This window comes from Hylobates moloch, unplaced genomic scaffold (assembly GCF_009828535.3).
Source record: "Hylobates moloch isolate HMO894 unplaced genomic scaffold, HMol_V3 SCAFFOLD_12, whole genome shotgun sequence".
Taxonomy (NCBI): domain Eukaryota; kingdom Metazoa; phylum Chordata; class Mammalia; order Primates; family Hylobatidae; genus Hylobates; species Hylobates moloch.
The window spans coordinates 53,374,321-53,446,409 of NW_026652287.1; the positions used below are offsets into that span (position 1 = coordinate 53,374,321).

The 72,089-nt window shown below is 38.5% G+C and overlaps 1 protein-coding gene across 2 annotated transcripts; it reads right to left on the reverse strand.

Moving 5' to 3' along the window:
- Positions 1-1,757: 1,757 nt before the first annotated feature.
- Positions 1,758-34,992, reverse strand: LOC116814499 (zinc finger protein 493-like). 2 transcript variants are annotated; one of them, XM_058424603.1, is made up of 4 exons: positions 34,858-34,992; positions 25,704-25,830; positions 25,103-25,201; positions 1,758-7,912 (listed from the first exon to the last, which is right to left on the reverse strand). In XM_058424603.1, exons 1-4 carry the CDS (start codon positions 34,858-34,860, stop codon positions 6,006-6,008), a joined length of 2,136 nt encoding a protein of 711 aa, XP_058280586.1. In that variant the 5' UTR covers positions 34,861-34,992; the 3' UTR covers positions 1,758-6,005. The 2 variants fall into 2 exon arrangements, with proteins under 2 accessions (XP_058280586.1, XP_058280587.1); XM_058424604.1 differs by having other exon boundaries at positions 25,103-25,198; positions 34,858-34,991.
- Between the last annotated feature and the right edge of the window lie 37,097 nt (positions 34,993-72,089).

The following is a 72,089-nucleotide window of genomic DNA, read 5'->3' on the forward strand; positions in this document are numbered from 1 at the left end:
GCAAGGGTTAAAAGTTTTCCTCTGCCTAGCAATCTCACTTCAAGGACAACTGGAAGATAACCTTGTTCGAGGAAGGCAAAACCAAAGAAATAGGCTCCAGACAGTCCCCTCTGAAGCAAGGGTGAAGGACACAAACAAACAAATTCCTATTATTAGCCAGTTCTTTTTTTTTCAACGCAGCTCCACGGCTACCAGCTACACCAGGCCACAAGTTATGCCAAGTCACCGGTTGTGCCATAAATTATGTGACCTGTCATTATATAGTTAACTGCCTTTGTTTTGCTTCTGTAAGTTTGCTGAGTCTTTGAGCTCAGTCTTTGCTTTGTAAGCTTGGATGTGAATCCATTGAGCTGGTGCCTACCTTAAAATAAATATGCTCCTGTATTCACCAATACTGGTCTCTCTAGTCCTCTGCGTCCTGCAACACTTAGAACTGGGAGAGATGACACAAAGATGGTGCTTGCATGTTGGGTGGGAGAGAAAATGATTACTAGGGACTAGATCATAGCTGTTTCACTCATCAATGTTGACTTTCATTGCTATTTTGTCTTGAATTACGTTAATAAAGTAATGGCTTTGGTCCAAGAAGTTTTCTTAAAACATGTTGTCAATCAGCCATAATATTAACCAAAAAATGCACAGAAATGAAGGTATTTAACAGTCATAATTTACATTTTAAAATTAAAATATTTCTGGAAATTTTTAAGGTTTCCTGGGTAGAGCATTATATCATCAGTGAAGATAATTTAACTTCCTTTTTTTCTATTTAGATGCTTTTAATTTATTTTGTTGGATAGCTCTGACTAGGACTTCTAGAATTATGTTGAATAGGAGTGTTAGACTGGATATTCTTGTCTTATTTTTATTCTAACGTTCTGATTTACTTATGAACTCAGATTGCTCATATTTCATGGAGGATTTTTGTTTCAATGTTTACCAAAAATATTGGCCTGCAGTTTCCTTCTTTTATTGTGCCTTCACTGTATTTTGGAATTAAGATAATATTGTTATGATGAGTTAGGGTGGAATCCCACCTGGATTTCTTGGAGTATATTCAGTAGTAGTACAAGCTCATCTTTGTATATGTGGTAAAATTTGGCTGTGATTTTACATAATCCAGGGCTTTTACAGTTGGTAGGTTTTTTATTACTAATTTAATTTCATCATATGTTTTATACATTTTTGCCCTGTTCAAGACTTCTGTTTCTTCCTGGTTCAATCTTGGAAAGTTTTGTATATCCAGGAGTTTATTCATTTTCTCCAAATTTTCTAGTTTGCATGCATAGAGATATTCATAGTAGTTTCTGATGATTTTTTGTATATATGTAAAATTAGTTGTGATTTCACATCTCTAACATGTAAATAGATGCAGAGTACAAAAGAATAGATGCACAATGGAAGTTTGACAAAATTTGACATTCCCTTACGATAATCTCTGAAAAACTAGTTATAGATCAAATTATTGGCACCTCAGCCAATAAATGTCACATATTAGCAAAAAATACACAGCTAACAACATATTAAACAGGGATACGTTGCAAGATTTTACTCTAAGAGCTAGTATAAGACAAGGATGCCCACTCATCCTTACTAAAGTCAGTCTTGCTAAACATAGTACAAATCCAAGACAAAGGAATTAGGGAATAAAATCAAAAGCATCCAGATAGGACAAATGGAAGTTAATTATTCCTGTATAATTATCTTTTATCCCTATACATAATCAGAAGTATAGAAAAACCTAAGTAAGGCTGGCTGGGTGCAGTGGCTCATGCCTGTAATGCCACTACTTTGGGAGGTTGCAGCAGGTGAATCACCTGAGGTCAGGAGATCAAGACCAGCCTGGCTAACATGGTGAAACCCAGTCTCAACTAAAAATACAAAAAAAACAAGTAAAAAATTAGCCAGGCCTGGTGGCACAATACCTGTAATCCCAGCTACTCGTGAGGCTGAGGCAGGAGGATTGCTTGAACCTGAGAAGTAGAGGTTGCAATGAGCCAAGATCATGCCACTGCACTCCAGCCTGAGTGACAACAGTGAGACTCAATCTCAAAAAAAAAAAAAAAAAGAAAAAAGAAAAGCCTAAGATTTTACTAAACAAATTTATTAAACTTTCAAAATACAAAAGCAACATCAAAGTCAGTAGCATTCCTATGCATTAACAACTATCTCAAAATGAAAATTAAGAAACACTTTCATATACAATAACTATAGTAATAAATTCAATACAAAGCAGAATATACATTTGCTTTCAGCATTTTTGAGGCTTTTAGTTTTATACTAGTCACCTTGTTAAAATAATTTTTTCCCCAATATTTCTTCTGAAAATAAGTACAAACTTCTACTCACACAAACTCATTTACTTTACAATTTCCTTACACCTAAAGTTTATCTTTTAGAGTAATGTATATTTAACCCAAACTAAAGTCTGTATATGTTTGCATGCAGACAGGACACATGTTCAAATATACATATGTATAAAATTTTAAGATATCTACTCAGGACTCAGAAATGTATGTATTTTATTTATACTTGTAATATGATTTCTATTATAACCATAAAAATAACCCGTTAGTCAATCACAATTTAACTGTTCATTTTTTTTTTTTTCTTGAGATGAAGTCTTGTGGTGTCCCCTGGGCTAGAGTGCAGTGGCACGATCTCAGATCACTGCAACCTCTACCTCCCAGGTTCCTGGCCATCTAGAACTCCTAAGCTCAGGTGATTCATTCGCCTGGGCCTCCCAAAAGTTCTGGGATTACAGGCATGAGCCACTGCACCCAACCATAATTGCATATTTTAAAATAATTTTTATTATAACCATAAAAATAACCCAGTAGGCAATAATAATTGTATATTTTTTTCCTGGGACACAGCCTCACACTGTCACCTGGGCTGGAGTACACTGGCATGATCTCGGCTCACTGCAACCTCCACCTTTCAGGTTCCAGTGATTCTCCTGCCTCAGCCTCCTAAGTAACTTGGATTACAGGTGCCTGCCACCACACCCAGCTAATTGTTTGCATTTTTAGCAGAGACAGGGTTTCACTATGTTGGCCAGGCTGGTCTTGAACTCCTGACCTGGTGATCCACCTGCCTCGGCCTCCCAAAGTGCTGGGATTACAGCGTGAGCCACCACACCTGGCCATAATTGTACATGTTAAAATAAGTAAAAGTGTAGAATTGAGTTGTTTGTAATACAAAGGAATAAGTGCTAGAGGTGATGGATACCACATGTATCCCAATGTGATTATTATATATTGTATTTGTGTATCAAAATATGCCATATATGGCATAAGTATATATACTCATGTTCCCACAAAAATTAAGAAAAATAAATTTTAATGATTAAAATAAAAATAAAAATTTAACCTATAAGAATAATATTCTTTAACTTATTTGCAGTTCAAAGTCACTGGCAAAAGAGATGACTACAGATGTTAGTCCATTATATTACCAAATAGTATATTGTTACCATCTTTTTTTTTTTTTTTTTTTGAGACGGAGTCTCGCTCTGTTGCTCAGGCTGGAGTGCAGTGGCGTGTTACCATCTTTTACCTATGCCTTTTGGTAAGGTGGACAAGGTTAATCTTTGTGGCATAATAACACTTCATTGAATGCACAATAATATTTACCATGTTAAAAATGTTGAAAGTTACCTTCACACATAATTTAAAATTTTTCAACTTACTGCATATTATATAAAAGTACAATTAGTACAATATATGAATAATATACTAGTTTTCTCATAATGCAAAAGAATATTACTCTTAACACCTACCTCGTGCATCACTCAACAGTATGTTAACCACAAAGAACCTCTCCACTTAGGTTTTCATCATGCATCTTACATTTTAATATTCTTACTCATCCATAGAAAAGATCATAAATAATGCCCACCTAATGAAAATGAAATCTCATACCTCTGATGCAGCAACAAATGATCACAAGCTTTCACAAGTGAATAAGAATGAAAACAGCAGAAAATAATGAGTTGAGTTACATGATTTGCTTTTCAAAAAATCTGTAATTTTTTTAAGAAACAAAGTATAATCTGAATATAGTTATTACTCTACAAAAAACCTTTCACTCCTCTTAACGTTACATACAAATAATTTTTCTACCAACTTTAGTTTTAGATTATTTTCTATACTCAGAACTCTCATTTAGTGGACTATTCGAAGTGTCACTTCCTCATATATTTCTACTATAAATTCTGGTATTTACATAGACTTAAATTTGGATTAAATTTTTTTTATTTTTACTACATCTTTGAAAATATATTTTCGTATAAACTCTGTTGTTTTCTAAGCTGTAGTTTTTGAAAAAGTGTTTTCCCAAATTTATTACATTTGCAAGACAGTTCTCCAATATAAATTCCCTGATGTTGAACAAAGTTTGAGCAACCTCTTCAGAGTTTTTCTCTAGTACAAAATGTGGACAATAAGATCTGATACAAGTAAAGGTACTTCAACCCTCTTTATGTTTGTAATGTTCATCTTTAATATAAATACTCTCCTTCACTTTAAAGGATAATATTTTCTGAAAGATCTTTTGACAGTAATTGCACTTATCATGGTTTTATTAAGCATGAACTCTCCAGTGTTTAGTAAGATGTGAGCAGATATTGATGTCTTTTTCACCCTCTATTTCTACAATTTTTCTCAAATATAAATGATTTTCTGTGCAATAAGGTGCATTAGTTAAAATTTTGGCCACATTGTTCTTATTTGTAGGAAATTTTTCCAGTATGAATATTACCTATAATCAAGTGTGACAACCATTTGAATACTTTGTTGCATTCTCCACATTTTTAGGATTTCTCACCAATATTTCTTTTATGATTAGAAAAGTATGAGATGTTGTCAGAAGCACTGTCACATCTTACTGGTTTGTAGAGTTTCTCTCTAGTATGAATTATCGTATGTGTGTTAAGAAGTGAGGACTAGTTAAAGCCTTTGCCATATTTTTCACAATCATAGGGTTTCTCTCCAGTATGAATTTTCTTATGTTTAGTAAAAATTGAGGACTGGTTAAAGGCTTTGTCACATTCTTCACACGTGTAGGGTTTCTCTCCTGTATGAATTATTTTGTTCAATAAGGTTTGAGGACTGGTTAAAAGCTTGGCCACATTCTTCACAGTTGTACGGTTTCTCTCCATCATTAATTATGTTTAGTAGGAGTTGAGGACTGGATAAAGTCTTTACCGCATTCTTCACATTTGTAAGATTTTTCTCTAGTATGAGTTATGTTTAGTAAGGTTTGAAAATTGGTTAAAAGCTTTGCCACATTTTTCACATTTGTAGGGTTTCTCTCCAGCATGAATTATCTAATGTGTAGTAAGGGTTGAGGATTGGTTAAAAGGTTTGCCACATCTTTCACATTTGTAGGGCTTCTCTCCAGTATAAATTATCTTATGTGCAGTAAGTTGGAGGGACAGGCTAAAGGCTTTGCCACAGTCTTCACATGTGTAGGTTTTCTCTCCAGTATGAATTATCTTATGTTTACTAATATATGAGGATTTGTTAAAAGCTTTGCCACATTCTTCACATTTCTATAATTTCTCTCCTTTATGAATTATTTTATGTTTAGTAAGGTACAAAAATCAGTAAAAAGCTTTGAAACATTCTTCATATTTGTAGGGTTTCCTTCCAGTATGAATTACCTTATGTGTAGGCATGGTTGAGAAGTGGTTAAAAGCTTTGTCACATTCTTCACATTTGTAGGATTTCTCTATGGTATGAATTCTGTTATGTTTAGTAACGGATGAGAACTAATTAAGGACTTTGCCACATTCTTCACATCTGTAGAATTTCTCTCCAATATGAATTATCTTATATTTAGTAAGGTACGAGAATCAATAGAAATCTTTGCCACATTCTTCACATTTGTAGGGTTTCTCTCCAGCATGAATTATCTTATGTGTAGTAAGGGTAAAGTACTGGTGAAAAGCTTTGCCACATTCTTTAGTAAGGGAATAGAAGCAGTAAAGGCCTTTGCCACATTCTTCACTTTTGTAGAATCTCTTCAGTATGAATTCCAACATGAATTATCTTATGTCTACTAAGATGTGAAGACCGCCTAAAAGCTTTGCCACATTCTTCACATTTGTAGGGTTTGTCTCCAGTATGAATGAGCTTATGTTTAGTAAGGTTTGAGGAATGGTTAAAAGCTTTGCCACATTCTTCACATTTGCAAGGTTTCTCTCCAGTATGAATTATCTTATGCGTATTAAGGTTTGAGAATCGGTAGAAAGTTTTGCCACATTTTTCACATTTGTAGGGTTTCTCTTCAGTATGAATTATCTTATGTTTAGTAAGGGTTGAGAATATACTAAAGGCTTTGCCACATTCTTCACATTTGTAGGGTTTTTGTACACTATGAATTTGCTTATGCCCAGCAAGGTGTGAGGACCGCTTAAAAGCTTTGCCACATTCTTCACATTTGTAGGGTTTTTCTCCAGTATGAATTTTCTTATGTATACTAAGGATTGAAGATCGGTTAAAAGCTTTGCCGCAATCTTCACATTTGTAGGGTTTCTCATCAGTATGAATTATCTTATGTTTAGTAAGGGTTGAGAATACACTAAAGGATTTGCCACATTCTTTACATTTGTAGGGTTTCTGTCCAGTATGAATTCTCTTATGTGTAGTAAGGTGTGAGGACCGATTAAAAGCTTTGCCACATTCTTCACATTTGTACGGTTTTTCTCCAGTATGAATCATTTTATGTATAGTAAGTGTTGAAGATCGTTTAAAAGCTTTGCCACATTCTTCACATTTGTAGGGTTTTTCTCCAGTATGAATTATTTTATGTATAGTAAGGGTTGAAGATTGGTTAAAAGCTTTGCCACATTCTTCACATTTGTAGGGTTTCTCTTCAGTATGAATTATCCTATGTTTAGTAAGGGTTGAAGATCGTTTAAAAGCTTTGCCACATTCTAAACATTTGTAGGGTTTCTCTTCTGTATGAATTATTTTATGTTTAGTAAGGATTGAGAATACCCTAAAGGTTTTGCCACATTCTTCACATTTGTAGGGTTTCTCTCCAGTATGAATTCTTTTATGTGTAGTAAGGTGTGAGGACTCCTTATGAGCTTTGCCATATTCTTCATGTCTGTGGGATTTCTCTTCAGTGTGAATTATCTTATGTTTAGTAAGGGTTGAGAAAATACTAAAGGCTTTGCCACATTCTTCACATTTATAGGGTTTTTCTCCAGTATGAATTATCTTATGTCTAGTAAAGGTTGAAGACTGGTTAAAAGTTTTGTCATATTGTTCACATTTATAGGGTTTCTCTCCAGTATGAATTAGCTTATGCCTAGTAAGGTATGAGAATTGGTAGAAAGCTGTGCCACATTCTTCACATTTGTAGGGTTTCTGTCCAGTATGAATTCTCTTATGTGTAGTAAGGTTTGAGTCCTGGTTAAAAGCTTTGCCACATTCTTTGTATTTGTAGGATTTCTCTCCAGTATGAACTCTCCTGTGTCTAGTAAGGGTTGAAAACCAGATAAAGGCTTTGCCACATTCTTCACATTGGTAAGAATTCTGTCCAATATGAATTCTTTTATGCTGACGTAGGTGTAAAAGCATGCAAAATGATTTGCCACATTTTTTACATTTGAAAGGTTTCTTTCCAGTATGTCTTGTGTTATGTCTATTTGAATTTAAAAGTTTATGAAAGACTTTCACATATTTATCACATTGAAATATTTTGCTCTGGGTAGTTGTCAAACACTGGTTTAGTTCATTATAACCTTCTTTGTGCACATTACACTCATTCATACTTTTACAGCGTTTTCTTAACTGTAAATCCTTATGTCCACATTTTACATATTCTCTCAGTATCACTTTTTGAAAAGAATCTTTAATGCCTGGCCCTGGGCAAAAGTCTTCAGCAAAATGAGAACATATAACTGAAAGAAATAAAAATATCAAATTACTCCACTTACTAGACTCAGATAAATATAGATTACAAATCTAACCTATAATATTATACAAACTGCATAAACCAGATAGCATAGCAAAATACCAAAGGCTCTAATTCTTTATAGACATATATATGTAATGAAAACATACTAACCAAAATATATCTGAGAAAAAATTATAAATGAGTTAAGTGTTTGAAGTATCCCAAGTGAACACAAAGTCACACAGAAGGGAAAAGCAAAAGTTTGTTACATTTACCCAACATGGCTATTCCTGCTCCCCAATATAACATAATGCCTTTAGGAGTAAATTCCTAGCCAGGTGCAGTGGCTCAACCTGTAACCTCAGCTACTTGGGAGGCTAAGGTACCAGTGAACCAAGATTGCACCACTGCACTACAGCCTGGGGAACAGAGTGAGAATACATCTAAAATAAATAAATAAATACATATAAATAAATGAATAAATAAGTAAATAAATAAATAAATAAGAGGTAACTTGCCAACTTTTGATTTTGTTAAAAAAAGACTAGTAAAATACTGGCTCAAACTTCTTTATTACTTGCTTGTCCAGGCTTTTCCACACACTGGTTTCTGTCTTCTATGATATATAGTGCAGAAAGAAATGGTGGTATGCTTTGGAATGACAGTTTGAGTCTGCTGAGACCAAAGTTAAATGTTACAGCAGTAGAGAAACTGCAGTACCACAGAAAGAAAACAGGTGTAGCAAGTGATTACTGAGTACTAAGAAAAAAGATGACTAGGGGCCAAGTGCGGTGGCTCATGCACGTAATCCCAGCACTTTGGGAAGCCTAGGCGGGTGGATCACGAGTTCAAGAGATTAAGACTATGCTGGCCAACATGGTGAAAGCCCATCTCTACTAAAAATACAAAACTTAGCTGGGCATGGTGGCACGTATCTGTAGTCCTAGCTATTCAGGAGGCTGTGGAAGGAGAATTGCTTGAATCTGGGAGGCGAAAGTTGCAGTGAACCAAGATCACACCACTGCACTCCTGCCTCGTGACAGACTGAGACTCCCATCTCCAAAAAAAAAAGATGAAAAATTTCCTTTAACTAAAAAATAAACACAAAATTTCAGACAAGACACACTCAAAGAACATGCTTGAGAGACTCTCAGAATCTCTAACTCAGACAGTTGTTCAAAGAAAGCCATATTACAAAGATTGTGACAGTTAACTTTTTAATGTTCAAATTTTAATAAAAGATTACAATGTGGCCAGGTGCAGTAGGTCACAACTGTAATTGCACACTTTAGGAGGCTGAGGTGGGCGGATCACCTGAAGTCAGGAGTTTGACACCAGCCTGACCAACATGGAGAAACCCTGTCTCTACTAAAAATAGAAAATTAGTCTGGCACGGTGGCACGCACCTGTAATCCCATCTACTCGGGAGTCTGAGGCAGGAGAATTGCTTGAACTTGGGAGGTGAAGTTGCGGTGGGTGGAGATCATGCCATTGCACCCCAGCCTGGGCAACAAGAGCAAAACTCTGTCTCAAAAAAAAAAAAATTATAAAATGTTCAGAAAGAAACAATAAAAAATGAAATAAATTGAGTAACACTCAGTGAGTTAAATATGAACACAGAGAACTACAGAAAATCAGAAAACTGGAAACGAGAACAAAAATATTTAAAATATTAGTAAAACAAATTAGGGAGGTAAAAAAATATTAAAAAACTGAAAAATCTTGAAAAATGATGTAAAAATAAAAAAGCTCAACAAACAAACTAGGATACAAGCAAAGATATTTATATCAAACACATATGTAAGCAAAATTGTAAAAGTCACAGAAAAGGGAATCTTGGGAGCTGCAACATAAAAGTGATGTGTTGGCTGGGTGCAGCGGCTCATGCCTGTCATCCCAGCACTTTGGGAGGCCAAGGCATGCCCACAACCTGAGGTCGGGAGTTCGAGACCAGCCTGACCAACATGGGGGAACCCATCTCTACTAAAAATATAAACTTTGCTGGGTGTGATGGTGCCTGCCTGTAATCCCAGCCACTCGGGAGGCTGAGGCAGGAGAATTGCCTGAACAAAGGAGGCACGAGTTGCAGTGAGCTGAGATCACACCATTGCACTTAGCCTGGGCAACAATAGCAAAACTTCATCTCAAAAAAAAAAAAAAAGTGTTATTTGCAAGAATACTCTTATGAGATAGCAAGTGGGTTCTCAACAAAAATTTTGCAGGCCAGAAGGATACTGTGTGATATAGTCAAAGTTCTGAAAAAAAAAAAAAAGCTATCAAGTGAGTATAATACCATCACAAAATCTGTCCTGCTAAATAAAAAGAAAAAAAAACTTCAAAACTAAACGAATTCTAAAGAAATATATTGGCACTGCCTTACATATAAAAGGTGCTGAAAGCAGTTGCTTCCAATGAAAATAACAAGACTCAACAAAACAACATATAATCATATTAAAATACATTATATTTCTGGGAAAGATATGCACATACACAAAAATAAATTTCTTTGCACAAAGAATACATCTATATAGATACACAAAACAAGAAAGAAGTAAAAGCATATAAAATAAAAATAAAGAAGACACAAAGAGACAGAGAAAATGTGGGACAAAGATAGAAGAATCAAATAGAACAATAAATTAACATTAGTAAGTCTCTTTGTTTCAGAAAACTTTGTTTCTGTACAGGCAGAAGAGATTATGATCAGGAGGTCCAGAAGCCTGTGTTGGTGAAGGAGACAGGTTCCAGCTACAGATTCAGTGTCTGGGGTTGAGATAAGCCAGAAGTCTTCTAAGCACCTGTGTATAATCTCGGCAGAAAACTCTAGGGGCAAAGAAAGCTATTGTGGGCATAATTCCTGAAGGTAAAACCTTGTCCTAGGAGAGGAGTGGCCATGTCAATTTTTAGTGGGTATGGTCAAGAGTGGATCAGAATCATGTGGGGGTTGGCACCAAAGTGGGGAGAGGGAATAAGTTCTCAGAACATTTTTACTCTCTTCCCTTTCACCCTATGAGACCCACAATAACAGGACAATGTACAGCGTGACAGCCTGTGTGCAGAACAAACCCTCACTTCCCTCAGACATCTGAAGTCTCCCTCCAGCCCAGGCCTGTGATGGTTAATACTGGGTGTCAACTTGATTGAAGGATGCAAAGTATTGATCCTGGGTGTGTCTTTGAGAGTGTTGCCAAAGGAGATTAACATTTGAGTCAGTAGGCTGGAAAAAGCAGACCCACCCTTAATCTGGGTGGGCAACATCTAATCAGCTGCCAGCACAACCAGGATATAAAAGCAGGCAGGAAAACATGAAAAGGTTACATTGGCCTAGACTTCATCTTTCTCCCATGCTGGATTCTTCCTTCCCTCAAACATCGGACTCCAAGTTCTTCAGTTTGGGGACTCAGACTGGCTCTCTTTGCTCCTCAGCTTGCAGACGGCCTATTGTGGGACCTTGTGATCATGTGAGTTAATACTAAATAAATTCTGCTTTATAATATATATCTATTCTATTAGTTTTGTCCCTCTAGAGAACCCTAATACAAAGCCCCTGTGGTAGCTCTCGTCTGACAAAAAAAGTTGTAGTTTGCTGAACACCAATCAATTATCCAACACCAATCGGCTGTCTAACAACTCAATTCTGACACCACCCAGAGTCAACACAGAATCCACAAGTTCAGGGCTCAGTCCCACAACACTGTTGCAACTACAGATGCCAGTCACATGGCTCTGGATAACCATCTATTTCTGAACTACTGCTAACAAGCCAAGGTCTTCCACATCTTCCTCCTCAAGTTCAATAATTTGAATAATTTGAAAGACTACTCAGAGAACTCAGCAAAGCACTGAACTTACATGTTGGGAACAGGCCCCCCAAAATCTGGCCATAAAGTGGCCCCAAAACTGGCTGTAAAGAAAATCTCTGCAGCACTGTGACATGTTCATGATGGCCATAACACCCACGCTGGGAGGTTGTGGGTTTACCAGAATGAGGGCAAGGAACACCTGGCCCACCCAGGGCAGAAAACTGGATAAAGGCATTCTTAAACCACAAAAAAAAAGCATGAGCTATCTGTGCCTTAAGGGCATGCTCCTGTTGCAGATAACTAGCCCAACCCATCCCTTTATTTCGGCTCATCCCTTCATTTCCCATAAGGGATACTTTTAGTTAATCTAATCTCTCTAGAAACAATGCTAATGACTGGCTTGCTGTTAATAAATACGTGGGTAAATCTTTGTTCAGGGATCTCAGCTCTGAAGGCTGAGGCCCCTGATTTCCCACTTCACACCTCCATATTTCTGTGTGTGTGTCTTTAATTCCTCTAGTGCCACTGGGTTAGGCTCTCCCCGACCGAGGTGGTCTTGGCAAATGGCGTCCATCATGGGGGGCTCGAATCCAGGTTGAAGGTCAGTGAAGTGACGGTTGGAGAACGTAGAACTAAGCTGGAGGACACCCAAGTACTCTTAAAGCAATCCCCCTGGTAAGAAGGGGAGCTCGGAAGCATCGGGGTAACAATGGGACAAGTGTGGGCTGTGGTTCGGTCCACCTTGGAACTTTTTCACACTGATAATGAGGAGGAAGGAGAGTATAATGAAGTGACAGAAGAGGTTACAGACCAGGTTTATTTGCCAGTGAAAGCTAAAGTGGCGCAGAAGGGAGAGGTTCACCGCTACCCTTCTATACCCCCTCATTATTATTTTGAAGAAAAAGAGTGGCCTGACCCTCCAGATCTTTCTTTTCCAGAGGACACTGGGTGAAAAGTAGTTGCCCCAGTGACTGTTCCAGCAGTGCCTCAAGCAACCACTCTTAGTTCTATTCAGGCAGGAATTCAGCAAGCTAGATGAGAGGGTGATATAGAGGCTTGGCAGCTCCTTGTTAGAATACACTCCCCAGATCAACAGTGAAATATTACAGCTACATTTGAGCATTTTCCTTTTAAATTACTCAAAGCATTTAAACAAGCTATTAATCAGTATGGACTAGGTTCTCCTTTTGTAGTGAGACTCTTAAAGAATGTTGCTGTTTCCAGTCTGATGATTCCTATTAACTGGGATGCTCTTACTCGAGCTTGTCTAACTTCTGCCCAGTTCTTCCAATTTAAAACTTGGTGGGCAGATGAAGCTTCCATTCAGGCTGCTCGCAATGCCCAGGACCAACCTCAAATTAATATAACTGCAGACCAACTTTTGGGGGTTGGTGGCTGGGCTGGTTTAGATGCACAACTGGTCATGCAGGATGATGCCATAGAACAGCTTAGAGGAGTGTGTATTACAGCTTGGGAAAAGACCACTTCATGTAGAGAATAATATCCTTCCTTTAGTGCTATAAAACAGGGACCAAAAGAACCATACATGGATTTTATACCTTGGTTACAGGAGTCTCTTAAAAAGGTGATTGCAGATTCGGCTGCTCAGGATATAGTGTTGCAATTACTAGTTTTTGACAATGCCAATCCCGATTGCCAGGCTGCTGTGTGACCTATCAGAGGGAAAACACATTTAGTTGATTATATCAAGGCCTGTAATGGTATCGGAGGTAATCTGCATAAGGCTACTCTGCTAGCACAGGCAATGGCAGGACTGAGAGAGGATAAAGGAAATACTCCATTTCCTGCAGCTTGTTTTAACTGTAGGAAGCATGGTCATACTAAAAAAGAATGTAGAAAAAATCAGCGAGTCAGGCTGCCAGATAGGGGAAAAAAGAAAACTACTGAGTCTGAAATATGTCCAAAATGTAAAAAAGGAAAAAATTGGGCTAATCAATGTCACTCTAAGTTTGATAAAGATGGGAACCCGATTTTGGGAAACGCCATGAGGGGCCCGTCTCAGGCCCTGTTCTAAACTGGGGCATTTCCAGCTCAGGCCATTCCCGCACTCCTGTACAATGTCCCCTGCCACAGCTGGTAGTGCCACAGTAGATTCATGCCGCACAAAAGCTGTGAGCCTTCTGCCTGGGGAACCCCTGCTAAAGGTCCCAACAGTAGTCTGTGGACCTTTGCCAGCAGGGACAATAGGATTATCTCTAGGAAGGTCTAATTTAAGTTTAAAAGGGGTACAAATACATACAGAAGTCATTGATTCAGATTACAATGGGGAAACTCAATTGTTATATCTACTTCTGTTCCCTGGAAAGCAGAGCCAGGAGAGCGCATAGCACAGCTCCTGATTGTGCCGTATGTGGGAATGGGAAAAAGTGAAATTAAACAGGAGGATTTGGAAGCACAAATAAACAAGGCAAAGCAGCTTATTGGGTAAATCAAATTACTAATAAACGTCTTACCTGTGACATAACTATTCAGGGAAAGAAATTTAAAGGTTTGGTAGATACAGGAGCGGACATTTCAATCATTTCTCTACAGCACTGGCCATCCGTGTGGCCAATTCAACCTGCTCAATTTAACGTAGTTGGAGTTGGTAAAGCCCCTGAAGTATATCAAAGTATTTATATTTTACATTGTGAAGGGCCCAATGGACAACCTGGGACTATTCAACCAATTATAACTTCTGTAGCTATAAATTTATGGGGAAGAGATTTATTACAACAATGGGGAGCACAAGTTTTAATTCCAGAACAATTATATAGCCCTCAAAGTCAACATATGATGCATGAAATGGGGTATGTCCCTGGTATGGGACTAGAAAAAAAATTGCAAGGTTTGAAAAAACCACTTCCACTGGAAAAACAAAGTTCCTGCCAAAGATTAGGATATCATTTTTGATGGCAGCCATTGTTAAGCCTCCAGAACCTTTACCTTTAAAATGGTTAACAGATAAGCCAATTTGGGTAGAACAATAGCCGCTAAGTAAAGAGAAACTGGAGGCTTTAGAGAAATTAGTTACTGAACAATTAGAAAATGGGCACATAGCTCCAACATTTTCCCCTTGGAATTCTCCAGTTTTCATAATTAAGAAAAAATCAGGTAAATGGAGAATGTTAACTGACTTAAGAGACATCAATTCAGGTATACAACCTATGGGAGCATTACACCCAGGATTGCCTTCTCCTGCTATAATTCCAAAAAATTGGCCTTTAATAGTCATAGATTTAAAAGACTGTTTCTTTACTATCCCTTTAGCTGAGCAAGACTGTGAACGGTTTGCATTTACAATTCCTGCAGTGAACAACAACACTTAGCAGCCTGCTAAGCGTTTTCATTGGAAAGTGTTGCCACAAGGCATGTTAAATAGTCCAACAATTTGCCAGACGTATGTAGGGCAAGTAATTGACCTACTCATAAAATATTTTCACAGTGTTACATTATTCATTATATGGATGATATACTTTGTGGTGCCCCCACTTGAGAAATATTACTCCAATGTTATCATCACTTGCAAAATTTGATTTCTTGCACAGGTTTAGTTATGGCTCCTGACAAAATTCATACTACTACTCCCTACTCCTACTTGGGGACCTTAGTAAATGACATTACCATTGTGCCACAGAAAGGAACCATATGTAGGGATCAATTGAAAGCATTAAATGACTTTCAAAAATCATTAGGGGACATTAATTGGATACGACCTGCTCTAGGCATTCCTACCTATGCTATGAGTAATCTGTTTTCTATCCTTAGAGGAAATCCTAGTCTCACTAGCCCTCAGCAATTAACAAAGGAGGCTGAGACAGAGTTACAACTAATTGAGAAGCAAGTCCATAAAGCTCAAATAAATAGAATAGATCCAGAGAAGACTCTAGATTTGCTAATTTTTTCAACTCGGCATTCACCTACTGGTTCTATTGTCCAAGAACAGGACTTAGTAGAGTGGCTTTTTCTTCCATATACCAATTCATGGACTCTAACTCCTCATTTAGATCAAATCGCTACTGTGACAGGGATTGGGAGAACTCGGATTGTTAAATTACATGGATATGATCCTGGAAAAGTTATTGTCCCTCTCACGAAGGTAGAAATACACCAAGCCGGCTGGGCGCGGTGGCTCACGCTTGTAATCACAGCACTTTGGGAGGCCGAGGCGGGTGGATCACGAGGTCAGGAGATCGAGACCACGGTGAAACCCCGTCTCTACTAAAAATACAAAAAATTAGCCGGGCGTGGTGGCGGGCGCCTGTAGTCCCAGCTACTCGGAGAGGCTGAGGCAGGAGAATGGCGTGAACCCGGGAGGCGGAGCTTGCAGTGAGCCGAGATTGCGCCACTGCACTCCAGCCTGGGCGACAGATCGAGACTCCGTCTCAAAAAAAAAAAAAAAAAAAAAAAAAAAAAGAAATACACCAAGCTTTTATAAATAGTCTTACTTGGCAAACCCATTTAGCTGACTTTGTGGGCATTCTCAATAATCATTTTCCTAAAACAAAACTGTTTCAGTTTTTGAAATTAACTAATTGGGTTCTCTCTAAATTAACTAAATTTAAACCAATTGAAGGTGCTGAGTATGTTTTTACAGATGGGTCTAATAATGGTAAAGCTTCTTATTCTGGCTGGAAAAGTAAAGTTTTCCAGACGCCCTATACTTCAGCTCAAAAAGCAGAGCTTGTAGCTGTAATTGAGGTATTGACTGCTTTTGATATGCCTATTAATGTGATTTCTGATTCTTCATATGTGGCTCATTCCACACAGTTTATTGAAAATGCTCAGTTACAATTTCATACAGATGAACAACTGATGACTTTATTTAACCAATTGCGAACAGCAGTTAGGAGTAGAATGCACCCTTTTTACATCACTCACATTAGGGCTCATACACCTCTTCAAGGACCTTTGACTAAAGGGAATCAAATGGCTGATTGCCTAGTTGCTAATGCAATATCTAATGCTAGAGACTTTCACAATTTAACCCATGTTAATGCCTCTGGTCTCAAATGCAGATACAGTATTACCCGGAATGAAGCTAAAGCTATTATCCAGTAATGCCCAACTTGCCAAATGGTACATTCTTCATCTTTTACGGGAGGAGTTAATCCTCGAGGATTGGAACCTAAAGCTCTTTGGCAAATGGATGTCACACATGTTCCCTGTTTGGGAGACTAGCTTATGTGCATGTATGTGTGGACACCTTTTCTCACTTTGGGCTACATGCCAATCAGGAGAGTCTTCTGCTTGTGTTAAACATCACCTTTTGCAGTGTTTTGTTGTGGTGGGCATTCCAGCTTCTATTAAAACAGATAATGCCCCAGGCTATACTAGCCAAGCTCTAGCTACATTTTTCTCTATGTGGAATATTAAACACATTACTGGTATCCCATACAATTCTCAAGGACAAGCCATAGTGGAAAGAATGAAACTCTCCCTAAAACAGCAGTTGCAGAAGTGGGGGAGTGGGGGATAGAGAATATGTAACCCCACAGATGCTCATGAATCTAGCATTATTAACTTTAAATTTTTTGAGCCCACCCAAAGGCCAGATGTTATCAGCAGCTGAACAGCATCTACGGAAACCAGCTGCAAAGAGAGAAGCAGAACAACTGATTTGGTGGAGAGATCCAATAACAAAAAGTTGGCAAATGGGTAAAATAATAACTTGGGGTAGAGGTTATGCTTGTGGTCCTCCAAGCCAAAATCAACAGCTGATTTGGATACCATCAAGATACCTGAAACTTTATCATGAGCCAGATGCCAAGGAAAAGATTCTGGGAGGATCCTGAGGACCCCCTGGTGGCAGCCATGTCAAGATTGACGCTGAGGACAACCCCAAGCATCACGAGCAACACCCATCGAACACAGCCACCCACCTCAGATGGCAGAAGAAAACCTGAGGAAAGTCACAACCAGTCACAATGAGTAATTTAATGGTAGCTATAATAGCGGTTTTCACCATTGCCATGAGTATTCCTTCAACAAGGGCTGACACAGAGAACAATTATACTTATTGGGCATATTTATCTATCTTGGCTGGTAATAATGCCTGGATGTAATCACTCTGTGACGCAGTTACACATGCTTTCTGATCTCAGTATTTACCATAATAAATCTGCTCCTATAATTGAGGCATACAGCCCTCAAAAACCTATTTGTAAACAAAATAGAACCTGGCCAGAAAAAATGAATGTACTTCTTCAGAAAGATTGCATTGCAGAACAGGCAGAGGTGCTGCACAATGATTCCTGTGGAATCACTATTAGCTGGTCTCCTAAGGAGCTGTTTAGCTTGAATTGCACCTCTCAGTCTGTGTGCCACAGCCACACTATGTTAAGCTGATCTGAACAAAACGGTCAGATGATAGAAATGATAAGAAGTATGGCAAGAGTTCCTATTATCTGGAACCATGGTGGTATAGTGGCACCTCAACCTCAAATGATAAGGCCCGCTGTAGGAGCTAAACACAAGGATTTGTGGAAACTATTAATAGTTCTTAATAAGATCAAAATTTGGGAAAGAATAAAAAAGCATCTAGAAAGACACTCTACAAACTTGTCTTTGGATATTGCAAAATTAAAAGAACAAATATTTAAAGCATCCCAGGCACACCTGACGTTAATGCCAAGAACTGGAGTGCTTAATGGAGCTGCAGACAGATTAGCAGCTAGTAACCCAGTAAAATGGATAAAAACACTTAGAAGTTCTGTGATTTCAAAGATGATTGTGCTTTTAGTCTGCAGATGTGGATCCTGACTCTTGCGAGAAGTAGCTCACCGTGACAAAGCTGCTTTTGCCTTTATTGATTTGCAAATCAAAGAAGGGAGACATGTTGGGAACAGGACCCCCAAAATCTGGCCATAAACTGGCCACAAAACTTGCCATAAGCAAAATCTCTACAGCACTGTGACATGTTTATGATGGCCATAACGCCCAAGCTGGAAGGTTGTGGGTTTACCAGAATGAGGGCAAGGAACACCTGGCCCGCCCAGGGTGGAAAACCACTTAAAGGCATTCTTAAACCATAAACAATAGCATGAGCCATCTGTGCCTTAAGGACATGCTCCTGCTGCTGCAGATAACTAGCCCAACCCATCCATTTTGGCCCACCCCTCCGTTTCCCATAAGGGACACTTTTAGTTAATCTTTTATAGAAACAATGCTAATTACTGGCTTGCTGTTAATAAACACGTGGGTAAATCTCTGTTCAGGGTTCTCAGCTCCAAACCTTTTCTGATTTCCCACTTCACACCTCTATATTTCTGTGTGTGTGTCTTTAATACCTCAAGCACCGCTGGGTTAGGGTCTCCCCACCTAAGCTGGTCTCGGTAGTATAAGATAGAGAAAAAAATGTACAAATACACAGAAATTAAACAACACACCCTTCAGCATGCTCCTGTTCAAAATTTGAAATATTTTGAAGATGTCCATAATGCTTAATGTAATCTACAGATTTAATGCAATGTGAGATTGAGGGAGGAGAATCACTTGAAACCAAAAGGCGGAGGATACAGTAAGCTGAGATTCAGCCACTGCACTCTTGCCTGGGTGAAAGAGCGAAACTCCATCTCAAAAAAAAAAAAAAAAAAAATTACATTTTTTTTTTTTTTTGAGATGGAGTCTCACTCTGTCACCCCAGCTGGAGTGCAGTGGAGCGATCTCAGCTCACTGCAACTTCCACCTCCTGGGTTTAAGCAATTTTCCCACCTCAGCCTCCCAAGTAGCTGGGACTACAGGCGCATGCCACCACACCCTGCTAATTTTTTGTATTTTAGTAGAGACAGGGTTTCACTTTGTTGCCCAGGCTGGTTGCAAACTCCTGAGCTCAGGCAATCTGCCTGCCTCAGCCTCCCAAAGTGTTGGGATTACAGGTGTGAGACAGCACACCCAGCCAGCTTAACATTTTATAATTTGATTATAAACTATAACTAGCAAAACACCCATAAAAAAGAACAGAGAGACATTATACTTTCTGATTTCAAAACACATTAAAAGCCACAATAACAAAAACAGTGTGATACTTACACAAAGATAAAAAGATGAAAGAACAGAACAGAGAGCCCAGAAATGAAGCCTTCTGTGTATGATTACATGATCTTTTGCAAAGTTGCCATGAGCACACGATACAGAAAAGATAATTTTCTCAAAAAAGAATGTTAAAAACAACATCAACACTGATGAAATAAAGTTACGTCATTTTTTAAAACTATATTCACAAAATTCACAAAAAAATTCCGTAGACATGCGGCCAGGTGCGGTGGCTCACGCCTGTAATTCCAGCACTTTGGGTGGCCAAGGCGGGTGGATCACCTGAGGTCAGGAGTTCCAGACAAGCCTGACCAACATGGAGAAACTGTCTCCATAAAAATACAAAATTAGCAGGGTATGGTGGCGCATGCCTGTAATCCCAGCTACTTGGGAGGCTGAGGGAGGAGAATTGCTTGAACTTCGAAGACAGAAGTTGCCGTGAGCCAAGATCGTGCCATTTTACTCCAGCCTAGGCAACAAGACTGAAACTCTGTCTCAAAAAACAAAAACAAAAACAAAAAAACTTAGACATGAAAAAGTAACAAATCTCTTAGAAAAAAGAGATGATATGAGTCTTGGCACCATTTTCTTAGATATGATATTAAATGCATGAACAACAAAGAAACAGAAAAATGTAACTACACTATATTTGAAAATTTCCGCACATTAAAAAAAATTCAAAAATCATATGTGATAGGAGTTAATATTCATAATATATGAACAACTCTTAAAACTGAACAATAAAGCTAAATTGATTTAGAAATGAGCAAATAATTGAACAAAATTTTCATCAGAAAAGAAACACATATAGAAAAACAGCATTTGAAATGACACGGAAAATTAATACTTTGTAGAGAAACACATGAAAATAACAATGAAAAAATTGCCTCACACCCATTACAATGGCCACTATAAATTTTTTAAGCACATCAAATCTGTTGATGATGCAATAAAAATGAAACCTATGTTGAATGTTAGTAGAAAACAAAGATACAGTCATTATTTTAAAATGTTATGTTTCTCAAATAATTAAAAATGGAATTATCATCAAATATAGCAATCCCATTTATGAATTTATAGTCAAAATATGCAACACAAGACCTGGAAGACCTATTAGAACATCCACGTTTATTGTACCCACATTCACAAAAGCCAAAGGGCTGAAGCAACTCAGATGTCTCCTGATTTACAAACACATCAAAAGTGTTGCATATATATATATATACAATGAAATATTATTCAGTCTTAGGAAAATATTGTCACATTTTAAGATAAACTTTGCAAATATTATGTCACCTATATGCCAGAAACAAAATGATGGATACTGTATGATTCCACTTATATATCTTAAGTAGTCACACTTATAAAAATAGAAATTGGAAGGGTGTTTGTCAAGGGCTGGGAAGAGGGTAAATGCGTTGTTGTTACTTAATGCGTACTGGGTTTTAGTTTCACAAGATGTAAAACTTTGAGAAGTCTTTTGCATAACAATGTGAATATACTTAACATGCCTGAAATATACAGCTTCTTTTTGAGACAGGGTCTCACTCTGTCACCCAATCTGACATGAAGTGGCACAATTAAGGGTCACCTCAGCCTCAAACTTCCAGGCTCAAGTAATCCTCCCCTCTCAATCTCCCAAGTAGCTGGAACCACAGGTGCACACCACCATGCCTGGCTATTTTAAAAAAAATTTTTGTAAAGAGAGAATCTTCATATGTTGCCCAGGCTGGTCTGACACTTTTGGGCTCAAGTGATCTTCCTGTTTTGGACTCCCAAATTTCTGAAATTACAGATGTGAGCCACCCACATGTTGGGCCCTGAAATGTACACTTAAGTAGATTTAAGATGCTAAATTTTATGTGTTTTTACAACAATTAATTTTCTAACAAAAAAACTGAAAAAAATAATTATAAATCTTTTCAAAAATTACCTTCAAATCACAGAAGTGTTTCTCTTACACAAATGAAATACATATTCATGATTAAACAAATCATGAAAATAAGAAATGGTGAAAATGTTTACATGACTACTCACTTAGACAAGATAAAACAACCATTGAAAACCAGCTAAGAAAGAATATATACAAGGGGCAGGGCACGGTGGCTCATGCCTGTGATCTCAGCACTTCAGGAGGCTGAGGCAGGCAGATCACAAGGTCAGGAGATCGAGACCATCCTGGCTAACATGGTGAAACCCCGTCTCTACAAAAAATTAGCCAGGCGTGGTTGCAGGCTCCCAGCTACTCGGGAGGCTGAGGCAGAAGAATGATGTGAACCCGGGAGGAGGAGGTTGCAGTGAGCCGAGATTGCTCCACTGCACTCCAGCTTGGGCGACAGAGCGAGACTCTGCCTCAAAAAAAAAAAAAGAAAGAAAGAATATATACAAGATAAGCCATAACCAATATTGGGGTCATATTTATAGATAAACACACACACATATATGATTGTGATAGACATATGGCTGATTTATCTTTTAATTCAACCTCACAGTGACATAAAGTATACAGACAGAATTGCAAATTGACTAAAATTATAATACATAACCAAAAACCACGATAAGCTGATATTAAGATACCTACACTGAAAACACCACTAATATGAAACCGCACAGGAAGAGACGTTTACTCATACAATTTGGTATGCAACATTAATGCACCATTAAAAAAGAATTTGTCTAACTACAGTATTTGACTGTAACTGTACTCATCAAAGGCAGGTATTTTGAAAAATTGGCAGTAAAATTTCAGAGAATACGCAGTATAATTATAAATAAAATATTCTGATGAGAAACTTTTAATAAGCATTAAAAAGAAACAAGTGGCTGGGGGCGGTGGCTCACATCTGTAATCCCAGCACCTGGGAGGCCAAGGCGGGTGGATCACCTGAGGTCAGGAGTTTGAGACCCAGCTTAGCCAACATGGTGAAACCCTGTCTCCATTAAAAACACACAAAAAATTAGCTGGGCGTGCTGGTGGGCACCTGTAATCCCAACTACTCAGGAGGCTGAGGCAGGAGAATCACTTGAACTAGGGAGGCAAAGGTTTTAAGGAGCTGAGATCACACCACTGCACTCCAGCCAGGCGACAGAGCGAGACTCCTGTCTCAAAAAAAAAAAAGGGGGGGGGGAATTACAACTACCCAAGCCTCTTGTAACAAGACAACTAAATGTGGACCCTAATGCAGACCCAGCAGCCTTGCAACCAAGTTACAATCCCACTCCGCTACCAACCCAGAGGGCATCCCAGAGCCCTGGGAACCCAAGAAAAGAAGATCTTTACCTCCTGAAATCAGCTTATGAAAACTTAAGGAGTTGTTTGCCATTTCAAATTCACAGACACCAATAGTAAACTCTATTGTGCCCATTGTCAATGTTTCTATTTTAACATAGCACTGGAAGTATGTGGCAGAATAATGAAAAAAAATTTTTTTTAAAGCCATTGAAACTGAAGACAAATAAGTAAAAAGTTGCTGTTTGAGGAATATATCATCTTACACATAAAAAACCACAGTACATTGAAATTTGTCTAAGCTAATACAGTAAATTAACAAAATATAAAATTAACATAAAAGTGTAAGTTATTGTTCTACACACTTAAAACAAGCTATTGGATACAATAGAAATAAAACCATTTTTAGTAGGCTGGGCATGGTGGCTCACACCTGTAATACCAGCACTTTGGGAGACCAAGGTGGGCAGATCACGAGGTCAGGAGATAAAGACCATCCTGGCTAACGTGGTGAAACCCCGTCTCTACTGAAAATACAAAAAAAATTAGCCAGGCATGGTGGCGGGCACCTGTAGTCCCAGCTACTCGGGAGGCTAAGGCAGGCGAATGGCGAGAACCTGGGAGGCGGAGCTTGTAGTGAGCAGAGATGGCACTACTGCACTCCTGCCCGGGCGAGAGAGTGAGACTCCATCTCAAAATAAAAAAAAATTTTTTTAATTTTTTAAGATTAATAATAGTGATTCCCCTGGTTCAGCCTCCTGAGTAGCTGGGATTACAAGTGCCCACAGCCACACTCAAGTAATTATTTATATTTTCAGTAGAGACGGGGTTTCACCATAATGGTGAGACTAGTCTCGAACTCCTGAACTCAAGTGATCCACCGGCCTCAGCCTCCCAAAGTGCTGGGATTACAGGCTGCAGCCACCATGTGGCCAAGAAAACAATCTTTTTAAAATATAATTAAAATACTAAATTTCTGAGAACAAATTTAACCTGAGGCAAAAAATGTTAACAATGAAAGATATAAATCAATAACAGAAATTAGGCAAGACACAAATAAATTTAAAAATATTTCATATTTATGGATTGAAAAAATAAATACTGTTAAAGTACCATATTCTCCAAAGTAATCTATAGATTCAGCAAACTTCCTATCAAAATTCCAGTGGCATTTTTTTCTTATAGTAATGAAAACTACGATTCTAAAATTTACAAAAAACTACAATAAACTTCGAATAGCCAAATTAATTATGAGAAAAGAAAAACAAAGCAGAGGGACATCATACTTTATAATTTCAAACTACATTTCAAGAATATACTAATGAAAACAGGATGGAATGTTCAGAAAATTAACAAAAACCAACAGAACAGAGACCACTACCCTCACACATTTTAGAAATGATGCAAAAAGAGAACGAATAAAATAGTTTAACATAAAGTTTCTCAAAATCATGCAGATGCAGATATTTGTGTGCCCCTCAAAACAATGGAAAAGCAGTCAGATTGTGCAGTCTCTTATATGCCATGAAGATGATTTGGCTCTCACTGTAAACTTGAAGGAATATCAATGAAGAGAAAGTATAATCCTTAGAGAATTTAAAAGCATAAGACAGAAGATGGTCCTATGTGAGAACAAGAACAACAAAAAAAAACAAAAAAATGCCTCAGGCTTCCAAGAAACTCTCTGCTTTGGAACACAGCTTCCCAAATCAGCAGGACAGATTTGGTGATGGTATTATATTCACTTGATAGCTATCTTCTTTTCTTTTCTTTTCTTTTTTTTTTTTTTTTTTTTGAGATGAAGTCTCGCTCTTGTCCCCCAGGCTGGAGTGCAGTGGCGCCATCTTGGCTCACTGCAACCTCTGCCTCAGCCTCTGGAGGAGCTGGGATTACAGGCACCTGCCACCACGCTCGGCTAATTTTTGTATTTTTAGTAGAGACAGAGTTTACACCACGTTGGCCAGTCTGGTCTCGAACTCCTGAGCTCAGGTGATCCACCCGCCTTGGCCTCCCAAAGTCCTGGGATTACAGGCATGAGCCACTGCTTCCGGCAGGGACTAGCTTTTTTTTTTTTTTTTAATCTTTCAATCTTTCATCTATGTCAACTGTTTCATTCACTCTCACCTACCTGGGGGTTTGACTACAATACTGTGTCTCTTCATATTCCAGGGATCTTTTCCTTGCTCCAGACAGGTGACCAGATCTGGCTTAGAGACAGCAATACCTGCTTTATTAAAAATAAATAACATGAATCTGGCCCATATTCTCTAATTACCTACCTAGTACCGTGCTTAGTAAAGAGGATGTAATAGAATATTCTAGAAAATTTATCCCAAAATACTGTTTCATGACAGAAAGTTCTTAACATTTAGAAAATATTTTAAATTTGTAGGTGCTTAATTTCACCACCCAGTACTCATGGATAAAAAATTAGTGGTGGCATATAGATTTTAACATATGGACAACAATATTTTATACCACTAAATTTCTGAAATTACCACTACTCTAGAGTGAAGGATACAGACTGGCTCAGAAATGTAAAAAGATCAGGCCAAGATAAAACATCCTGAAGAAATTTTTTTCCACATGGACAATTCCTCAAGATTTTTTTAAAACAGGCATCAGAAACTCATTTATGCAAAGCATAAATTACCAAAAATTATTCTATGAAAACAGAGAAATGAAAACTTTAGGGTATATAAGCGATTGTGTATTAAAGTTATTCTCACCCAAGAAGACCAGGTTTCTGTAGTTCTCTAACATCACTTTCCTATACAAATCTTGCTGAGCAGTGTCCAGGCATTGCCACTCCTCCAGAGAGAATTCTATGGCCACATCCCTAAATGTCAATGGCCCCTGAAACAAACAAACACACACACACACACACACATTTACACGTGGGCAAAATTTATCATTTGAATTAAGGTTAAATGAGAGAGTAAAGAAAATTCGTCTGACTTACAAGAATGACTGAAATTATCCAACAATTTTCAATACAGAAATATTCTCTAATGTATTCTCTGAGAGAAGACAATGGTATAAAATCTACAACACCAGTGTATATATACTTTTATGAATAGTAAAGTATAAAACTAAAGGCATAAACACAAACATGTACATTTTTTAGTGCTATATTTGCCACACAAGGAATGAGTTGTGTATATTTTTCAGACAAAAAAGATATGTTGAGTTAGAAGGCACCTCTCAAACTTTAATGTGAACAATGAACTGGAGATCTTGTGCAGATTTTTTTTCCCAGAAGATCTGAAATAAACTCTGAGTTTCTGAATTTCTAACAGGCTCACTAGTAATGCCAATGTGGCCCAGAAAGAATATTTTGTCAAATATCCAGTAAGTGGAAGAACCTGTGTTTTACTCAATTTTTCTGCCCTGTAAACAAAGACGAGAGTCTTCATTTTCCAAAGACAGATATATGCAAGGAAAACCTAAGAAAGAAAGGCAACTGCCAGATTAAATGTGATGGTTTATGCACAGCTCTTCCTTAGCTACATAAAGATACTTAATAATGAAGAGAAAAATAATTAACTCTATAGTGAAATAAATATTTCAGAGAGCTCTTTAAGTAAATTTTAAAATCAACTGCATTAGGACAAATGTTTATGATGTGCTGATGCACACAGAAGAACACATCATCACTGCTGAGATATTGCCCCTCAAAAGGTATAGTCTGAATTTAACCATACAGAAAAATCAGTTTTATGCAGAGTTCAAAATGCAGATATCTTCTATGTTCTGTAATTTTTAACAACATTTTAAAGTAGTCTTTCTTTAGCACCCGAGAGAGCAAGTATCTCTCAATAACTTTTTTTAAGAACTTTCACGGTAATAAACGCCATCCTGTTTAAATACGCATTTTATTAATCCTGTTCCGCATAGAGTTAATGGAGAAAACAGATGAAGCCACATTACATGTTACTTATCTTTACTAAGGACCCCACTTTCTGCCAATGGGAATCTTGAATATCTACATTTTCCCATGTTCAACGGCAACAAAGGGAACATTTTAAATAGTGCAGATTATAAATTCATTTTAAGAATTCTGCATGGCGTATAAGAAGCCATGATTTAGGGAGTGTAGAGAAGGTTCTGGGATACAGGAGAGAAACATTTTGCAGAGACCCTTGACTATTACAAAAATTTTAAAAAGTAGTTAAAACAAACTCAATAGGGGAAAAGAAACACAAGTAGAGAAGTAAAGGTTTGCAAGGACTAAATGCATGGCACTCTGGGAGGCAGAGTGGACACAGCTCTTCATCCGAGACATATTTAGCTGAAAAAAAAAGCCATTTTTCCTCTTTTGCCTTCTTTGGAAATCCTTTCAGATGACATTCTCTGGAGAAGTTACACCTGCATCTTGAGAAAATTCTTGTAAAGAAGTCAGTATCACCCATTTACCTGCTAGCCTCACAACCACAGAAAAAAGAACTAAGACCTGCAGAAAAAGCCCACCCATTTGTGTCCTTTATAACAGCAGAGATTCAGGAACAATGAGCTGCTCGATGAATATAAAAATATGTTTCTCTATTTGTCTTCATGTGCCTGCCCTTGCCACAAACACCAGCAATTTCTGCTATAGTAATGAAAATATGGGTCACACTGACCTCTTCCTATCAAAACCAAACAGAACAGTTCCCATGACCACCTTTTAGTGCAAAGGTGAAACTTAACTCTGTTGAATCTATCTTGAACCCCACACACTTGATTCTGTCCTTGCCTTAAGAGTCACATGAGACACAATTAAAACAACATGAATACTTTCACCTAGAACAATACACAGAACCTGTGGAGAGGGCACAAGTAAAGAGATTCTGCAAATTGGCCATGTAATCCTGACACAATTCTGTCCCTGACATCCTCAAATGTCTTAAAGACACCTAGGTGATTGTGAGAGGGTTCTCAGTGACCCAAGGCTGATGGCTCAATGATAAGCCAGGCTGGAGAAACTCAGGCTGATTCTAAATAGAAAATGGAACTGCTTTGGTGGAGCTCCGGAACCTGGATCACCAATCCTGAGAAGCCTGGGCTGATAGTCACTTAGTTAAGCATTGCCTCTCAAGCTTTAATGAGCTCAAAAATCACTTAGTAATGTTGGTCCCACTTTATGTAATGTGATTCTGCAGGTTTAGAAAGAGTCCATGAATGGGTGTTCCAAACAAGTCCCCTGTCAAAGCCAACATTGCTATGTTGCTCCACCTGGGCTCATCATTAGCATTAGAGAAAGCAGGCACAGCAAAGAGCCCCTTACATTCAGCACTCTTGTGCAGGTACTATGTGCTCAAGAGTATGATACAGAGCAAGGTGCTGGGAATAACACATTATGTGATTAAATCCTAATAAGAACTTCAAAGTTCATAGTAAGTGTTCAATAATTCTCAGGATTTAGATAAAGGGCCCAGAATTAGTATTTCTTCCTCTGTTTCTCTATCATTGATTTTCTTAAAAACATATAAACTAAAAGCTAAATATAGACAGACGAAGATATATAAAGAAATACAGACATAGAAAGAGTTTAATGTAGTTTAGAGAATTTTTTTCTGTTTATATTTACTTGTTTGTGACTTGTGTAGCAGCTACTGGATCTGCAGGAATAGAAAACAAGTTGCTAAATGGAATGTTTCTGTAAGCACTGGTTTTACTACAAAATTTAAAAATTAAGATCTTAAAATGTGTAGTTTATTTTTCTTATGTATATCTACTTTTGGGTTTCAGGATATCGTGAGCACCAGCTCTAGAAAGTCAGCAGGATTTACCAGCCAAAACGTGCATCTCCATAAATCAGTTTTATAAGGAAAGACTCTGGAGTGGGGCCAGAGCTAAAAAGGCCTCCAAAAAAAGTGAATCTGATCAGAACTGGGGCAGAGAGAAGACCCTAGGTAGAATTTGTTCTCTATGCCACTGGGGTATTTCCAGTTCTGTTTTTCCTAACCTTACTTAATAAAAACTTAAATCCCAGAGTTTATGTAACTTTAATCTATTTTTGCCACTGCTCTCTCAATTTTATAACATATACTAATAAGCAATTTAAATGAATCTTTTAAAGTTTTCTAGGATAATTTTATTAGAATATAAATATGTATTCTTAGAAAAGTAAAACAAACACAAATAATAACAACTCTTCAGTCCATAAATATCCCTTCAGGTGATAACATCAGAAGTCACAGCAATATTAAAAAAAAGTGGGCCAAGTTTTTTTTTTTTCTGCAAACATCTATTCATTGTACCAACCATATAACGCTTAATTCAACCACGTATTCAGTTGCTAGTCTAGACTAAAAGTTCCTAGATGGTAGGGACCATGACTGCTTCATCTATTTTTTGAATAACCATATGAAATTGAAGCAATTAGTTTATTTGTCTGAGTCGCCAGACCTCCTCTTTCACCCAAGTACCAGAAAACTTGATAGGCTTTAATTTGGGCACCAACCAAAGTTATCTCTTGTATGAGGGAGAAAAGAACACAGGATGACTCCTTTCTCTGACACTGAGACACAAGCAGAATTAATCACTCTTGTCAGTCTGACACAATTCTGTCCCTGACATCCTCAAATGTCTTAAAGACACCTAGGTGATTGTGAGAGGGTTCTCAGTGACCCAAGGCTGATGGCCCAATGATAAGCCAGGCTGGAGAAACTCAGGCTGATTCTAAATAGAAAATGGAACTGCTTAGGTGGAGCTCCAGAACCTGGATCACCTATCCTGATTTGCTAGCTTTTGGGTGAGAAGAAGGACAAGAATACTCTACACCATTATTACAATTTACAGGTAGGTATAGTTGTGGTCATGGCTCTGGATACTTTGTGGCCTTGATCTCTCACTCTGAAGATGCTTGTTTACACTTACAGATTCTATCATCAGATTCTATTTATACCTGGAGCCTCTCATATAACTGTAGCAGGTCACTAAAAATCTGAAAAGCTTAAAAAGCCACACTCTCCAAGGGGGGCTTTAAGATGTCTATGTTTGACATCTCACAATGCAGAAAACGCATTTTGTTGGTTTTCATTACATTCACAATTGAAAGTCTGGCCCTGTCTTGTAAATCCCAGGCAGAGCCTGACCCTATGTGCAGATTCTAGGTGGGGTTAGCCTGACTCTGCATTCTTGGGTGTTACAGCAAGCAGAGTACTATCAAAGGAGAGATCCCTTCATAGAGGCTCCTCTAGCACATTCTATGTCTACCTAAAAGGAAAAAACTGAGGAAACATGAATATAATTAGAGAGTTCATTGGGGCCAAGCTTGAGGATTGTAACCTTGGAGCAATGATACATCCTCCAAAGACGGAACAAATAAGAAATTGAATCCCTGGATAGACCAATAACAAGCTCCAAAATTGAATCAGTAATAAACAGCTGGCCAGGGCCGGGCTTGGTGGCTCACGCCTGTAACCCCAGCACTCTGGGAGGCCAAGGCGGGCGGATCACGAGGTCAGGAGATCGAGACCAGCCTGGCTAACACGGTGAAACCCCATCTCTACTAAAAATACAAAAAATTAGCCAGTCGTGATGGCGGGTGCCTGTAGTCCCAGCTACTTGGGAGGCTGAGGCAGGAGAATGGCATGAACCCATGAGGCGGAGGTTGCAGTGAGCCGAGATTGTGCCACTGCACTCCAGCCTGGGTGACAGAGCGAGACTCCATCTCAAAAAAAAATAAATAAAAATAAATAAATAAATAAATAAATAGCTGGCCAGGCATGGTGGCTCACTCCTGTAATCCTAGCACTTTGGGAGGCCGAGGCGAGTGGATCATGAGGTCAGAAGTTCAAGAACAGTGAACAGCCTGGCCAACATTGTGAAACCCCATCTCTACTAAAAATACAAAAATTAGCTGGGTGTGGTGGTGCATGCTTATAATTCAAGCTACTCAGGTGGCTGAAGCACAGAATTGCTTGAACTCAGGAGGTGGAGGTTGCAGTGAGCTGAGATTGTGCCACTGCACTCCAGCCTAGGTGACAGAGTGAGACTCTGTCTCAAAAAATAAAATAAAATAAATAAATAGCCTGCCCACCAAAAATAAAACAAAGAATCAGACAAATTTACAGCTGAATTCTACCAGATGTAAAATAAGAGCTGGTACCACTTCTACTAAGATTATTTCAAAATACTGAGAAAAAGGGACTTCTTTCCAACCCATTATATAAAAATAGCATTATCCTGATATGAAAATTTGGCAAATATAAAACAAAAAAATAGAAAACTTGAGGCCAATATTTTTAATTAACATTGATGAAAGTATCCTCAACAAAATACTGGAAAACCAAATCCAGGAGAACATCAAAAAGCTAATCCACTATGATCAACTTGGCTGTATCTCTGAAATAAAAGGTTGGTTCAACATACAATTAATAAATGTTACTCCACAAGTAAACAGAACTAAAGACAAAAACCATAGGGTTATTTCAGTAGATGTTAAAAAAGCTTGCAATAAAATTTACCATCCTTCATGTTTAAAACTTTCAAAAAACTAGGCATTGGAGGTACAGACATCAAAATAATGAGTCATCTAAGTATGACAAACTTACAGCCAACATACAAAATGAACACAAGCTGGAAGCATTCCTTCATGAAAACTGGCACAAGATAAGAATGCTTCTTTTCAAAACTCTTGTTCAACATAGAATTGAAAGTCTTGGACAGAACAATCAGGGAAGAGATAGAAATAAAAGGCATTCAGACAGGAAGAGAGGAAGTCAAACTATTGCTGTGTGCAGATGACAAGATTCTGTATCTTCAAAACCCTACAGTCTCAGCAGAAAAGCTCTTTAAACTAATAAACAACTTCAGCAAAGTTTCAGGATACTAAATCAGTAGCATCCCTGATGTACAATAACAACCACATGGTCAGTATGACCCTCCGTGTGCCCTTTTATCTTAACCTTAACTGCATCTGCCTGTAGCTTTCCAGGACTCTGTAGCTTCTGTCAGCAGAAAGGTTTCTTCCATGGCTGGAGTGAGCAGGCTTGAACATCTGCAGGAGAGACTCTCCAGAAAAAAAACTAACTAGGCCTTTAATAAACTCCTTTTGCAGGCTCAATATTAACCTTAGCTCTGAGTTAAAGGCTCAACCTTTAATTTTCATGTTAGAGTTACTCATTTGGTTTTTGAAATTAAGTATTTAAAAAATTCAGCAAAATTACTGAAACACAGTGTTCATACATGGGAAAAAAATTTTAAGGTGCTTACATTTTTTTTTTTTTTGAGACGGAGTCTCTCTCTGTCACCAGGCTGGAGTGCAGTGGTATGATATTGGCTCACTACAACCTCAACCTCTTAGGTTTAAGCCATTCTCCTTCCTCAGCCTCCTGAGTAGCTGGGACTACAGGTGCGTGCCACCATGCCCAGCTAATTTTTCTATTTTTAGTAGAGAGGGGGTTTCACCATGTTGGTCAGGATGGTCTTGATCTCTTGACCTCATGATCTACCCGCCTCGGACTCCCAAAGTGCTGGGATTACGGGCGTGAGCCACCGTGCCCAGCCCACATCTGTTATTTAACCAGCACTGCCACTCCTGGATTTGTCACCTTGAAGAGATTTGTTCACTTATTTTGACCTCAGTTTTTTAGCTGTAAATTGCATTATATTAGTAGGGCTTGAAAAGGTAGAAAAATATTTACAAGGGGCATAAAAGATGTGGGTTTCAAAAAATTAATATCTAATCATATATGTCATTTGTTAAAAATTCTCACATACCTTTTTCTTTCCCAGAGTGAGTTTACGAATTTTCTCAGGTGTGTTTTTTTTATAGCTGGGTGAGACCAGCCTGGCAAACATGGTGAAACCTTGTCTCTACTAAAAATATAAAAAATTAGCCGGGTGTGGTGTCGGGCGCCTGTAGTCCCAGCTACTTGGGAGGCTGAGACAGGAGAATGGCATGAACCCAGGAGGCAGAGCTTGCAGTGAGCTGAGATCAGGCCATAGCACTCCAGCCTGGGCGACAGTGCGAGACTTCATCTCAAAAAAATAAAAATAAAAAATAAAAAATAAATAACAGATGTGTGTGACTCATGTTTCAAGTCAGGCCATTCAATCACTTGAGAGATTCTTCCACCCACTCCTGCTCACTTGCGTGCTCAAGAACCACCCATTGAGGAGACACTGCACTATTTCTCGGTGACTGTCCCAGTTGCATTTTACTTTGCAAGATATTACACCATCTCACTGGAGTCAGTTTTGTTTTTGTTCTTGTTGTTTGTCTTTTGGGATACTATTTTTTTGGCCACAAATTTTTCACTTTTTTTTTTTTTTTTTACTCTTTTTCTTTTACTATATTTATTTCACTATTTTTCTGCCCCCTTAGAGAATCCAGGGGGGCAGAAATTATTTCTGTGTTTTCCCCTCATTACCAGCATCTGATTGGCTGATCAGCAATTTGTCTCCAAGAAATGGAAGCCTGGTTGAGTGAAGGCAATTTTAACATTTCAAAGGGTTACCGTTTCAAAATAAGAGTACACCGGAAGATGCCCCTCAGCCCCAGAATATCCACTTGCTCCCTTCAGAAGATACACTCCATACCTCAGGTCATCTTATGGGAGAAAATAAACCAGAAGCTGAGATCCAATGGACACTCTAGCTAACATAACCACGGCAGTTATCTTGGTTTATCCCCAGATAGTACTGAAACCCAAGACCAGGAAAAAACCAAAGGGTGGCTGAGGACTCATCACCCCATAAATTTACCAAAGGAGAACTCTGACCCAAAAACATTCTGGTAACATCTCTGTGCCTAGACAAAAGCAAAAGAGACACAGAGATTTACTACAATACAATGTCAGGGTATTATTATTTGCTTTCTTTTCATGGGAAATATTTACAAACAGATAACAAATCTCCTTAAATGCACCATTTAACCATTTAATGCTTTGCCAAAAAAGTTAGTTAAAATATGGTATAAAAAAGTACACTAAAAGACAAATAAGCGATAATGTGAATTAGGGAGGAAAAGCTGGCATTTGGGAAGGTCAGAAGAAACTGGAATTATCTTACTGCAAGCCAGAGTGAGGCTGGAGAAATGCGGGATGGGTTCCAAGACGCTGCTTGGGACCCAGGTGAAAAATGCAGCAGAAAATCAGTTCCCTGTGGAGTGTGAAAATAATTAAGTGGCAGGCAATTAGACTGAGGTATTTCTAGTCCCTGGATTCTCACTTAAAAAAAAAAAAATCTGACTCAGGTGCATTATTTTTAATTACTACATTCAGAGAAACAAAATTCAGGCTTCAGCAACTATGAACTGCCAATTAAACTCTGATTACATAACCAGGAAATTTTCACCTTTGATGCACAAATTAAGAAACCACGTAACTGTACCTAACCAATTACTAAATTTGGTTTCTTCTCCATGCATTTTATAAAAGACTTTCCTTCAAGCCTTTCCCACAGACCACAAACTACAAACCATAGCTGGGTGCTCTACAATTCTAGAACCACTCTTTGATTACATTCTTTAATATTTTTGTAGTGACTCCCATAAATTTTTAATAGGAGAAAACAGGAACTGGGAACCCCACGGACCAAAGCTCTTCTCATTCATGAACCCGCATCCCAAGTCAGGATTCTCCCCTGATGACCCTCCGGTGGTCCCTGCACAATCTGAGAGAGACGCTGCGCTGCGGGTGCAGAACCGCCAGAGACGGCTCCAGGCAGGGCACAGTCACAGTGCAGGGAAGAGACAGGACGCCCAGGGCCCCGGCTGTCAGTGCAGCCGCCAACTTACGGCTGAAGGAGACTGAGGCCGAGCTGGGCAAGGAGAACTTAAGACGCAGATTGTGGAGCTGACTGCGGGGAGGCCTGAGTCCCGCCACAGCCACTTCCCACCTGTTCCAAGCAACCCCTTCCCCTCTCTGGTGATGTGGGACCCAGAACTCTCACCATTTCTAGGCTTTCAGGGAGCCCTGGCGTCTTAGCTATGGATTTCCCAATATCTTCAGGTCACGAAGCCACATACGCTGAGAACACAGAGCAGTGAAGGGGAGACCTGGAGCTCCAGCAGCAGCGAGAAACAATGGCCCAGCCACATCCCGGAAGCCGTCCTCGCCGCTCCAGCTGTGTGCCTGATTGGACGGTTCCCAGCTCTGCGTCTCTGATTGGATAAGGTTTAAGGACCCGCCCCTTCAGGGCCTGAGTGACAGAAGATATGACCAAATGCTGGTCGAAGTGAAGAAAGAGTGACAGCCTAGGCTGCAGCCTTATCAGGCAGGGCTTCTTCCCTGGGCTGAGCCAGGCCCACCTTAGAGGGTATTTTCCCTTAACCTTGTGTATAAGGTCATAAGCACTTATAAATAATACGTGGCTATTCACAAATTTAAAAAAAGAATTATTTTAAAATTTCAGCTCTTATGACCTTCCTGGCTCCTAGTCCTTTGAACTAGCAGCCTGAGATTTTTAAAAGGAGCCAGTCTTCTGAAATAAGATGTGAGCCACATGTGAACTTTAAATTTTCTAGTAGCCAGACTTTAAAAATAAAGAAGGGCCGGGCGCAGTGGCTCACGCTTGTAATCCCAGCACTTTGGGAGGCCGAGGCGGGTGGATCACCTGAGGTCAGGAGTTTGAGACCAGCCTGGCCAACATGATGAAACCCTGTCTCTACTAAAAATACAAAAAATTAGCCAGGCGTGGTGGTGGACGCCTGTTATCCCAGCTACTCGGGAGGCTGAGGCAAGAGAATTGCTTGAACCCGGGAGGTGGAGGGAGGCAGAGGTTGCAGTGAGCCAAGATCGCTCCATTGCACACTCCAGCCTGGTCAACAAGTGTGAAACTCCATCTCAAGAAAAAAAAAAGAAGAGAGAAAGAGAGAGAGAGAAAGAGTGAAAGAGAGAGAGAAAGAGAGAAGGATAGAGGAAAGGAAGGAAGGAAGAAGAAGAAAGAAAAGTGAAGAGAAGAAAGAAAATAAAAGTGAAAGAAAAGAAAGCCGGGTGCAGTGTCTCATGCCTGTTATCTCAGCACTCTGGGAGGCTGAGGCAGGCGGATCACCCGAGGTCAGGAGTGCAAGACCAGTGTAGCCAGCATGGTGAAACCCCGTCTCTACAAAAATACAAAAATTAGCTGGGTATGATGGCAGGTGCCTGTAATCCCAGCTACTAGAGAGGCTGAGGCAGAAGAATCACTTAAACCCAGGAGGCAGAGGTTGAGGTGAGCCAAGATCACGCCATTGCACTCCAGTCTGGGCGACAGAGCAAGACTCCATCTCAAAAATAACAAAATTTAAAAAAGAAGAAGAGGCTGGGCGCGGTGGCTCACGCTTGTAATCCCAGCACTTTGGGAGGCCGAGGCGGGCGGATCACGAGGTCAGGAGATCCAGACCACGGTGAAACCCCGTCTCTACTAAAAATACAAAAATTAGCTGGGCGTGGTGGCAGGCGCCTGTAGTCCCAGCTACTCAGAGAGGCTGAGGCAGGAGAATGGCGTGAACCTGGGAGGCAGAGCTTGCAGCGAGCCGAGATCACGCCACTGCACTCCAGCCTGGGTGACCCAGCGAGACTCCTCAAAAAAAAAAAAAAAAAAAAAAAAAGAAGAAACAGGTGAAATTCGTTGTAACAATTTAATTAACCCAATATATCCAAAATATTATCATTGTAATATGTGAGCAATATGTAATGATTAATGAAATATGTATATATTTGGAACTATATCTTTGAAACTGTGTATTTTACCTTTCTAGCAAATTGCAATTTAGTTTCTAGCAAATTGCAGCAACATTCCAGGCACCCAGTAGCCGACCACACATGGCCAATAGCTGTTGTATTGAACGTGTCAGCTCTGACGTCAGGAAGGTGAAGGGTCTGAACATCCATTTTCTGCCAGTGGTGAGGGGACAGCCTCTCTCTACCAATGTCTCTTTGCTTTTCCGAGAGTGGAACAGATAGTGGCCATAAGAAGACCAGAAGGCATCAAGAATAAAATCACCACAGGTAGACCACTGCTGGCCACCTGTTGCCCACCTTTCTTCTAAAGATCGTACAGTGAACAAAGAATGATAGGGCCACCAGGCGCGGTGGCTCACGCCTGTAATCCCAGCACTTTGGGAGGCTGAGGCAGGTGGAACACAAGGTCAGGAGTTCGAGACCAGCCTGGCCAATATGGTGAAACCCTGTCTCTACTAAAAACACAAAAATTAGCCATGAGTGGTGGTGGGTGACTTTAATCCCAAGCTACTCAGGAGGCTGAGGCAGGAGAATCGCCAGAATCTGGGAGGCAGAGGTTGCAGTCAGCCAAGATAATGCTACTACACTCCAGCCTGGGCAACAGAGCAAGACTCTGTCTTAAAACAAAACAAAACAAAAGAATGATAGGGCTACATTAGAAGAAAACTCCATGTCTTCAAATCTGTCCACAGTCTTGACCTTTAATGTTTAGACATGAAGAAAATAGATTAAAGGCAAACTTTTGTTTTTTGTTTCTTTTTTTTTTTTTGAGACGGAGTCTCACTCTGTGCCCAGGCTGGAGTTCAGTGGTGTGATCTTGGCTCACTGCAAGCTCCGCCTCCTGGGTTCATGCCATTCTCCTGCCTCAGCCTCCCAAGTAGCTGGGACTACTGGCGCCCGCCACCATGCCTGGCTACTTTTTGTAATTTCTTTTTAGTAGAGGCAGAGTTTCACCACGTTAGCCAGGATGGTCTCAATCTCCTGACCTCGTGGTCCACCTTCCTAGGCCTCCCAAAGTGCTGGGATTACAGGCATGAGCCACTGTGCCCGGCTAAAGACAAACTTACTTTGCTATTTAGTGTTGGCCCTAATTTTCAGGCTGTGGTCATCGGTCTTTTCTTGTGGTGTGGGGGCTGTGTGAGTATAAGGACCAATTACATGCATACATGTCTACATGTATTTCTGCATTACTGAACATTCTGTTGCAAGTCATACTACTTAAAATCTGGGGAAAAAAATCAATACCTTTTGGGTTCCCACTATTAGACTGTAACTAGTAATCAACCTGTCATTGAATACTGGAATCTTATCTGCACTGAGTGCATGTATTAGTTAGCTATTGCAGCATAACAAACTATCCAAAACTTATTAGCTCAAAATTGGAATGGTCAGCAATTTAGGCTGGGCTGTGGGGCCATTCTTCTGGTCTCAGTAGTGTTCCTTCAGACATGTATAATCAGCTACTTGAGGACTAGGCAGCTGTGCTTATGATGGTGAGCTTCTGCTTCTGGGGATGTCAGGATGTCAACAGGAGCACCTTGCTTCTCCTCCTCATGGTATCTTATCCTCCAGCAGGCTAACATGGGTTTTATTCATGGAGATGGCAGCATTACAAAATAAAAACAAAAACATTCAAGTGGCTAGGCTGAGACTCAGGATCAATTCTGTCTAACTCCAAAGTTCAAGTACCTTCATAGATTAAACTATTGGCTGCCACAGATCATTGAAATCCTTGAGAAAGAATAGAAGCCAGATTTCTTTTAGATTTGTGCCCATAAAACACGTGGGAATAATCCCCTCAAGAAATTGCAGAGGCACACAGTGGCTTACACCTGTAATCCTACCACTTTAAGAGGCCGAGATGAAAAACCACTTGAGTTTAAGAGTTCGAGTGCAGCCTGGGCTGCCGAGACCAGCTCGGTGGTGGAGACTCTAACCCAGCAGTGCTAGAGGAATTAAAGACACACACACACACAGAAATACAGAGCATGTGGAGTAGGAAATCAGGGGTCTCACAGCCTTCAGAGCCAAGAGCCTCAAACAGAGATTTACCCACATATTTATTGACAGCAAGCTAGTGATAAGCATTGTTTCTATAGATTATAGATTAACTAAAAATATTCCTTACAGGAAATAAAGGGATGGGCCAAAATAGAGGGATGAGTTGGGCTAGTTATCTGCAGCAGGAGCATGTCCTTAAGGCACAAATTGCTCATGCTATTGTTTGTGGTTTAAGAATGCCTTTACACGGTTTTCCACCCTGGGTGGGCCAGGTGTTCCTTGCCCTCATTCTGGTAAACCCACAATCTTGCAGCATGGGCATCATGGCCATCATAAACATGTCACAGTGCTGCAGAGATTTTGCTTAGGGCCAGTTTTGTGGCCAGTTTATGGCCAGATTTGGGGGCCTGTTCTGCAACACTGGACAACATAGTATTATCCTGTGACCATGAAAATAAAATTTAAAAATTAGCCAGGCATGGTATTGCATGCCTGTAGTCCCAGCTACTCAGGTGGTTGAGGCAGGAGGATTGCTTGAGCCTGGAAGGTTAAGGCAACAGTGAGAAATGATTGGTTACACCACTACATTACAGCTGGCATGATAGAATAAGACAGTGTAAAAACAAAGCAAAAACCTACAGAAGCATTTTGACCGAACATGGAATAATTTAGGAAAATAGCTGAAGGATGAGCTTAGAAAATCAAAGTCCAGGCCAGGTGCGGTAGTTCATGCCTGTAATCCCAGCGTTTTTGGAGGCCAAGGCAGGCAGATCATCTGAGGTTAGGAGTTTGAGACCAGCCTCGTCAACATGGTGAAGCCCCACCTCTACAAAAATACAAAAATTATCCAGGCATGATGGCAGGTGCCTGTAATCCCAGCTACTTGGAGGCTAAGGTGGAAGAATCACTTGAACCTAGGAGGTGGAGATTTCAGGGAGCCGAGATTGTGCCATTGCACTCCAGCCCAGGCAATGGACCGAGACTCCATCTCAAAAAAAAAAGAAAGAAAATCAAAGCCCCACAACACATGATTTATTTTTGATCACAGAAAAAATTTGAAAACTTTTAAAAGAAAAAAACTTAAGAGAAATTAAATTTAACAGAGTTTAATTGAGCAAAGTGTAATTTGCAAATTGGGCAGCCTGTGGATCCAGAGTAGGGTCAGAGAGACTCCAGCATAGCCACATAGTGGCAAAAGATTTATGGACAGAAAAAGCAAAACAACATACAGAAAATGGAAGTAAGGTACAGAAACAGCTAGATTGTTATAGCTTGAGATTTGCCTTATTTGAACATGGTTTCAACAGTTGTTATTGGCCAAAACACAGTGGTTAGTATAAGAATAGGTACAGTCTACTAATATGTTCAGTTTGTTTTCAGTTTAGTATTTCAGAAAAATACCTATTGACCAAAATTAAATGTGAAAGGGTGCAGCTTGATGGTATAATTAATTCAACAATTTCTTTCTTTTCATCGTCTTCTCAATTTTGAGAGATAGACCAAAATTTTAGACATTGATATCACTCTGTCACCATCAAAAATGTACTTATTTAGTGTCAAATCTTACTGTGAAATAGCAGAACTGTGGGATTTGTAAAGTGGAAACTCAGAATTCAAAACAGATATATAGACAAATGGAACAGAAGAGAGGCCTCAGAAATAACACCACACATTTACAACCATCTGATCTTTGACAAACCTGATACAAGCAATGGGAAAAGGATTCCCTATGTAATAAATGGTGTTAGAGGCTGGATGCAGTGGCTCATGCTTGTAATCTGAGCACTTTGGCAGGCCAAGGCAGGCAGATCACCTGAGGTCAGGAGTTCAAGACCAGCCTGACCAACATGGAGAAACCCCATGTCTACTAAAAATACAAAATTAGCCAGGCGTGGTGGCACATGCCTGTAATCCCAGCTAGTTGGGAGGCTGAGGCAGGAGAATCACTTGAAACTGGGAGGTGGAGGTTGCAGTGAGCTGAGATCATGCCATTGCACTCCAGCCTGGGCAACAAGAGTGAAACTCCATCTGAGGGCCGGGCGTGGTGGCTCATGCCTGTAATCCCAGCACTTTGGGAGGCCGAGGTGGGTGGATCACAAGGTCAGGAGATCGAGACCATCCTGGCTAACACGGTGAAACCCCGTCTCTACTAAAAATACTAAAAATTAGCCGGGCATGGTGGCGGGCGCCTGTAGTCCCAGCTACTTGGGAGGCTGAGGCAGGAAAATGGCGTGAACCTGGGAGATGGAGCTTGCAGTGAGCCCAGATCACACCACTGTACTCCAGCCTGGGCAACAGAGCGAGACTCCATCTCAAAAAAAAAAAAAAAAAAAAAAAAGAGTGAAACTCCATCTGAAAAATAAAATAAATAAATAAATAAATAAATAAATAAATAAATAAATAAATAAATAAATAAAAGGTGTTGGAAAAGCTGGCTAGCCATATGCAGAAAACTGAAACTGGTTCCCTTCCTAACACCTTATACAAAAGTTAACTCAAGATAGATTAAAGACTTAAAGTAAGACCTAAAACCATAAAAATCCTAGAAGAAAACCTAGGCAATACCATTCAGGACACAGGCATGGGCAAATACTTCATGTCTAAAACACCAAAAGCAGTGGCCACAAAAGTCAAAATTGACAAATGGGATCTAATTAAACGAAAGAACTTCTGCACAGCAAAATAAACTCTCATCAGAGTGAACAGGCAACCTACAGAATGGGAAAAAATTTTTGCAATCTATCCATCTGACAAAGGGCTAATATCTAGAATCTACAAATAATTTAAACAAATTTAGAAGAAAAAAACAAACAACCCCATCAAAAAGTGGGCAAAGGATGTGAATAGACACTTGTCAAAAGAAGACATTTATGCAGCCAACAAACATGAAAAAATGCTCATCATCACTGGTCATTAGAGAAATGCAAATCAAAACCCCCATAAGATACCATGTCACTCCAGTTAGAATGGTGATCATTAAAAAGTTAGGAAACAACAGATGCTGGAGTAGATATGGAGAAATAGGAATACTTTTACACTGTTGGTGGGAGTGTAAATTAGTTCAACCATTGTGGATGACAGTGTGGCAATTCCTCAAAAATCTAGAACTAGTAATACCATTTGACCAAGCAATCCCATTACTGGGTATATACCCGAAGGATTACAAATCATTCTACTACAAATGCACACGTATGTTTATTGCAGCACTATCACAATAGCAGACTTGGAACCAACCAAAATGTACACCAGTGATAGACTGGATATAGAAAATTTGGTACATATACTCATGGAATACTATGCAGCCATAAAAAAGGATGAGTTCCTGTCCTTTGCAGGGACATGGATGAAGTTGGAAACCATTATTCTCAGTAAACTAACACAAGAACAGAAAGCCAAACACCGCATGTTCTCACTCATAAGCGGGAGTTGAACAATGAGAACACATGGACATATGGAGGGAAACATTACACACCAGGGCCTGTTGGGGGGAGGGGGGCAAGGGGAGGGATAGCATTAAGATAAATACCTAATGTGGGTGACGGGTTGACCACCATGGCATGCGCATACCTATATAACAAAACCACCATGGCATGTGTATACCTATATAACAAAACTGCACATTCTGCACATATACCCCAGAACTTAAAGTATAATTTAAAAAAAATCAGAAAAAAACACCACTAATAATCACTCCATAGAAAATGAAATATTTTGGTATAAATTAAACAAAATATATATTGTACCTTTGTGCTGAAAATTACAAAATGCTGATGAAAGAAAGAAAATAATACTGAAATAATTGAAGATATATGGTTTCTTGATGGATTGAAGGGACTCAACATAGTAAATATGTTAGTTCTCATCGGAGTGATTCATAGGTTTATTGGCATCCCTGTCAAAATCCCAATGAGGTGTTTTAGTCCTAAATAACCTTATTTCAAAATTTGAATAAACAGGCAAAGGAACTAGACATATCTGAAAAAATTTTAAAAGAAAGTATAGTGGCCGGGCACGGTGGCTCACGCTTGTAATCCCAGCACTTTGGGAGGCCGAGGCAGGCGGATCACGAGGTCAGGAGATCAAGACCACAGTGAAATCCCGTCTCTACTAAAAATACAAAAAATTAGCCAGGCGTGGTGGCGGGCGCCTCTAGTCCCAGCTACTTGGAGAGGCTGAGGCAGGAGAATGGCGTGAACCCAGGAGGCGGAGCTTGCAGTGAGCTGAGATTGCACCACTGCACTCCAGCCTGGGCAACAGAGCGAGACTCCGTCTCAAAAAAAAAAAAAAAAAAAAAGAAAGTAGAGTATGAGGACTCTTCATATGGTGTAAGCCAGTGTGAAGGCTTATAACAGGTCGTTCCTTACATGAGGCTTTGCTTTCCACAGTTTCAGTTACGTAAGGTTGACTGCAGTTCAAAACTATTAAATAGGAAATTCCAGAAATAAAAAAAACATAAGTTTTAAATGGGATGCTATTCTGAGTAGTATGGTGACATGGCACAGTCCTACGCCATCCCTACAGGGACATGAACCACCCTGTGTCCACCATACCCAGGCTGTATATGCTACCCACCTGCTAGTAGCTGTCTTGGCTATCAGATCCACTGTCATGGTTTTGCAGTGTTTGTGTTCAAGTACCCTTTGTTTTACTTAATGATGGCCCTAAAGTGCAAGTTTAGTGATGCCGGCATATTGTTATAATTTTTGTTATATAATTGTATAAATTTTCTGTTTTCTGATGAGTTATTGCTGTTAATCTGTTACCATGCCTAATTCATAAATTAAACTTTATCATATATATGTGTGTGTATATATATATATACACATATATATATACACACACACACACACACAGTATTTACAGGGCTCAATATTATCTGAGGTTTCAGGCATCCACTGGGGGTCTTGGAATGCATCTCCTTTGGATAAGGTGGACTACTGTATAAAATTACAATAAGAGAACAGTGTGGAGGTCTATCCCACAGACCCTGACCCAACAATGGATGAAAAAAGTACAATGACACACAGATATTCTGCTTTGCCAGTCCAGCTGAGTATTTGGGCCACTTAGTAGCAGCCACAGATTCACTCAGTTAGCGAGACTTGCATTTATTCAGTAAATATTAATTGACAAAAGTCATGAGTAAACACCACTAGAGGGTAATTGATATTGTGGACTTCCCGAGTAGAATGCAATTAAGCTCGTGCAGTAAAACAAAGGTTAGTCTTAAGACCACATGAGTAAACAAGTTAGATAACTACTCTACATTCCTTTGTATTTGTGCCTTAAGCTCTCTGGCTCCTGCAGAGAGACTCTGGCTGCCTTCAGACAGACTTATTACTGGAGCTTATGCAAACTCTCAGGCCTTCCAAGAGGGTCTGTGGCTATTATAACTAAAATTTTTCCCACCAGCCTGACTGAACCCCCACAAAACAGGGTATTAATGAAATACACACATTGATGGAATCCACACATAGAAAAATGAAAAAGAATAGAAAATCTAGAAATTGACTCAGAAATATGCTGTTATAGACTGTATGTTTGTGTCTCCCCCAAATTTACATGTTGGAGCCTGTGTCCTCGATATGGTGGTGTTTGGAGATGGAGCCTTTTGGAGGTAGTTAGGGTTAGATTAGTTCATGAGAGTTGGACTCTTAAGATGAGTTTAATGCCTTATAGGAAAAGGAAATGAGAGCTTGCTCTCTCCACATGCATGCACAGAAGAAAGGCCATGTGAACACACAGTGGCCATCTGCAAGACAGAAAGAGGCCCTCACTTGGACCTGGCCATGCTGGTATCCTGACACCAGACTCTCAGCCCCTAGACCCATGGGAAAATAATTGTTGTTTAAGCCACACAGTATGTGATATTTTGTTATGGCAACTGGAACTAAGACATATGCCAAATGGATTGTAGATAAAAATGCAAAAGATATTTTATGCAGGGCCAGGCCTGGTGGTTCACACCTGTAATCCCAGCATTTGGGGAGGCTGAGGTGGGCAGATAGCTTGAGATCATGGTGAAACCCCATCTCTACTAAAAAATACAAAAAATTAGCTGGGTGTGGTGGTGTGTGCCTATGGTCCCAGCTACTTGGGAGGCTGAGGTGGGAGGATCACTTGAACACAGGAGGTGGAGGTTACAGTGAGCCAAAATCATGCCACTGCCCTTCAGTCTGAGTGCCAGAGTGAGACTTCAGCTCAAAAAAATAAAAAGAAAAAAACAGAAGTTAATTGCAGGAATTCAACAAATTATGCTGAAACATTTTGACAATATCTTTTTTTCTATTGTGGTAAAATACACATAACATGAAATTTACTATTTTAACCACTTTTATGTGGGCAATTCAGTGGCATTAATTGCACTCACAATGTTGTGCAACCATCTTCACTTTCTATTTCCAAAATGTTTTTATAACTCCAAACAGAAAGTCTAAAACCATTAAGCAATAACTATTCATTTCCCCCTTTCACCAGCCTGTGGTAATCTCTGATTTACTTTTTCTCTATGAATATGACTTTTGTAAGTATTTCATGTCAGTAGCATTATGACAATATTTGTTCTTTTGCATCTGCTTTATTTTACTTAGCACAGTGCTTTCAAGTTTCACCAATATGTAGGAAGTGTCAGAAGTTTTTCTTTCCTGACTGACTAATATTTCATTGTAGTGTGTACTGCATTTTGTTTATTCATTCATCTGTTCATGTATATCTGTTGGCCATCATGAATAATGCTTTGGTGAACATTAGCATATTATTATATGTTCCATTCCCTATTTTCAATTCTTTCGGGTATATACATATGAGTTGAATTGTTGCATCAAGGGGTAATTTTTTTTTAGCTTTTTGGTGTGCCACTGAACTATTTTTAATTTATTTTTTCTTCTGTTGCTCATGCATTTCACATCATATCTGAGAATCCAGCACCAAATCAAAGGTTTACCTTACGTTTTCTTCTAAACAGTTGATTGTTTTAGCTCTTATATTTAGGTTTGTTCACGGCTCAGTCCTTTGGATGTTAATCCGACTGGTTTGGTGCACCTAAATAATAAATATCCTCCTCAATCCCGTTGGTCTCTCTGATTTCTTATCAATCCTGCAACATTTCAGCCATTTTGAATTAATGTTTGTATGTGGTTTAAGGTAGTCTATAAATTCATTTTTTTAATGTGGAAATTCAGTTGACCCAGCATCATTTGTTGGAGACTTTTGTTTCTCCTAGTGAATGGATTTGACATCTTTGTCAAAAATCAGTTGGCCATAGATAGTTTATTTTAGGGATGTCAGTTGTATTCCATTTGTTTATATGTCTATACGTATGCTATGACCACATTGTTTTGATAACTGTAGCTTTCTGCTGGGCACGGTGGCTCACGCCTGTAATCCCAGCACTTTGGGAGGCCGAGGTGGGCGGATCATGAGGTCAGGAGATCGAGACCATCCTGGTTAACACAATGAAACCCCGTCTCTACTAAAAATACAAAAAAAAAATTAGCCGGGCATGATGGTGGGCGCCTGTAGTCCCAGCTACTTGGGAGGCTGAGGCAGGAGAATGGCGTGAACCCGGGAGGTGGAGCTTGCAGTGGGCCAAGATCACGCCACGGCACTCCAGCCTGGGTGACAGAGCGAGACTCCATCTCAAAAAAAAAAAAAGATGTAGCTTTCTAATTAGAAACTTATTAGTTTTGAGATTGGAAATTGTTAGTCCTCTGACTTTGTTTTTCTTTTTAAAAATTATCTTGGCAGCCAGGCGCAGAGGCTCACGCTTGTAATCCCAGCACTTTGGGAGGCCGAGGTGGGTGGATCACGAGGTCAGGAGATCGAGACCACGGTGAAACCCCGTCTCTACTAAAAAAATACAAAAAATTAGCTGGGCGTGGTGGCGGGCACCTGTAGTCCCAGCTACCTGGAGAGGCTGAGGCAGGAGAATGGTGTGAACTTGGGAGGCGGAGCTGGCAGTGAGCCGAGATTACGCCACTGCACTCCAGCCTGGGCGACAGAGCGAGACTCCGTCTCAAAAAAAAAAAAAAAAATATCTTGGCTACCCAGGGCCCCTTATAATTCCATGTGACTTTGAGGACCAGCTTTTTATTTCTGCAAAAATGTTGATGAGTTTTTGTAGGAATTGTGTTGAATCTGTAGGTGATTTTGAATGGTATTGTCATCTTAACAATCTGAAATCTTCCAAACCATGAGCATGAGATGCTATTTCATTTATTTATGCCTTCTTTAGTATCTTTTAGCAATGTTTTACAGTTTTCAGTATGCAAGTATTACACCTTCTTGGTTAAATTTATTTCTAGGTATTTTATTGTTTTAGATGCTACCATAAATAGAATTGTTTTCTTAACTTCCTCTTCAGATTGTCTTTGCAAGTGTGAAACACAAATGATTTTTGTGTGTTGAGCTTATACCTGGAAACTTTACTGAATGTTTATTAGCTATAGTATCTTTCTTGTTGATTCTTTATGATATTCTATCTTTAGGACTATATCACCTGTAAGTAGATATAGTTTTACTTCTTCCTTTACAATGGATGTCTTTATTTCTGCTTCTTGTTTAATTGCTTGGGTAGAATGTCCAATACAATGTTAAATAGCACTGGTGATAGTGGGTATCTTTGTCTTCTTCCTGATGTTCAGAGGAAAGCTTTCTTTCATAAGAGACTATAATGTAAGCTGTGGATTCTTCACTAATGCTCTTTTCATGTGGAGGAAACTGTATTCCCTGTTTTCTTCTTTATCATAAATGGAAGTTAGGTTTTTCAAATGCCTTTTCTGAAGCAATTTAGATTATAATGTGTTTTTTCCCTTTACTTTAGTAATGTGGTATATTAATTGATTTTCTTATGTTGCCTCACACTAGAATTTCTAAGATAAGTCCCATCTGGTCATGATGTACAATCCTTCTAACATACTCTTAGATACATCTTGCTTGTATTTTTGTTTGCATGTTTGTATCCACATGTGTAGTTTTGTATCTCTATTCTTAGGGGATACTGCTGTGTAAATTTTTCTTGTCATGTCTTTATCTGGCTAATATAATCAGGATAATAATGCTGGCTTATTAGAATACAATAGAAAATATTTCCTCCTCTTCTATTTTTTGGAAGAATTTGAGAAGTATTTATTTCAATTCTTCTTTAAATTCTAGGTAGAATTCACCTATGAAGGTCTGTCTTCACTGATTTTTTCTGTTGGAAGTTTTTGATGAATGATTCAATCTCTTACTTGTTATACATATTTTGAGATTTTCCAGTTCTTCCTGAGTCACTGTTTTTTATTATTTAAAACTAGTTTTAAATTATTTATTATTATTATTATTATTATACTTTAAGTTTTAGGGTACATGTGCACAACGTGCAGGTTTGTTACATATGTATCCATGTGCCATGTTGGTGTGCTGCACCCATTAACTCATCATTTAGCATTAGGTATATCTCCTAATGCTGTCCCTGCCCCCTCCCCCCACCCCACAACAGTCCCCAGAGTGTGATGTTCCCCTTCCTGTGTCCATGTGTTCTCATTGTTCAATTCCCACCTATGAGTGAGAACATACGGTGTTTGGTTTTTGTCCTTGCGATAGTTTACTGAGAATGATGGTTTCCAGTTTCATCCATGTCCTTACGAAGGACATGAACTCATCATTTTTTATGACTGCATAGTATTCCATAGTGTATATATGCCACATTTTCTTAATCCAGTCTATCGTTGTTGGACATTTGGGTTGGTTTCAAGTCTTTGCTATTGTGAATAGTGCCACAATAAACATACATGTGCATGTGTCTTTATAGCAGCAGGATTTATAGTCCTTTGGGTATACACCCAGTAATGGGATGGCTGGGTCAAATGGTATTTCTAGTTCTAGATCCTCGAGGAATCACCACTGACTTCCACAATGGTTGAACTAGTTTACAGTCCCACCAACAGTGTAAAAGTGTTCCTATTTCTCCACATCCTCTCCAGCACCTGTTGTTTCCTGACTTTTTAATGATCGCCATTCTAACTGGTGTGAGATGGTATCTCATTGTGGTTTTGATTTGCATTTCTCTGATGGCCAGTGATGATGAGCATGTTTTTCATGTGTTTTTTGGCTGCATAAATGTTTTCTTTTGAGAAGTGTCTGTTCATGTCCTTTGCCCACTTTTTGATGGGGTTGTTTGTTTTTTTCTTGTAAATTTGTTTGAGTTCATTGTAGATTCTGGACATTAGCCCTTTGTCAGATGAGTAGGTTGTGAAAATTTTCTCCCATTTTGTAGGTTGCCTGTTCACTCTGATGGTAGTTTCTTTTTCTGTGCAGAAGCTCTTTAGTTTAATTACATCCTATTTGTCAGTTTTGGCTTTTGTTGCCATTGCTTTTGTTGTTTTAGATATGAAGTCCTTGCCCATGCCTATGTCCTGAATGGTATTGCCTAGGTTTTCTTCTAGGGTTTTTATGGTTTTAGGTCTAACATGTAAGTCTTTAATCCATCTTGAATTGATTTTTGTATAAGGTGTAGGGAAGGGATCCAGTTTCAGCTTTCCACATATGGCTAGCCAGTTTTCCCAGCACCATTTATTAAATAGGGAATCCTTATCCCATTGCTTGTTTTTGTCAGGTTTGTCAAAGATCAGATAGTTGTAGATATGCAGAATTATTTCTGAGGGCTCTGTTCTGTTCCATTGATCTATATCTCTGTTTTGGTACCAGTACCATGCTGTTTTGGTTACTGTAGCCTTGTAGTATAGTTTGAAGTCAGGTAGCATGATGCCTCCAGCTTTGTTCTTTTGGCTTAGGATTGACTTGGCGATGCGGGCTCTTTTTTGGTTCCATATGAACTTTAAAGTTGTTTTTTCCAATTCTGTGAAGAAAGTCATTGGTAGCTTGATGGGGATGGCATTGAATCTATAAATTACCTTGGGCAGTATGGCCATTTTCACAATATTGGTTCTTCCAACCCATGAGCATGGAATGTTCTTCCATTTGTTTGTATCCTCTTTTATTTCATTGAGCAGTGGTTTGTAGTTCTCCTTGAAGAGGTCCTTCATGTCCCTTGTAAGTTGGATTTCTAGGTATTTTATTCTCTTTGAAGCAATTGTGAATGGGAGTTCACTCATGATTTGGCTCTCTGTTTGTCTCTTATTGGTGTAGAAGAATGCTTGTGATTTTTGTACATTGATTTTGTATCCTGAGACTTTGCTGAAGTTGCTTATCAGCTTAAGGAGATTTTGGGCTGAGACAATGGGGTTTTCTAAATATACAATCATGTCATCTGCAAACAAGGACAATTTGACTTCCTCTTTTCCTAATTGAATACCCTTTATTTCCTTCTCCTGCCTGATTGCCCTGGCCAGAACTTCCAACACTATGTTGAATAGGAGTGGTGAGAGAGGGCATCCTTGTCTTGTGCCAGTTTTCAGAGGGAATGCTTCCAGTTTTTGCCCATTCAACATGATATTGGCTGTGGGTTTGTCATAGATAGCTCTTATTATTTTGAGATACGTCCCATCAATACCTAATTTATTGAGAATTTTTAGCATGAAGCGTTGTTGAATTTTGTCAAAGGCCTTTTCTGCATCTATTGAGATAATCATGTGGTTTTTGTCTTTGGTTCTGTTTATATGTTGGATTACATTTATTGATTTGCGTATGTTGAACCAGCCTTGCATCCCGGGGATGAAGCCCAGTTGATCATGGTGGATAAGCTTTTTGATGTGCTGCTAGATTCGGTTTGCCAGTATTTTATTGAGGATTTTTGCATCAATGTTCATCAAGGATATTGGTATGAAATTCTCTTTTTTGGTTGTGTCTCTGCCAGGCTTTGGTATCAGGATGATGCTGGCCTCATAAAATGTGTTAGGGAGGATTCCGTCTTTTTCTATTGATTGGAATAGTTTCAGAAGGAATGGTACTAGTTCCTCCTTGTACCTCTGGTAGAATTTGGCTGTCAATCCATTAGGTACTGGAATCTTTTTGGTTGGTAAGCTATTGATTATTGCCACAATTTCAGAGACTGTTATTGGTCTATTCAGAGATTCAACTTCTTCCTGGTTTAGTCTTGGGAGGGTGTATTTGTTGAGAAATTTATCCATTTCTTCTAGATTTTCTAGTTTATTTGTGTAGAGGTGTTTGTAGTATTCTCTGATGGTAGATTGTATTTCTGTGGGATCGGTGGTGATAACCCCTTTTTCATTTTTTATTGCATCTATTTGATTCTTCTCTCTTTTCTTCTTTATTAGTCTTGCTAGTGGTCTATCAATTTTTTTGATCATTTCAAAAAACCAGCTCCTGGATTCATTAATTTTTTGAAGGGTTTTTTGTGTCTCTATTTCCTTCAGTTCTGCTCTGATTTTAGTTATTTCTTGCCTTCTGCTAGCTTTTGAATGTGTTTGCTCTTGCTTTTCTAGTTCTTTTAATTGTGATGTTAGGGTGTCAATTTTGGATCTTTCCTGCTTTCTCTTGTGGGCATTTAGTGCTATAAATTTCCCTCTATGCACTGCTTTGAATGTGTCCCAGAGATTCTGGTATGTTGTGTCTTTGTTCTCATTGGTTTCAAAGAACATCTTTATTTCTGCCTTCATTTCGTTATGTACCCAGTAGTCATTCAGGAGCAGGTTGTTCAGTTTCCATGTAGTTGAGCAGTTTTGAGTGAGTTTCTTAATCCTGAGTTCTAGTTTGATTGCACTGTGGTCTGAGAGACAGTTTGTTATAATTTCTGTTCTTTTACATTTGCTGAGGAGTGCTTTACTTCCAACTATGTGGTCAATTTTGGAATAGGTGTGGTGTGGTGCTGAAAAAAATGTATATTCTGTTGATTTGGGGTGGAGAGTTCTGTAGATGTCTATTAGGTCCGCTTGGTGCAGAGCTGAGTTCAATTCCTGGGTATCCTTCTTAACTTTCTGTCTCGTTGATTTGTCTAATGTTGACAGTGGGGTGTTAAAATCTCCCATTATTATTGTGCGAGAGTCTAAGTCTCTTTGCAGGTCACTCAGGACTTGCTTTATGAATCTGGGTGCTCCTGTATTGGGTGCATATATATGTAGGATAGTTAGCTCTTCTTGTTGAATTGATCCCTTTACCATTATGTAATGGCCTTCTTTGTCTCTTTTGATCTTTGTTGGTTTAAAGTCTATTTTGTCAGAGACTAGGATTGCAACCCCTGCCTTTTTTTGTTTTCCATTTGCTTGATAGATCTTCCTCCATCCCTTTATTTTGAGTCTATATGTGTCTCTGCACGTGAGATGGGTTTCCTGAATACAGCACACTGATGGGTCTTGACTCCTTATCCAATTTGCCAGTCTGTGTCTTTTAATTGGAGCATTTAGCCCATTTACATTTAGAGTTAATATTGCTTTGTGTGAATTTGATCCTGTCATTATGATGTTAGCTGGTTATTTTGCTCGTTAGTTGATGCAGTTTCTTCCTAGCCTCGATGGTCTTTACAATTTGGCATGTTTTTGCAGTGGCTGATACCGGTTGTTCCTTTCCATGTTTAGTGCTTCCTTCAGGAGCTCTTTTAGGGCAGGCCTGGTGGTGACAAAATCTCTCAGCATTTGCTTGTCTGTAAAGTATTTTATTTCTCCTTCACTTATGAAGCTTAGTTTGGCAGATATGAAATTCTGCGTTGAAAATTCCTTTCTTTAAGAATGTTGAATATTGGACCCCACTCTCTTCTGGCTTGTAGAGTTTCTGCTGAGAGATCAGCTGTTAGTCTGATGGGCTTCCCTTTGTGGGTAACCCGACCTTTCTCTCTGGCTGCCCTTAACATTTTTTCCTTCATTTCAACTTTGGTGAATCTGACAGTTATGTGTCTTGGGGTTGCTCTTCTCGAGGAGTATCTTTGTGGCATTCTCTGTATTTCCTGAATCTGAATGTTGGCCTGCCTTGCTAGATTGGGGAAGTTCTCTTGGATAATATCTTGCAGAGTGTTTTCCAACTTGGTTCCGTTCTCCCCGTCACTTTCAGGTACACCAATCAGACGTAAGTTTGTTCTTTTCACATTGTCCCATATTTCTTGGAGGCTTTGTTCGTTTCTTTTTATTGTTTTTTCTCTAAACTTCCCTTCTTGCTTCATTTCTTTCATTTCATCTTCCATCACTGATACCCTTTCTTCCAGTTGATCGCATCAGCTACTGAGGCTTCTGTATTCTTCACGTAGTTCTCGAAACTTGGCTTTCAGCTCCATCAGCTCCTTTAAGCACTTCTCTGCATTGGTCATTTTAGTTATACATTCGTCTAATTTTTTTTCCAAGTTTTTAACTTCTTTGCCATTGGTTTGAATTTCCTCCTGTAGCTTGGAGTAGTTTGATCGTCTGAAGCCTTCTTCTCTCAACTCGTCAAAGTCATTCTCTGTACAGCTTTGTTCCATTGCTGGTGAGGAACTGCGTTCCTTTGGAGGAGGAGAGGTGCTCTGCTTTTTAGAGTTTCCAGTTTTTCTGCTCTGTTTTCTCCCCATCTTTGTAGTTTTTTATACTTTTGGTCTTTGATGATGGTGATGTACAGATGGGTTTTTGGTGTGGGTGTCCTTTCTGTTGTTAGTTTTCCTTCTAACAGACAGGACCCTCAGCTGCAGGTCTGTTGGAGTTTGCTAGAGGTCCACTCCAGACCCTGTTTACCTGGGTGTCAGCAGCGGTGGCTCAGATGGAAATGCAGAAATCACCCGTCTTCTGCGTCGCTTACGCTGGGAGCTGTAGACCGGAGCTGTTCCAACAATTTTTATGTTTCTGGAAATTTGTTTGTTTCATCAGGTTTATCTAATTTGTTGACTTATAATTGTTAATAGTATTCTCTTTTAATTCTTTTTGTTTCTTAAAGGATTGTAAGTCATATCTGCCCTTTTATTTCTCTTTAGTTATTTCTGTCATCTCATTTTTTGTTTTTGTCAGTGTGGTTAAAGATTTGTCAATTTTTCCAATTTTTTTCAATGAGTCAACATTTGGTTTTTTAATTGTCTCTATTGTTTTTCTATTCTCTCCTTTATTTTAGTCTTCATTATTTTATTTCTATCTGTATTTTATTTCTAATCTTATTACATCCTTTCTTCTACTAACTTTTGGTTTAGTTACTCTTTTTCTAATTACTCCAGTTATAAAGTTAGGTTATTGACTGGAGGTCTTTCTTTTTTTTTTTTACTGTAGGCATTTAAAGGAAGTGTGTTGTTTAGTTTCCACCATATTTGTGAATCTTCAAGTATGGACTAGATTGAAACAGCCCCTTCCCCTATCCCAATCATGTCTATTAATGTACTAATTAATTTATTTAACTAGCTAGTATTTTGATTTATGAGAATATTGGGAGTTTTATGTGTACATAATATGTATAATTATTTGTCAATCAAATGTATTTATTGGGCAGTTACTTTGTGCTTACATGGTGCTAGAGCTGTAACTTTGAGTAAAATAAAATACTCTTGTTCATGGAGCAAACATACTAGTTGGAGATTCACTCCCAAGTATTTATTGAGCACATGTAAGTACCTAGAACCAAGCAAGTGATAAAGAAGCACCTCTTTACTTTTATTTGTTGAATGGTAGAGATAAGTATAGAGGGGGGCACTCAATCCAGGCTGGGGAGGAGGAAGGCTAGGTTGGCAGGATGTGGAGTGGGAAAGGCCTTATAAAGGAAGTGATTAACTGAGTGGTAAAGTTAGCTGTGTAGGAAAGAAAGAGTTTAGGGCAGGCCTTCAGAGACCTGACACTGAGAAAGACAGCAGAAGGTACATTTCAGAAGCGAGCACGGCACTGAGTATGTAGCAAATACACCACTCCTTTCACCTGGAAAGGTAGAGAGGAGGCAATACATTTCTGGCTGGTGGGGTCTGACAAAGACAGAAAACATGCTTCACCCACTTTTCTGAGTTGCAAGCAACATGGACTATAATTAAGATTTGAGATGCATAAACACAATGCTTTCCAGATGTTCTATAAATGCAAGTTGCTTGGATATTAATAAATCGCACTAAGTTAGTCCCAAGGTCACATTGTTTCAGAAAATGCAAATGTCCATTGTGTTATTGTGAAGAGGATGAGAAGTCACAGTTTTCAGGAGCTTTGGGCAGCGTTTCATTTGAGCATCTTGGGAAATTCATGCTCAGAAAACACCTTGAAAACTGCCGTGTTGGTGCTCATTTGGCATGAATGCTTCCTGGTTGGTAGAACAGACCTCAGTCTTCCTGAATGTCCTCTGCTCTCCTGAGAACACCCCTTGACTTCCAAATGATGAACAGCCCCAACTCCTTCCTCTGTGTCCACTTCCCAGTAGGTGTGAGTGGGGTGAGCTGAGCTCAGAGTAAGGAAATTTAGCCTTGGACACCTGAGAACAGTGGCAGGGCTGTCCTCCCCCATTTCCTCTATATGAACACCACGGTTGTTTCTTTTCCCTTGCCTAAGAGAAATTTATCTTCCAAAACATAAATCCATTGGAACACAAATATTTAACATTAAAAGCCCTCAATGTCAGAGATGGGAGAATCAGTTCTAGAAAATTTAGAAGGACATCTTTGGAAATAATCTTTAAGAGAGAAAGGGGTGAAGCAACTTGCAAAATGCGACTGTCCAGTGACCATCTTCCCATAGAAACATCAAGTTTTGCAAGGATCCATATGCAAAAGTATGTTTGCAAGCACTAAGAAATCCAGGAATTCATCTAAGAGATGGAAAGATAGTCCCCAGTATGCAAGCCAATAAAAGAGATTCATCATGTAAACAGAATGAAGGATGAAAACACATGATCATCTCAATAGATGCAGAAAAAATAATTGATAAAATTTAACGTATCAACTTTCCTCAACAAACTGGTATAGAAGGAACACATTTCAACATAGTAACAACAAATTAGGCATAGAAAAAGCATATTTCAACACAATAAAGAACATATATAACAAAACCACAGCTAACTAATTAATTAAACACCAAATTAGGTATAGGTAGAACATATCTCAACATAATAAAGAACATATTCACATCCACAAATTCAGAGCATCCAAATTGATTTAAAAAAAAGAGGTTAAAATTGTTCTTTTCTGCAGACATCCTCATCTTATATAAAGAAACCCCAAGGACTCCACAAAAACTCTATTAGTTCTCCTATAGTACAGGAGTATTTCAATTAATTTATAATTCTCAGCAACAGAATTTGAGAGCTAATTTTTGCTGATCAGTGTGTGTTTCAGAGGAAGGATGGTCCAGTGTTTCCATCTCTGCCATCTTGTAGATATTACTCAGATAGTAAGCAGTTCCAGCACTAGAATATCTCCTCTTGTCCTGTTATAACCAAACCCACTCCCCTGTTGCCTACCATACTTACTTTAGACCTAATATTTTGCCACCACTAATTTCTCTATTTTCATAAATTTACCTTCCCAGGAAAATACAGAAAGTTTTGTGACTGACTTTTTTTTTCCACTCAGCATAATTCCTTGAAGATTTTTCCAAGTTTTTTTTGTGTATCAAATACATGTCTCTTTATTGCTGAATAGTATTTATCTAATTCTCCTTTCAGTACTATCACTTTTTCACTTTCCTAATTTTGCTGCTGTGTTGTTGGTGCATAAATATTTTAGATTATGTCTTCTAGATAGATTGATTCTTTTATCATTATATCATATTCTTTTAAGTCTCCGGTAACTTTCTTTGCTTTGAAGTCTACATTGTATGATCTTAGATTAGCCACTTCTGCTTTCCTTTGATTAATACTTGAATAATATACCTGAGTTTTCTGATGTGAGATCTACAAGAAGGCTTTTCTACATTGACTCTGGGCCAGGATGTTGTGGGAAGTCAGGGACCCTGAATGGAGGGACCGGCTGAAGCCATGGCAGAAGAACATAAATTGTGAAGATTTCATGGGCATTTATTAGTTCCCCAAATTAATACTTTTATAATTTCTTACACCTGTCTTTCCTGCAGTCTCTGAATATAAATTGTGAAGATTTCATTGACATTTATCACTTCCCCAATCAATACTCTTATAATTTCCTATGCCTGTCTTTACTTTAATCTCTTAATCCCATCATCTTCATGAGCTGAGGATGTATGTCACCTCAGGACCCTGTGATGATTGTGTTATCTGTACGAATTGTTTGTAAAGCATGTGTGTTTGAACAATATGAAATCTGGGCATCCTAAAAGAACAGGATAACAGTGATTTTCAGGAAACAAGGGAGATAACCATAAGGCCTGACTACCTGTGGGGCCAGGCAGAACAGAGTCATATTTCTTTTCTTGCAAAAGTGAATAGGAGAAATATCACTGAATTCTTTTTCTCAACAGCCCTGGGAAAAGAATGCATTCCCAGGGGGAGTCCTCTAAAATGGCCACTCTGGGAGTGTCTGTCTTATGCAGTTGAAGATAAGGGATAAAATACACCCTGGTCTCCTACAGTGCCCCCAGGCTTGCTAAGATTAGGAAATTCCAGCCTGGCAAATTCTAGTCAGACAAGTTCTCTGCTCTTGAACCCTGTTTCCTGTTAAGATGTTTATCAATGACAATGCATGCACAGTGGGACATGGAACCTCATTAGTAATTCTAATTTCACCCCAACCTTGTGATCTTGCTCTGCTCCCATTTGCCTTGTGATATTTTATTGCCTTTAAAGCATGTGATCTCTGTGACCCACACCCTATTCGTACACTCCCTCCCCTTTGAAAATTGCTAATAAAAACTGGCTGGCTTTGCAGCTCAGGTGGACATCACAGAAACTGCTGACATGTGATGTCACCCCTGGAGACCCAGCTGTAAAATTTATTTATTTTGTACTCTTTCTCTTTATTTCTCAGACCGTCTGACACTTAGGGAAAATAGAAAAGAACCTACATTGAAATATTGGGGGCCAGTTCCCCTGATATCAGGGGATCTCCTCATTGTGAGAATGTTAATGTCAACTAGGTAATGAGATGTTTTGGAAGTCTTTCTTTCATGTATTTCTCTTAGAGTTATTTATAAAGAGTAAACTCTTTTGTGTTCTAGAAATTCAGTAAAATTGCATGATAAAAAATCAATATGCAGAAATCAAGAGTGTTTCTACACATCAATAGCAAATTTTCTGAAAAAAACAAAACATTGTCATTTACAACAGCTCCAAAAAATAAAACACCTAGAAATAAATTTAACCAAAGAAGTGAGACATTTGTATAATCAAAACTGCAAAGTACTGATTAAAGAAATAAACATGCATAAATAGAAAGAAACCTCATGTTCATGGATTAGAAAAACTAATATTGCTAAAATGTTCATACTACTCAAGGCAAACTACAGATTCAAAGTCATCCTTATCAAAATGGCAATGACATTCTCCACAGAAATAGAAAAAAAATTCTAAAATTTGTATAGAACCACAAATGACGACACAGACAATCATAAAAAAAAGCTGATGGCATCACACTAACTGACTTCAAAACATACTGCAAAACTTTAAGGCCCAAAACAACATGGTAGACACATAGGCCAATGGAACAGAATAGAAAGCCCACAAATAAATCCACACATCTACAGCAAATTGACTTTTGAACAAAGGTGCCATGTACACATAATAAGAAAAGGACAACTTCTTTAATAATTGGTGCTTGGAAAATTGGATATCCACCTGCAGAAAAATAAAACTATACCCTTGCCTCTCACCATATATGACAATTAACTCAAAGTCTTAAATGTTGGATGTGAAGCTATGAAACTACTAGAAGAAAACATAGGAAAAAATCTCCATGGTATTTGTCTAGGCAAGGACTTTTTGAATAAAACTTCAAAAGCATAGGCAACCAAAGCAAATATAGATAAATGCCACTACATGCAACTGAGAAGCTTCTGTATGTCAAGGGAAATAAGTAACAGAGCAAAGACACAACCTACAGAGTGAGAGAGTATATTTGCAAGTGATAATGCTGACACAAGGCTAATACCCAAAATACATAAGGACCTTAAACAGCTCACAAACAACAACAAGCCCCAAAACCTTGATTTCCAAATAAGCCAAAGACTTGGACAGACATTTCTCAAAAGAAGACATGCAAATGGCTAACAGATATATGAGAAAATGCTCAATATCACTAATCATCAGGAAAATGCACCTCAAGTCAATAAACATATGAAAAAAGCTCAACATGACTGATTATTAGAGAAATACAAATCAAAACCACGATGAGATATCATCTCACACCAGTCAGAATGGTGATTATTAAAAAGTCAAGAAACAACAAATGCTGGAGAGCCTGTGGAGAAATAGGAACATTTTTACACTGTTAGTGGGAATGTAAATTAGTTCAACCTTTGTGGAAGACAGTGTGGCAACTCTTCAAATATCTAGAAACAGAAATACCATTTGACCCAGCAATCCCATTACTAGGTATACACCCAAAGAAATATAAATCATTCTATTATAAATATACATGTACAAGTATGTTCATTGCAGTGCTATTCACAATAGCAAAGACATGGAATCAACCCAAATGCTCATCAATGCTGGACTGGATAAGGAAAATATGGTAGATATACACTGTGGAATACTATGCAGCCATAAAAAGAAATGAGATCTTGTCCTTTGCAGGGACATGGATGGAGCTGGAGGCTATTATGCTTAGCAAACTAATGCAGGAACAGAAAACCCAATACTAAGTATTTTCACTTATAAGTGGGAGCTGAATTATGAGAACATGTGGACACATGAAAGGGCAATAACACAAACTTGGGCATGTCAGAGGGTGGGAGGATTGGAGGAGGGAGAGAATCAGGAAGAATAGCTAATAGATGCTGGGCTTAATATGTAGGTGATGGGATAGTCTGTGCAGCAAACCACCAAGGCACACATTTACCCATGTAGCAAACCTGCACATCCTACACATGCATGTATCCTGGAACTAAAAATACAATTAGAAAAAATAAAAAAACATGCACCAAATTTTAAACAGTGATTTTTTGAGGAACATGTTTATGGGAGTTTTGAATTGTTTAAATTCAATACTCATCTCTAAATTGTTTAAATTTCTTACTATGAGAACGTGTTAGTTATAAAATCAGTAAGCAATAATAAAAAGATTCCTGCTTAAGGAAAAAACAAACAAAGACAATGCACATCAAAACAACAATGTGGTAATGTGTCACTTCAGTCAGAATGTCTCCCCTCATAAAATAAAAAGACAGCAAGTATTCATAAGCATATGGAGAAAAGGGAGCACTTATAAACAGTTATAGAAAATAGTATAAAAGTTCCTCAAAAAAATTTAAGAACTGTCATATGATCCAGCAATCCCAGCACTGGGTATATTAGCCAAAAGAAATAAAATTAGTATGTCCAAGAGATATCCACACTCCTATGTATATTATGTCAGGTGAAATAAGCCAAGCAGAAAAAGACAAGTACCATTTGATCCCACTCATATATCCAATTGATAAACTTGTTCTCATGGAAATAGACAGTAGAATAGTGGTTGCGAGAGGATAGGGAGGGGAGGGCACAGGGGAATGGAGATAGGTTTGTTAATAGGTACAAAACTACAGCCTTGAGGTGACAGAACTATGTGAATGTTTGTTTAAGCCTTTAAACAAGGGAAGAGGTGGACTTAATCATTTGTGAGGAGTCTACATTTCCTGGGCCAAGGTTGAGCCCTAGTTTAGAAGAGAACTCAGGATTGCCTTTCTAGAGCCTGGTCAAAGAGAGAATCTTCATCAATACGCATACGTATGTATATGGCATGTGGACATGCATACACACATATGTGGTGGAAGCTGAGCTATGGAGATTCTGCAAAACTCAAGTCCCAGCTTGCAGGAACAGACTTGGGTAGGTCACTCTTGAGACTCTGTGGTATTGTTGATACTGGAAAACCCAAGAAGGGCTCTGGCCAACAACAGGACCATTGGATTTAACCTGTGGAATATATTGGTGGCCTTGAATGTCTTGTCTGCTGTAGTAACTTAACTCCTTCATGACCCATCACATTTATAGCTGCCCCCATGATGGTTCCTCTGCATCTTATACATTACATTCCTTGGAGCAGTTTGCATTTCTACTCTGGTGTCAAAAGTTTTCAGTCTCCTCTCAAACAACTATCATCCAGATGCACTCCTCTGCCATCTCTTTCTGTTGCAGTGAAGGACACACCATGATGCAGATTCTCACACAGGACACCTTGTCATCCTGACTCCCCTCTTCTCTGCACCTAGAGGCATCAGCAAGTCCCATGGCCTCTGCCTGCAGCACAGGTCCTGAGCCCAACCCCATCTCTCCATCTCCACATCCACTGCTTCCCTGTGTCTAGTCATCACCATCCTCAGCCTCAATCACTGTCACAGTCTCCCACCCAGTCTCCCTACTTTGCCCTATTTCTCACATGGCAGCCTCTGACCTTTTATATTAAAATTAGACTCTATTATAGCAATGGCTCCATGCATCCTCAGACCCATGGTGGCCTTCATCCCTTCCCACATCCTCTCTGGCCATTTTTTCACAGAGTTAGGCCACTCTGACCACTGCCTAATCCTGACACTCACCACTCTCACTGCCCAATAGTGTTGACTTGGTATTCTTAGTATTTTATAAGCATCTATAAGGCTGGGTGTATCTAAAAAGACTTTGCCTACCCTGACATTCTCTGAAGATGACTTGACCTCTGCGTACTCCTTTTTGGCAGTACTAAACTTGTCATTGAGTTGGCATTCCTCCTATATCTGCAAATCCAGTGTTTCCACAAGCTGCTTTTTATGTCTTCCATAAAGTTGACTCCTAAGGAACAGACCCACCAATAGGCGGATGAGAGATGGACACACCAGTGTCTTTTCCTGGAGATGGCAGAAGGTGAGGCATGGACTCAGGTCAGGGAACAGCAGCTCCACCATCATTTTGCCCAGCTTCCCAAGGATCAGCCCAGGACCTGGCCCCTCAGAGGATGGCAGCCCCTCCATGGCACTGCAACCACCACAGGGCTCGTCCCAGTAACCATGGATTCTGAAGCCGTAACAAACCCCAGAGAATGCCCCAACATTCTGCTTGGAACACAACCAGCAACTGGCATCTTCTGTTGGTCAGTTATATGCTTAGTGACAGGAGGACATTTGTAAGTAAAAGATGCTTATCTCTATTACTGTTTAATGATTCTTTCCCTTTTTTTTGTTATTTTATATTATAAAATTAAAATGTAGCAAAATCTGCACATGTGAAGTGCATAGCTTTACAGATTTTTTTTTTTTTTTTTTTTTTTGAGACGGAGTCTTGCTCTGTCCCCCAGGCTGGAACAGAGTGGCGTGATCTCGGCTCACTGCAAGCTCCACCTCCCAGGTTCACACCATTCTTCTGCCTCACCCTCCCGAGTAGCTGGGACTACAGGCACCCGCCACCACGCCAGGGTAATTTTTTTGTATTTTTAGGAGGGACAGGGTGTCACCGTGTTAGCCAGGATGGTCTCGATCTGATCTCGTGATCCACCCGCCTCGGCCTCCCAAAGTGCTGGGATTACAGGCATGAGCCACCGCGCCTGGCGGCTTCACAGATTTTTAAAACCTTATATCGCTTAAAGTAACCAACAAGTCCTATCAATATACAGATCATGTTCATTAACACTTAAAATACTCCCTTGTAACTTTTCAACTAATATTCACCCACTCCACCTCATGTAGCCTGTTTTCATTTTTATTAACATACATCAGTTTGTCCAGCTCTCCAACTTCATAGAAGTTAGATAAATCATGTTTTGAAGCAAAAGGGGCTTGCTGTGTGATACACTAGAAGCCAATACTGTGACACTGGGTTTTTGAGAAAAGAAAAGCTTTATACTGCAAGTTCACTCCCAAGGAGACAGGAGTCAAGCTCAAGTCTGCCTCCTCATGCTGGCTTCAAGGCAGTGTTTGTATTAGAAAAGGTACAGAGGGTGTATTCTGAGATGAGTAGGTTATTGGTGGAGGGAAAGGGGAAGTCTGGAAGGTCCTTGGGCATGAACAGTTATCTCTATATGCTGACTCATGGGTTGCATGTGCAAATTAGGGGAAGGTAGTATAAAACATGCCGTGGAAATTTAGGCTGTAACATCATTAGTTTTTTTTTTTTTAATTCCTTGGACAATAAATTTAGTCTTCCTTGTCCTACGTGCATGCTTCCATCATGAGGAATTAGGGAAAATGTCCACTCTACCTTCTTCCTTCTGACTAGGGGTGCAAGTCTTAATGTGAGGAATCAAATTGTTTCATATTAAGTTGAAGATATTCTCTAACATCTGGTTCAATATTCACATTTTGCATTACTATTGCATTGCTTTTGAAAAACAGTTTTGACATAGCATTGGAAGCAGCATTACCAGACTACCAGATATACAACAATGAATATTAACAGTAGATAAAGTTCCAATTTTACTATGCCCTGGAGCATAGATCAAATTCTGTGTGGGGGTCAAGGAAAATAAATCTGAGAACCAGCTGGTACCTCCTTCTTCTCTAAGAATTTGTTGTAACCAATAAGCTTGTCTTATTATTTCTAAATGTCTTTTACCTTCAGAAGATATATTGATGTAAACACAACATGATGTGTTAGCTATAATAACATACAAACTCCTCTCCACTCCACCAATATGTGGTCTAAGGATATTCTGTTATCCTGGATTACCTTGCATAAAAAGTCTAAAATTTTTGTTGGGTAGCTAAGGCTTCAGTTGCTTCATTCGCTAAGTTATCTAGAGTGATTGACAGATTTCTAACCCTATGTTCCTAAGGGACTACTCCCCGCCATGGTGATAGATATCTGCCAAACATAGGCCAAAGTCTGTCTTCTTGGTTTTCAGGTAGGGTTCGTCTAGTCCTGGAAAATAATTCTAAGAAACTAGTTCAGTTCTGAGTAACACTGGAACTATAAACAGAAATGGGAGTAACCAGATAACCTAATAGACAAATATCCCTCATGTGCCAGCTGTCAACACATTCCCAAGTCCATGGGTGGTTGATATATTGACAAACAATATATCAACAGGAGGTGTGCATAAAGTCCCTGACACATTCTGAAAGTTACGTATTTGGTTTACTGGTAGCAGAGACAGGTGTGTTATAGTTTTCTTTCGAAATGTAATTTCTCTGTCTCGGATTCCCCATTTTTACCAAAGACGATCGTAGTATGATACATTTGTGTGCAAAATAAGCTTCACATGAAAATCTCATTTCTTTTACTGCTCTTCTTTTCTGCTGAATATTGGGTCAGCAATCCTTATGCAGCTTTTTGCTGTAGAGTCCTGGAAAATTTTTTTCTAGTCCAATGGTATAATCTCCGAAGTTATCAGAGTTGTATTTAAGAGTACTCGTCAAAATCCTTTTCATGAAACTTAATTTGAATTATAGATGATTGCAACTGTTTTTAGAGAAGAATCCAAAAGAGTAACTCTGATGACAAAAACCTAGAATAGCCATGCTTAAAATCTGATGAAAGAACTCAATTGGCAAGAAATTTAATTTTTTAATTATATGAAGCATATAGAATTATGACTGACAGCATCACATTAGGACCAGCAGAATTTTGTAAATTGTATGAAATCCTTGGGATACTTAGACTACTAATATATCTATACAAATATAACTTTAGAAAAGATTTAACAGTTTAAAGTATGACCAATATCACATTAGATTTTTATAAATTTTTATAATTTTTGGAAAATTTATATCAATAACATATCCATAAATGTAACCAAAAGATCAATGTTATTTATGATTTGATAATGCTTTCCATACAGTTTTCCAAATGACTTACTGAAGATGTCAAAAGTTCATAACACTTAATCAAAACAGAATCACAGGTCATTTTTAAATAATAATTATTCATTTAGCTAGAGTGATGATCAAAAGACATCAAAAGCAATACAGAAAGTTCCACCAATATAAAAACCTTAACACTTTTACTGCTCAGTTTTCCCAAGCAACCAGAAAAACCAATGAAGACAATACAGGATTATCTTGATAAAGTATAAAATCTTTATCTTTAGGCCAGTCATCAACAAGGTAAAGAAAAACCTCCTGTAGTGTGATTGCTTCTTTTTATAGAATGTTCATTTAGATAACCTGGAAGTCAAACCTGATAAAAAGGGTATTTCCATTTAATTAGACACAGGAAGAATGTGTCCAGGGTCATGTGAGAATGTTGTATTATAGAAAAAGGTGAACAAGAAAGCTAGTACCTTAGTATTCCATGGTGTATATGTGCCACATTTTCTTAATCCAGTCTATTGTTGTTGGACATTTGGGTTGGTTCCAAGTCTTTGCTATTGTGAATAGTGCCGCAATAAACATACGTGTGCATGTGTCTTTATAGCAGCATGATTTATAGTCCTTTGGGTATATACCCAGTAATGGGATGGCTGGGTCAAATGGTATTTCTAGTTCTAGGTCCCTGAGGAATCACCACACTGACTTCCACAATGGTTGAACTAGTTTACAGTCCCACCAACAGTGTAAAAGTGTTCCTATTTCTCCACATCCTCTCCAGCACCTGATGTTACCTGACTTTTTAATGATTGCCATTCTAACTGGTGTGAGATGGTATCTCACTGTGGTTTACACCATGGAATACTATGCAGCCATAAAAAATGATGAGTTCGTGTCCTTTGTAGGGACATGGATGAAACTGGAAAACATCATTCTCAGTAAACTATCGCAAGGACAAAAAACCAAACACCGCATGTTCTCACTCATAGGTGGGAATTGAACAATGAGAACTCATGGACACAGGAAGGGGAACATCACATTCCGGGTACTGTTGTGGGGTGGGGGGTGGGGGGGGCGGGGACAGCATTAGGAGATATACCTAATGCTAAATGACGAGCTAATGGGTGCAGGAAATCAACATGGCACATGGATACATATGTAACAAACCTGCACATTGTGCACATGTACCCTAAAACCTAAAGTATAATTAAAAAAAAAAAAAAAAAGAAAGCTAGTACCTTGAGCAGAGAGACACATGACTCCTAATGACAATGTGGGAAGTTCCCTGGCTACATGAAACAGTTCATATCAAAAAGCCACAAGTACAAAATCATGTTACATTTGAGGAAATTATTGCTTTTAAGATAAACATTATAGTGTTATGCCATAACAGTAGAATTGGAACTAGGGGGAAAATGTTACAGGAGCTGAAGAAAAAGTTGAATGAACTTCAAAGTTGAAGGAAAGAGGTATCATCCCAGCCTAGCAAAAAGATATGTCTTTCCAAAGAAAAAAGGAACAGAAGGCAATGATGTGATCTTCAAATCATACGTGTATCAAGATACAGGAAAAGTTGAAATTCTGAGATATAAATCTGAGAATTTAAAAAAAGCAGATTTCAAAATTAAAAGTTAATATTTCTTGAAATATCATCGAGAGCAAATCAATATTTTAAGAAAAGCTTGATTTAATCAAAATTTTTAGTTTTGTATTAGTGTATTTTTAATATTACAGCTAATTTTAAGAAAATCATATAAACAAATCTATTCAATGTCAAACAGTTTTGACTGCAAGGTAAGATTCTGTAAACACTTATAATGTCTTACAATTTTTTATTTTCTTTTCCAAGTTTGTATATCCATTCAGATTTATCTATTATTTCTATTCCCTCAAGTTAAAACAGTCCTTAAAAACCTGTAGACTGGGCAAAATTACTTTTCCTTAAACAAAACCCATATTCTCACATCTGCTAGTAACTTTTCTTACCAAAAACATATCCTAATTTTCTTATACAGAATTGTTTCTCTTGTATCTAGTTGTTTCTATATATTAAAATTAGAATATTAAGGCTTTTTTGCCCCCACCCAGAGTCTCCCTTTGTGTGATCTTGGCTCAGTGCAACTTCCACCTCCGGGATTCAAGCCATTCTCCTGCCTCAGTCTCTCGAGTAGCTGGGATGACAGTTGTGTGTCACTACATCCACCTAATTTTTTTGAGGTGTTTATTATTTACTGTTTTAATAACATTGCAGCATATATATGATGAACAGATAATATTCAGGTTACTGTAATGTTTTAAAATATGCTATAAGTGGTATGATACTCTAATATAGTTGTGTAACTTTCCCACTCAACATGAATTTTTGGGGATTTATCCATGTTGATACATGTAGGCTTAAGTTCATTTAGTAAAAATTTATTACAGTTCATTCATCCATTCTCCTGTTGATGGACATTTAGGCTCTTTGTTTTTTTCTGTCATAAACAACACTAAAATGAATAGTTCATGTCTCCTCCTGCACGTGGTAGGGGTTCCTGCAGAGAATATATCTAGAAGAGGAGTTGCTTAATTCAAGAGTAGGTGCAACTTTTATTTTACCAGGTATTGTGAAATTGCTTCCTAAAGTTGTATCAAAAAAAACCTTGACATTTTTCTTTAATGTGATAATTCCAGCAAACACCATTTCTATGATTTCAAGTAGCTTATTCAAATTATGTATCTTCAGTGATATATATTCAATATCTTGAATAGATTGAATCAAGTACATCAGGGTAAAAAAACCCTACATGGATATTAATTTTTTTAATACTTTAAGTTCTGGGGTACATGTGCAGGAATGTGCAGGTTTGTTACATAGGTATACACGTGCCATGGTGGTTTCTTGCACCCATCAACCTGTGATTTACATTAGATATTTCTCTCAATGCTATCCCTCCCCTAGTCCCCCACCCCCTGACATGCCTTGGTGTGTGATGTTCCCCTCCTTGTGTCCATATGTTCTTATTGTTCAACTCCCACTTATGAGTGAGAACATACAGTGGTTGGTTTTCTGTTCTTGTGATAGTTTGCTGAGAATGATGGTTTCCAGGGTCATCCATGTCCCTGCAAAGGACATGAACTCATCCCTTTTTATGGCTGCATAGTATTCCATGGTGTATATGTATCACATTTACTTTATCCAATCTATCATTGATGGGCATTTGGGTTGGTTCCAAGTCTTTGCTATTGTGAACAGTGCCGCAATAAACATACATGTGCATGTGTCTTTATAGTAGAATGATTTATAATCCTTTGGGCACTCTCAATTCACTGCAACCTCCAACTCTGGGATTCAAGCAATTCTCATGCCTCAGCCTCCCAAGCAGCTGGGACAGGCGCTCGCCACCATGCCTGACTAATTTTTTGTATTTTTAGTAGAGACAGGGTTTCACCATGTTGGCCAGGCTGGTCTCAAACTCCTGACCTCAGGTGATCCACCTGTGTTGGCCTCCCAAAGTGCTGGGATTACAGGCATAAGCCACCACACTTGGCCTTAGGTGTCCTTTTTATACTTTATGTTTTTGTTGACATTGTCAAAAATTAGTTGGCTGTAAGTATTTGGGTTCATTTCTGGGTTTGCTCTTCTGTTCCATTGGTCTACATGCCTATTTTATACCAGTACCATGCTGTTTTGTTAACTATCACCTTGTGGTATAGTTTAAGTTGGTAATGCAATGCCTTCAGATTTGTTCTTATTGCTTAGTCTTGCTTTGGCTATGTGGGCTTCTTTTGCTTCCATATGAATTTTATAGTTGTCTCCTTTTTTTATTTCTGGGAAGAATGATGATGTTATTTTTATGGGAATTGTATGGAATTTGTAGATTGTTTTTGGCATTGTAGTCATGTTCACATAGTCACTCTATGCATCCATGAGCATGAAATCTGTTTCCATTTGTTTATCTATAATTTATTTCAGCAGTGTTTTATTGTTTACCTTGTACAGATCTTTTATCTCCTTGTTTAAGTATATTTCTTCTTCTTATTATTATTTTTTGCAGCTGTTGTAAGAGGGGTTGTGTTCTTGATTTGATTCCTAGTTTGGGTTGCTGTTTATGTATAGCAGTGCTACTGAATTGTGTATATTGATTTTGTATCCTGAAACTGTACTGAATTCATTTATCAGATCTAGGAGCTTTTTGGATAAGTCTTTAGTGTTTTTTAGGTACACAATCGTATCATCAATGAACAGTCACAGTTTGACTTCCTCTTTTCCAATTTGGATGCCCTTTATTTCTTTCTCTTGTTTGAATGCTCTGGCTAAGACTTCCATTACGTCAAACAGAAGTGGTGAAAGTGGACATCCTTGTCTTGTTCTCTATTTCAGGGGTAATGTTTCCAACATTTTACCATTCAGTATAATGTGGGCTGTGGGTTTGTCATAGATGGCTTTTATTACCTTAAGCTATGTCCCCTCTATACCGATTTTGCTAAGGGTTTTAATGCTGAAATGATGGTGGATTTTGTCAGATGCTTTTTCTGAGTCTATTGAGATAAAAATGAATTTTTTAAACCTGTTTATGTGGTATATCACATTTATTGACTTGCATATGTTAAAGCATCCCTGCATTTCTGGTATGAAATAGAGTTGGTCATGGTGTATTATGTTTTTGATATGCTGTTGTATTTGGTTAGCTAGGATTTTGCTGATAATTTTTTCATCATCTATGTTCATCACAAATATTTTGTTTTGTTTGTTTTTTTTGTCACGCCTTTTTCTGCTTTTGGTATTTTGATGATATTGGCTTGATGGAACGATTTAGAGAAGATTCTCTGTTTATCTTTTGGAATATTTTCGGTAAGATGGGTACCAATTCTTCTTTGAATGTCTGATGATAAAAATATCTGTGAATACCTGTGCTCCTGGACTTTCTTTTTGGTAATTTTTTTATTACTGTTTCCATCTCGTTACCTCTTATTGGTCTGTTCAGAGTTTCTATTTCTTCCTGGTTTAATCTAAAAGGATTGTGTATTTCCAGGAATTTGTTCATCTTCCCTAGGTTTTCTAGTTTGTGCATGTAATGATATTCATGGTAGCCTTCAATAGTCTTTTGTATTTCTGTGGTATTGCCTGTAATATCTTCTGTTTTATTTCTAATTGAGCTTATTTAGATTTTCTCTCTGCTTTTCTTGGTTAGTCTTGCTATTGGCCTATCAATTTTGTTCATCTTTGCAAACAACCAGCTTTTTGTTTCATTTATTTCCTTGTATTTTTTTGTTTCAATTTCAGTTAGTTCTTTTCTGATCTTTTTAATTTTTTCTGTGCTGTTGCATTTGTATGTGGTTTGTTTTTGCTTCCCTAGTTTTTTGAGGTGTGACCTTACATAGTCTATTTGTGCTAAAATAGCACAAAAAGACTTTTTTTTAAGCACAAGTGCTTTTTGATGTAGGCATTTATTGCTATGAACTTTTCTCTTAGCACCACTTTTGCTGTATCCCAGAGATAGTCATAAGTTGCGTCACTATTGTCATTCAATTCAAACAGTTTTTAAATTTCCATCTTAATTTCGTTGTTGATTCAAAATTCATTCAGGAGACTGGGCATTGTAGCTCACTTCTATAATTCCAGCACTTTGGGAGGCTGAGGTGGGTGGATCACTTCAGGTCAGGAGTTCAAATCTAGTCTGGCCAAAATAGTGAAATCCTGTCTCTACTAAAAATACAAAAATTAGCCAGGCATGATGGCTTGTGCCTTTAATTCTACCTACTCAGGAGGCTGAATTGCTTGAACCTGGGAGGTGGATGTTGCAGTGAGCCAAGGTCATGCCACTGCACTCCAGCCTAGGCAATAGAGTGAGACTCTGTCTCAAAAAAATAAAAAAAAATCAGGAGCAGGTTATTTGAGTTTATTTCTGGGTTCTCTATTCTGTTCTATTGGTCTATGTGCCTGTTTTTATACCAGTATCATGCTGTTTTGGGGACTATGGCCTTATATAGTACGGTGTGAAATCAGGTAACGCGATGCCTCCAGACTTGTTCCTTTTGCTTAGTCTTACTTTGGCTACGTGAGCTCTTTTTTGGTTCCATATGGATTTTAGCATTGTTTTTTCTACTTCTGTGAAGAATAACAGTGGTATTTTCATGGACATTGCACTGAATTTGTAGATTGTCACTGAGTTGTATACATTAATTTTGTATCCTGAAAATTTGCTGAATTCATTTATCAGTTCTAAAAGCTTTTCAGAGGAGTCTTTAAGGTTTTCTAGGTGTACCATAACATTATCAGCAAACAGCAACCGTTTGACTTCCTCCTTACCAATTTGGACCCTTCATTTGTTTCTCTTGTCAGGTTACTTTGGCTATGACCTCCAGTATGATGTTGAATAGAAGTTGTGAGAGTGAGCATCTGATGGCTTTTAAACATTGAGGTATATCCCTTGTATGCTGATTTTGCTGAGGGTTTTATTAATAAAGGGATGCTGAATTTTGTCAAATGCTTTTTCTGCATTTATTGAGATGATTATGTAATTTTTAAATTCTTTTTTATGTGAAACCTGTAACATTTTATTTGTTAAAAAAGAATAGCTTCAGAATAGATCTAAATGTAACCTTTCCAAAAAACACCAAAAAGTACAGTGTAGATTACCTCCCCATTAAATACAAACTTTCATTTTGTGATGCACTGCATCAGTGTTTTGCATATACCTTGATGCAAAGAAAATTTTAAGTTGCATCCCGTTTTTTAAAAAAAACCAAAACTTTTAAGAACGGAACAAGGATGATTACAAACACATTCCAATAAAGACAATTTTCCTTCAACAAAGCATATTATTTTGTTTATATACAACATGTGAACACTCAAGAGTTTTAACTGAGTTGTACCAAAGGCAAAATATTATGCTTAAAATTAAATGACAGATGCATGAAGAGCAAAAAAAGTTTAATATACCAAAGATAATTTGTTATCTGAGACACTCAGTGTCGGTATTTGAGGCAATTTTTAAGGGTTTCCAAAAAATGGCATTAATAGCTCTACACAATAACAGTTAAGAACATGAAAAGGAAAACGTCTTTATACCATATTTTCACAAATCATTCTAAAGACAGCAAACTTGTGCCCAGCTGCTTTTCCTTGCTTTAAAATAAGCTAGCAGTAATTCTAAATCAGACCAAAATGTACTATTTCTAGACCAAATATAGCCATTCATACTTGCAAAAATGTTTTGCAATGAGTTCTTGGCCTATATGAAAAGGATCAAATAGCTAAGGAGAAACTAGAATTTATTTTCAAATTCTATGACTGACTTCTAATAATTCCTTATCAGTAAAGTACCAGAAAAATATCAGATATTAAGGATCAGATTTAACTCTTTGGTATAGGCATGAAACTGTTACTGATAGCTTTCTATGGCTACATAAACCATTAAGTAACCCAAGAAGCATGAGAGACAACAAAGAAGTCTAGTATACAGTGCAAGGCAGGCCAAGAACTATAACATTTTGTTTTACAGGAAAAGTCAACACTAACGACAAACTCCTGAGAAACTAACACCTATGTAGATGTTTTTAACATAATAGCAAACTAAAATGTCAAGCTTCAACGTGACCAAACTTGTAACTTATAGCTGGAATATTTTGCTGCACTTGGCATTATACCATAATTTACAGTATACAACATCTGAGGACTCAGTACTATCTTGGCACAACAAAGTAACTTTTCCCACTCCATCAGAGCTGGCAGGTGGCGGGGTGGTGGTGGGAGGGTCTTTTCTCCCCATAAATGCCTTAACTTTAATTTATACCATATAAGAAATTAGTGAAAGAAAACAACAAGGTTAATGTA

Coding starts and splice junctions, on each gene's coding strand:
- LOC116814499 (XM_058424603.1), bottom strand. Junction 25,202..25,703: donor CAGAAACCTGGTCTTCTTGG/GTGAGAATAACT, acceptor TTTTTAATAAAG/CAGGTATTGCTGTCTCTAAG. Junction 7,913..25,102: donor TATTGTAGTCAAACCCCCAG/GTAGGTGAGAGT, acceptor TATTTCTTTCAG/TTATATGTTCTCATTTTGCT.